We start from the raw sequence: 68,157 nt of genomic DNA, 5'->3' as shown, positions 1-68,157 counted from the left end.
ATGGAATTTAGATAATTACAAAAGGTTTTTGTCACGAAGTCTCTTTTGCAATTCAGTGTAAAATTGCTAGCTGACCTGGAAAAGGGCACGGACCGGAAATCCATTGGTTTTAATGGAGTCTTAAGATCAATGCATGAAAAAAGACTGTGCCTCAATGTCTTCTTAGTAAATCAAAATAAAGGATTGTTTGTATAACAGTAAGCGTAACTTTGAGAAAATCTCATTTTGTTGCTTAAAAAAGAATAATCCCGGATGTTGTCTTGAGAACTGCACATTTCATAATTTACCTCTTTAATAGCAATATTTCTTTCTGTTAATCTTCTAAACTCTACAAACCGATGGTATAAATGATCTGAATGCCAACCAGTCCATGAACTTGGGTATTTCAGTGTTTTGAGAATTATTTGAAATATAAATTTAAAACCGACAGTAATTAAATTAACCCAGTGCACAAATCCACATATTAATGGAAAAAGAGAGAGATTTCATCATCAAAACTGTCATAGCTTTAGAGAATCAAAATGTGCATTAAAATGTAACAGCATGCCAAAGGTTCTGATACAGGAGCTTTAAAATGTGGAGTGTGCGATCCACGTTGGTGCGGGCATCCCTCGTTTCCTGAGCTTCAAAATGGTTATGATGTCTGAGGCGCAAGATTCCATTTCGGGTTATGCGTAACATCATTGCTGCTTTTTTATTTTGACAGCAGTGCACTCGCTACGAAACTGGATGCTAATAGGAAAGAATTTTTAAAATCTTAAAAACTTTTGAAGGGGGGGACCTCTTCTCTTACTTCAGGAGAATAAACTGTATACTCAGTGCCCTGTCAGATAAGTTAAGAAGCATCAAAGACATGGGGAAATTCACTTAATAAAAATATATTCTACATTAATATTGATATTTAAAGTCCTTTCTATATCATTTGGCTTTTTCTTTTCTTTGTGAGGTATGGAATACGTGTTCCTGGTTTCGGAATCCGTAAACAGATACAGAGCTGTGAGCAACTTGGTAGAGACACAATGAGTCTTTAAAATAGTCTTTTCTGTGTCTTTCTTTAAGTTTCCTGTTGCCTGTCGCGTTGTGTTCTCACATCCTTTAGAAGCCATGTGGGGCAGTAATAGGTAGGCAGTGTTTACTAACGACAGAGACACCGAGGGCTCGCCGGGTTCTGTTACATTTGGTCACTCGGTCACACAGAGCAAGGGGCGAGGCCAGTGCACAGGAAACACCGCGAGAAAGGACAATGGAGAATGGGCAGTTTAGCAGTTAGGTTTTTTATTAAGAACAAAAACAAAAAACAAAAACATAAAGAAGTCAGACACAACCTCAGACAAAATACAAAATAGTAGCAACATTTTTTAGCAATTGCAATTCAAAAACAGATACAGGACCGGTGTCTCGAAATGTATTTTTCTTTAGCACCGAATTTTGCACCTTTTGTAAAAGCACTAATTATAGTAAAAAAAAAAAAAAAAAAAGGAAAGAAAAGGAAAAAAAGAAAGAAAAAAAGAAATTGAAAGAAAGAAGAAAGAAAAGAAAGAAAGAAAGAAAGAAAGAAAGAAAGAAAGAAAGAAAGAAAGAAAGAAAGAAAGAAAGAGAAAGAAATTAAGAGCCTTCCTTCAGCAGCAGACAGTAATTTTGTCTTTCAAAATCTAATTCCCAGGAATTTCCAAGATGTGTAAACATGCTTAAGGATTTAGCTCCATCTACAGGAAGCAGGAAATAAAGCAAATTCCTTGTGAACAAAGTTCCTATCTGCACACACCCTAATATTAAGATTGAAAAAAAAAAAAAGACAAAATTGTTTTTGCTTTTTATAAATGATGCGTTTCGATGAGAAAGTTCCAGAGAAAAAAGTGAGCGGACTGGCCGGGCAACAAGCATGTGGTTCGTTCCTTACGAAGGCTTTGAGTCAACGTTAGATTTTTTTCTCTTCTTTGTAAAAAAAAAAAAAAAAGTATCAATGTAGGTTCACCCTCAGTAAACAAAAGTACCACCCCGTGGGAGAGGCTGATGATAAGGAAGGCTGTGTCCGCGTGGGGCCATGGGGAGTAGGGAATCTCTGTCCCTTCCTCTCAGTTTTGTTGTAAACCTAAAACCACTCAAAAAATATTAGTCTTCAGAAAATAAGCCTCGCATAGAGTCCACCAGAGCACGAAGTACCCATCCGACTTAGGGACACAGGGTGACCCTGGTTGCCCGGTCCCCTCTTTCTTCTGGATCCTCCTGTGCCCGGCTGTCCTCTCTGGCAGGGGTTCGCACCCCGCGTCTCCCCAAACCTCTGCCCTCCCAGGTCGCTGGGCTCGGAGGCCCCCAGGGCTGCAGCAGCGTAAACACACAGTTCTTTACTTCACCCGCAAGCCCTGCACCCCTGGAGGACGGGGCGGGGGAGCCCTGCGAGGCCTCAGCTGTGTTCTCACCCCAGAATCAGTTCTCCATGCTGACATCTAAGGTCCGGGAGCCGGGACAGGTGACCGGGCCAAACGTCCCTTTTTCGCTAGCTCTCCCTTCCTTCGAGGCCTCCCCTCACCCCTCCTCATAAGGCACCTCAGTCACCCCAGCTCCGCAGACATGCCCGAATGTTCTCGAACCTCAAAGGCGACAGCTCTGAGCAAGGGGGACCCAGGCTTCGTGAGCCGTGGAGTGGATGGAACATGGGGGACCCTCTTTAAGAAAAAGAACGTAAAAATAGGTATGAAAGTTGACTATTGGAAATGAGAATAAACATCTCCGTAAATTGCAAGTTTTTACAAGAATGATAAATGCCTCCAGCATCACATGTGGGAAGAATTTTTTTTAGTAATTAGCTTCCCCACATACCTCTGTAATGCCTTTCCCTGCGGTTTTCACTACCTTCTCTTTGATTACCTTTGTAAGATGATAATTTTGTAACAAAACATTTTATATTAAGAAACAGAACGAGAATTTAGTCTCTTTCTTCGGCGGAACCCACGAGGCTTCTCTTCCACGCTCTGGAACACTGGGGGATCCGGGAAAGGGAAGGAATTCCGTCTGAAGTCGCGCGTGCACGGAAGCAAACCGCAGGCCGGGTCGCTTTCCTGTCGCGGTGTCCCTGGGGCACCTGTCCGTCCAGGACACGTGTGGGGGTGCCGTGCTGAGCGCCGAGTCCCCCCGAGGCCTCTGCTGAATCCTCCACGTGGTGGAGTCAGGAGGTGGGGCTGGGGGGCTGCTGAGGTCCCGGGGGTGGAGCCCGCGATGGGTTGGCGCCCTCATAACCAGCGACAGAGGAGGTTGTCGCACGCCGGAGGTGCAAGACGACGGCCCCCTGTGCCCGGTGACCGGGGGCGGCCCCGCCGGGCGCATGGCCGGCCGAGCCGGCCCGCTGACCTCGGACTTCGTGTTCACCGTTTAAGCCGCTGGCTTGTGGCACCTGTGTCACCGCGGCCTGGCGTCGCGAGGCCGTGAAGACGAGGCGCCCGGTACGAGGCGTTGGGGCTCTCGCGGATGTGCCAAGTGGACACCGACTCAAGGCCAAGGACGACGGAACCAGGAGGTCCGGCCCGAGCCGAACTCGATTGCCCCGGCTGAGGCTCAGGGTGAGCCAGAAGGTTCCCGTGGTAGAGGGCCCAGGAAAGCCACCGTGCGCAGGGCGGGGGGGATGGAGGCGAAGCCAGCGCTTCCCCGGCGGGGGGCTGCGGCTCGGGAGAGGGGGCCCCGCTGGCCTAGCGCGGCTGGGGGGCGAGTCCCCCGCCCTGCCCCCTCTCCCTGCGCGTCTCCCTCGAGGGGGAAAATGGAAACAGGGCCAGAGTCAGGTCGGAGCTCCCAGGAAATGGGTGGGGAGCTCCGCAGCCAAGAAAGGAGGGGCCGCTCGGAGAGAAGCGCTCCTGAGGTCCAGCCCTACCCCCGGGCGGTCCCCCCAAACACAGGGCTCCCCTCATGTAACAGTGCATCATCCCAGAAGGCGTGGGTGGCCGTAGACTGTCTCCGAGGACGACTTAGGGAACCTCACAGTCAGAGGGGAGACAAAACAAGGAGCTGGAGCATCTGGGTCCTCGGGCACATTCGGCCCTCCCCCGGGCCGCCCTAAACCCTCCGACGAAAAGCCAGTTTGCTCCAGGATGTGTCACCCGACCGTGTCCGGCTTTCAACAAAGAATCGCAAAGCGCCGAAAGACGAGGAAAACAGAAGCCAGCCTCGGGGTCAGGCAGATGTGGCACAGATGTGGGGTTATCACATAGGGAATTTAAAATAACAGCGGTGAATACGTTCGGAGCACGCGAGGACACACGGGCAATGCGGACGGAGCGCGAGCAGCCCTGCGGGCCGAACTGGAAACGCCGGGGATCAGGAACACATGAGGGCCGCGCGGGGTGCGTCGGGAGGCCGGGCCCCGCGGACGTACAGACGGGGACCGCTCCGACTGGAACGAAGTGCCCGCGGGCGCCCGAGGACGGCGGGGCCGTATGTGAATGTGCAGCGCGCGGGTAATCGGGCCGTCGGGGGAATAAACCTAAGCGCAGCATCCACCACGCCTTACTGTCGTCTGCCCGGTCGGGCCTCACACGACCCGTCCTTAAAACCGGCTGCCGAAGGGGCCCCCGTCCTCGTGCTACGCTCGCCTTAGCTGGCCGCAAGGTCGCGGATATCTCAGGAATTTTGGCCCCTATTTGCCATTCCATAAATAAGGATAACGACAGGGTTGGTGCGTAAACATTTTTCTTCTGACAGATCTATGAAAGAGAGATTCGCTAAGAACCTTCAAAAAATACATTAATTTGCACTTTTGCTGTAAGAGTGCTGGTTTCGAAACAATCATTTTGAGTCCAGGACCTGGGGGGAAGGTCAGGGCACCAGGAACAATGTTCTGTCGCTGGGAAAATAAAGTGCTGAGATAACATCTGAGCATTTAGCTTTCTAAATGTCTTGGCATTTGAGTTTGAGTTTTAACCTGTCATGAGCATGAATGTCACAACAATAGGTACTTGTTCTGTCGAGCATCTTATTTGATGCCTAAAGTAAGAAAAATGGTTAGTAAATAAGTCGTAACATTCCAAAATCCTTACTTTAGGTCTTCTTTGATAAATATAAATTGTCATAGCCTCTTCCATGCAACGAAGCAGAATAAAAAAGAATTACCCGCAGTAATTTTATGATTATGCTTTTCTTCTTAACTTACATTTTGACATTATTTTTCTCTTTTCTTTTTTATCTGCGATAATAGCTTTCATTTAGGAATCCCTTCTGTGTCAAGTGGAGATGATGTGCCAGGGATTAAGCCAGTGCGGGGAATTCAGAGAAAACAGGGAGCAGGCAAAGGACTCGAATGTGGCCAATGCACCCTATTCCGTGAAATGACAGGTACCACAATTACCTGCCTCGGCACACCTGTATTTTCTAAAATTGGAATTGGACCTTCAAACAAAATTAAAATATGCTGTTTACGCATGCGTACGCTACACCTTGGTCATCAAAATGCGCTGTTGCAAACGCAGAGCCTCACCCCTCACCTGAGCGCTTCCGAATCGGAACCCGCGTTTATCGAGATCACAGGCGATGTGCACGCACCTTGAAGCTCTGCGTAGCTACCAACTTCGGGAACAGTGTTTTCACCAGAACGTGCCACATGAAAGTCAAGCCAAGGTTTGTTTCCTAATGCGCTGCTTTTGCTGTTCTCGCTTCGCGGCCCCCTCCCGACAGAGAGTGTAGTATAGGTGCTCACTTAACAGCTGAGAGCGACTGCGTCCCCCACCGTGAGGGCTCATTCTTGCCTTTCATCTCCACATGAAAGAGCTTCAAAGAAGCAACAGCCCCCCATGCCGTCTGAACCCTGGAGTCCGCCCGCCCCTACTCGCATTTCAAAGGTCGGCATCTACTAATCCAGGTGACAGAAAGGGATGGACTCACATCTGCTCCCAAGTGATTCTGCAACACACGATGCAGATGCAGGTCGTTCTTACGCTGTGGTGATAACCGGAGTGAACGGCTGGGATGGCGAGTTATCGCTCACCCTCTCCCTCCCTCCCTGTCTCTCTCCATCTCCCTCTCTATGTGCGTGTGTGTGTGTGCGTGTGTGTGTGTGCGTGTGATGCCAATTTTTTCTTTAATGGATCGTGCTTTTGGTGCTATGTGTAAACATTCATCACCAAACTGACGGTCACGCAGATTTTTTTTTTTTTCTGTCAAAATTATTATCTTACAGCTTTGCAGGTCAAAAGTCCAAAAGAAGTACCCCAAGCTAAAATCAGGTCAGCGGGGCCGTGTTCTTTCCGGCGGCTTCTAGAAGGAGTGCCCTGGCCTGTCCCGGCTTCCGGAGGCTGCCGCACGCCTTGGCTCGTGGCCCCGTCCTCTGTCTTCACAGCCAGCAGCCGAGCGACTTCGGCTTTGTCCCTGACTCTCATCAGGGACTTCAAAGTGGAGCAGAGAGACAGAAGGGAAGATCAAATATGAGTGATTGCCCCGAGCCCACCCAGGAGAATCTCCTTTCGCAGGGTCCAGCTGATTAGCGATCTGACCCTCATCTGCAATCTTAATGCCCCCTTCGCCATGTGACCGGCGACACAACGGCATTCGCAGATTCTGCACTTTGGGATGTGGCTGTCTTGGGGTGGGGGTGGGGGGACATTCTTCCGCCCACACCCCCATTATGAAAAAGAATGCAGCGTTCTAAGGCCTGAGAGTCGAGTCATCGGTATATCACAGAAGACAGACCGTGCTCCATCGTCCCAGAGATTAATTTTTCTAACAGTGTTTCCAATACATCTAAAAAAATGCAATTCTTTCCAACTGTCTTGAGACATAGAAATCAACTAATAAGTAGATTTTTAGACCGACATTTCTCTAATCGAGCTAGTCATTAAAGCCCCCGAGGTGCTTGTTAAAGATAACGATTCTGAGATGCCACGTCCTAGGACTCGGGGTGGGGGGGGAGTCAGGAATCCCCACGTGCAGCCCGTGTCCCAGGAGGCCCCGCCGATGAGTCAAGTTGGGAGGACAGGGCTCTGCGAAAGACGCGGCAAGGCATCGGGACCCAGCTCTGCGTCACGGGGCGGCACGTCGCACGCCACTCCGCGGGACACCGCCGCGCTCGCCGGCACCACAGACACTTGTCCGTCTTCTAGAAAACAGTTTTGCCAAATCCAGCGGTTGGCTCCGGCCGCACTCCTGTGTAGCCCCGGGGGGCGGTGTGATCTCTGCGAGCAAAGGACGTTTTCGAGTCACAGCAGACGCTCCCTGAGCACTGCCCTGCTCTCTCTTCTGAACGATTTGCGTGCGTTAACGCCTCTCATCCCCAGGAGAATGAAGGAAGGAGGCCCTGGAGTTATCTCCATTTTACACAGGAAAATACCGAGTTAGCTCCCCACAGCCACAGCCTCCAGGGCACAGAGACAGAGCCTCACCCCGAAAGCCTAGTTCAGGGCCTGCGACCTCACACCCTTCGCCACCTCTCGGCAAAGGCCACGCGGTGTCGGAGCGTTTCAAGCCAAACCAAACATCCTTTGCCATCGAACCTCAGTCACGAGTGTGTCTTTTACAGCTCATTGCGTGTGCACAAACCGATTTAGGGTGACCCAAATATAGTCAAGGCTAACGTCAGGAAATAGATAAAAAAGATTCCATGTAAAACTTCAGTCATCGTAAGACCAAACCGACGGATCTTCACGTAAGCTCGGCCATCGAACGGGGCCCTGCAGGGAAGGATCACGGAAAGCACGAGGCATCGAGCTTATGTAAATCGGACATGAGCTCGTGAAAGGCACAATATTCGTTACTGAAAACACAGCAACTTTGAAATTATCGTGCGTTTCTCATAGATAGAGCACATACTCAAGTGAGACTTTATTTTAAAATCTGTGAAAATACTGGAAGACCGAAATGGAGAAAAAAATGGGTCTGAGAACAATTTACGGTCTGCTTTGTCACGGTCGCCGATCTGCACAGTGCTGTGACCGTTAGGAGCAGCGGAAGGCTCCGGGCGTCCTGCCCGCGCAGACGGAGGGTGGGGAAACCGGGAGGGCGGAGTCGGTGATGTTGGCCTGCACCGAATGCCCCCTCAGCCCGAGGGGACGGGGTGGGGGCCAGCGAGGGGGGACGATCCGCACCGGGAGGAAGCGTCCCTCACGCAAACTCCGCCGAAATGCGCCTCTGCGAGCGCAAACCGCCCGGGCTCTGACGGCCGCGGCGCCCTGGGCGTCTGCGCATCTGTTACACAGTCTGAGATTACGGGATCCTGACTGGACCTTTGTCCTTAATTCTTCACCCAATCCTCAATTTACCACGGATGTAATACAGTCCAGATACGGCATATTTTCCCTTCCCTCCCTCCCTCCCTCCTTCCTTCCTTCTTTCCTTCCTTCCCTCCTTCCTTCCTTCCTCCTTTCCTTTTTTCCCACTCTTTTTTCTCTTTCTGCTTTAGTTTTGTGCAAACGTTTTCGGCCTCTTCCCGTACATTGTCTGTTTTTCCCATTAGAGCCCTTCACACAAGTCGTCGATACTTTAAACAATCGCAGAATCCGTGTCACATCGGAGTGCGTTTCTGATGCTCGTTTCGCGTTTCCAGACCACGCGCCTCGCGATCTTCTGTGGAAAGCCAACGCGACGTGCTGGGCGGCGGGGACGGGGGCGAGCAGGCTTGGCGCGTGAGGCGTGGCCGTTGCACGTCCGCTGTCGCCGTGTGCGCCGGAGGCCTCCCGTGCCCCCGGTTCCCGCGTGTTCGTGGCCCCGGTGTCTCGGGCCTGCCCGCGAGTCCGGGGGTTGCAGGGCTCTCAGTGACAGTCCTTGTCAACGTGGCGGTGGCGTGCGTGGGAGGGGACAGCGCCGGGCCATCTCGGGGTTCTGTGATTCGCTCTGTGTCCCTGGGCTGGGCCCCTCCCCCGGGCCACTCAGGCCCAGGGAGCCTCGCGGGGGCTGGTGTGGGGGAGCGGCCTTCTCCCCCCGGGGTTTTGTTAGGAGGCTTGGCTGTGTGTCACGATGACCACTCTCCTGCTCCCCTGCTAGAGCCCCCAGGGGACCCCCTTTGGCTCCCCACAGAGTTCTCGGAGGTGAAATGCTCTTTCTAGGGTCCCCGCTGATTTCTCCCTGTCTCGCGGGTCCCTGCTCTGCGCCTGGCAGTTTGTCAGAATTGCTGTGTAAGTGTCTCTGGAGTTTGCGGCCCGCTCGACGTCCGTTCCGGGTTGGCAGGCCCTGGCCGTGACGCCCCAGGGGCCCCTCCCTCCCGGGATTGTGGAGCAGGGCCTGGACCTGAGACCTTACTGATCACTTTGTGAGTTCAGCTTTTGTCTTGTTGTGGGGACAGCAGTGACAACTTCCAAGCTCTTCTCTTGTCAGAATCGAAGCCACGAACGTCCACCTGCTTTCCAGTGCGTCCGACCACATTCTGCCCATCCCGAGAGCCGCCTTTGCCCTCCCCAGTGCTGGCAGGTAGGACCCACCGCTGCAAGGGGCCTCTGACTTCGCGACCTTACACCCGAGCCCAAGACGCCGCTGTCCTTGGGGAGAGGAAGGAGACAGAGACAGACACCGTGGGTGTCTGTTATTTACGATGATTGCTGTGTGGTTCGAAAAAACAAGCCATTATCCAGCTAGATTTCCAAAACAATTATTTTATAAGTAAGTAAAAGGTATTCAAGTGAAAGGAAATGAAAAGATCTGGAAGCGCTTTTAAAACCTCACAATTTCTGAAATACAAAGCAACATAATTTGTATTTTGACACTGAGCGCCAATAAAGGAGATTATGCATGTAAATATGCATGTGTATCTTAGAAACCCTTATTAAGATTTTAATTGGCTGTCAAGGGCAACTTGTCACATGAAGAGGAAACTACTTTATGATTCATTTGCCGAGTGTGACTGTGACAGCTGAGATTAATTTAATCTGGGCTTTTAGGCATCGGTATTCAAAAGCAATCTGACGCAGAGGAAAGCACTTGGCTTCGTTTTATCTCTGTGATGAGGGAAATGGTTTCTGTCTTCTCCGTTTGGATGGTTATGACGAGCTGGCGGGTTAAATGGTTTTGTAGTTAAACACGAATACGGATTAGGGATGAAAGCTGCTTTCAAGACGCACTTCCGCCCTTCGAGCAAGTGCTAGAATGACACGCGGTCCTGAGCAGCGGAGAGCGTGCAGCCTTCGCCCTGGAGAATGAGCGTTTACCTCCAGCCGCGCTGACGTTTCTAGCCGACGGCGAGAATGCCAAGCGCTGTTTAAATCACCTTCCCGCACCATCCTCGCACCTGGGCCTGGGGCCTCGGCCACTGTCACTGGCACACCTCGGCTGGCGAGGCGCCGTCACGCCCCAGGAATTCACGCGCATGTCGGGAGCAAGACCACCGAGTCAGGAGCTGGGGGCGGCCGCGCGCACGCGGGGGCTGTTCGGTGAGTTTGAACCGCTCTGCTGAAGCCAGGAGACCCCTGGTCCCCCGGTACCCCGACCAGGCGCTCGCTCGTCCAAGTCTCCACCTTCGCCGCTGACCTCTGACCCCTGAGCAAGCACCATGTCTCTACTGTGCACTGTGGTATCGCCGCCCCCTGGGAGGCCTGTTCCCGCAGCGCGGCTCCGGGTCGGAGCCAGGCGGCCGCCCGGTGCCCTCGCCTTGGCCAAGCTCCTGCCGGCGTGGCCGCCTGCACCAGGCGCTCACGGCGCAGGGAGAAAACGGAGCTGCTCCACGCTGGGAGAAGTGATTTCTGGGCCGAGGACACCTGACTTTTGAGCTTAACTAGGTTGTTAACCAAGTCTATGAAGTTGGACAATTCCAGTTATTTCCGATGGCCTCGGCTTCGCGTCGATGAGACGAGGGCTTGAACGCCGTGGGTTTAGGGGTTCCAACGGCGCGCAGTTCTCACATGAAGTTGCCCAGGCTTCCTTGCACAGTTGGAAGTACCTGGAGCTAATGCAGGAGCCAATCATCATGTGCGATCTGTAAATTCAAGGTCATGGATCAGTTATATTAGCAAACGCATCAGTGCAACAAAAATGCGACTTGCAGAAGTCAAGTGGCATTAGCTAAAGCTATAAAGGGGAGTAAGGGGCATGCGTAACTCGGAGGAGTTCGGGGACTTTCAGGCTTCGAAAGCAGCCTCATGGGAGGCCTGTCATCGGCCCTGCCTCTCAGATTCAGGCCGACTTCCCTTTGGGTTGCAACCTGCTCGCCAACGTCCCGAACCTCCGGCCCCGTTTCCTCTCCAGTCATTAAATAGAGCCATGGGCATCACTCCGACTGGGTCCCCGACACGGCCCGCGGGGATCAGGACAGGGGACAGGGCAGGACTGCACCGTGAGCTCAGAACCCAGCCCAGGCCGCGGGGCGTCTTAGCTGCTCCTGGAAGGAGCTGATTTTGAGGGCGGAGAAAGCCTGGAGCAAAAAGCGAGAGGCCTTCGCTGAGAAAGGGGGAGCGGAGAGGAAGCCGGCCCCATGGGCAGGGCCGTCACAGGCCGGGCTTGGAACGCCGTTTCTTTAAAAGTGCAGAAAGACGTGTGCATGGGGACCGGCGACAGCGCGTCCTAACCTTTAGCATCCGTCTTCGAATGCACGCAGATCTCAAACCGAGCGCCACGGTTCCCCACGCAGCTGTCCCCTCGCTCCCTGAGGTTTGTCTGCAGGAGAGCACGCACACGTCTCTCGGCCACGCTGGCCTGAAGAACACCCTCTTTATCTGGACCAGCGGAGGACGGTGGTTTCTAAAATCAGAACTTACCTAACGACTTGGCAACCTGAAGCTCAAATAAACGGGAAAGAAGATAAAACGGGTAACGAGGGCAGAGAAGCAATACTCTCGGCATCGACGGGAGATTTTCGATTCGAGCTAATAATGCACTTGGGCCGGATTGTAAAAACACAACCGAGGGCGACCCAGATGCGTTCTTTATACCGTATGATAAAATGGTAGGATTGGAAGAAAGACACCGACGTGCCTGGTTGACTGAAACAGTAGAGAAAAATGTGCAACTGCGCATAATTGTATTCAAGGGTGAAATTCCAGAACTGTGTGCTTGTCGCCAGGGCCCACGCTGAGTGTATTGGCGCCTCTCCCTCTCGTGTTGGTCAGTCTCGTCATCTCGAGAATATTCTAGCATGCCGCTGCTGTGGGAATGCTTGCCCGGCCGAGCGCCCACACCACCTGAAACTCGTGGAAGGCGGTCGCGTGTTGTCGGTGGCCCACGGACCGTCACCAGCGGTGAACGTCAGGTTCCACGTTCAGATGATAAAATCGCGGTTCGAACGAGGACTCGTGACTTGGCCGGAATCACTAGGGCTGAGAGGCTTCAAAGCCTTGATTCCAGTCGTTTTTTGGCACTAAGTTCTGTGGGTTTGTCATCGTATCAGTAACAATGTCGCTGCCACACAGCGAGCCTCGTCTTCTGACGGCTTCTGCGGTAGTGAGTATTTCACCCCGCCTGCCCGATGCGCCCGTCTCTCTCTCTGTTGACTGAAGATGCAGGAGGGAAACGGGGCAAACACCGCGTCCGGGCGGCCACACAGAGTGGGCCCCGGGCGGCCGCTCGAACCCAGGACGGCCGAGGACGAGCTGACGGCTTGGGCGTCACGCAGACATCGATTTCCGAGACATTCAGACGCCCTGCAGACTTGTCACCTTCCTGACGTACAGAAATCTTAATGGTATTTTGGACTTCGTACTGTTTCGGGAGGTACAGTCACAGCTTTACATACGTTATCATTTTATTTAAATTTTACAACGACCCCCTGATGTCGGCAGGGCAGGTGAGGGGGTGAAGCGAGTCTCAGCACAGTCGCTCCCGCTAGGCTAGGGGCGGTCAGAGCACAGACTTGACCATCCGTTGAGTTGCCACTGCTTGTGGGTTCTGCCGGGGAGGTTCGTGTGCCCTCGGCCTGCTCCGTGCTCCCATGCGGTGCTCCCGCTAAACGCGACTTCCAATTTCTTTGCTTCCCCTTCCAGGGTCAGGGTGAACCCTCCGTGTTCACAGCGCTCAGAGCCTCCTCCTGTGTCCAGTCTTTCTTGCGTGACACTTTTAGAATAAATTTTCCATGGCTGGGATCAAAGACGAGGCGACCTGTCGTCCTCAGAACAGCACAGTGACCGAGAACCCAAAGCCCAGTCCTGCGGCCCGTGACCCACCTCTCCGTTCTCACGCCCCGCTTCCGCCCCAGGTGACACCGGTTCCGTTTCAGGGCACCGGGGCGCGCCCGTGCCCCCACCCATCTTCCTTGCCTGGGCAGACGCAGGTCGCCTCGTCCTCCTCTTCATGCAAACGATGGTTCGGTGTGGTTGTTTTCTCGTAAATCAAGTCTGTGTGGTGCCGGCTCCTTTGGTACCATCGAATCATTTAGAGTTTTAGTTTTATAAAAGAAAAATCCAATTTCGATCTTGACATAATATACGTAACATAATGTGCTGAACGTAAGAACCCTGTGTCGCACCGCTCTGCGGATCGATGCCGCTTTGACCTGATTTCTGAGAGGATGGCAGCGCGTCCGACAGGCGGGAGCGTCTCCCGCCACCTACGAAGAGGGAGTGCAGATGGGCTAACCAGAGTGGTTGTCTGCTGGCTGAATTTTAACAAAACCCATCGCCCTAAGCCTCTTCGGCGCCCCCAGCAGAATGGGGGCGTTGCTTCGCTGAGGCCTCACTTTAATCACATTCACCAAAATGACGCTTTATCTGTAAGTAGGAGTGATATTCGAAACCTCGGTGCGGCTTCTCCAATGTCACTAGTGCAACTTGGAAGGTAATTTAGACAGAAAAAAGAAAACGCCAGCCTAGCCAGCGAACCCAGCCACGCGCGAGTCTCCGCTCCGTGAAACGGTTTACGCAAGTGTCATCTGGCATCGCACGCTCCAGGCTCACCCGCTGCTGCTGCAGAGGACAGGCTTCCCGTCTGGCTACCTTTTTTGTCTTGTTGTTACACTACTGTGGAGTTTAAATGAGATGTAGAGGTAAATACAACTGTAAAAGAATCAACTGGCATTTGCTCTCAAGGACCCCCGGGAGGAGCTGCTCGCCCAGGGAGCCGGGTGTGGTCATCTCCAGGCTGAATCCTCGATGCACGGCAAAGGCAGAGCTTACGTTAAAAAGCACAATTTTGCCCTAAGAAAATCATCGAATATAGTTTTGGGTGTTCACAGTGTTCTGACTAAGCATCTGACGTGACCATGACTTGTCCGCCCATGTTTCTGAATCATTCTGACTGAAGAAAAATTCTTTGGCTAGAGATAATCCTGAAACACGTGATTGAGAATTTGATATTTTGCAGTCAGAAAGACTTTTCCTGCTTAGAAAATGTTTTCTCTGTGACACAGATGTGCTTTCCAAAGCCTCGGAATTTCCTCTTTTGAAAATATGTTGAGCCAACTGAATTTTTAAAGGAAATAATTATATCCTCAATTTAGCTCCGCTGAAAGAGCATGCAAGGATGTCGGCCATGCTCTTCATAAACATTTTAAGTTTTCCTAGAGTTTGTCACGTGAGGAGGAAATGAAGGGACTGGGGTCCTAGGATGACTGTGGACTTTAATTTTTAAAAGAATGAGGAAGTTCAAGGTAAAAAAAAAAAAAAGAAAATAGTGCCAACAATTTGAAAAACCTCCCTCTGTAATATGCAAAATCCTTATTGGTCGTTATTTGTAATACGTTTAGCATCGAAAGATCTCTAGTAAAGTAAGAGAGTGGGTAAATGTGTCTTCACGTGTTTCCAGTGTTTGGGGGTGGCGATCACATAGACGGCCGCTGTGAAGCTTGCCTTCCGAGGGGCTGTGCCGCGTGTACCTCGCCAGCAGCGGGCGAGGGCCCCAGTTGCTCAGAGCTCACACGGCGGGGATTTGTTTGTCCTTGTTTATTCCCACAGATATGCAGTGGCATCTCATTGTGGTTTCATCTGAATCTCTCTAACGACTGAAGATGTTGTGCATTTTTCATGCGCTTATTTGCTATTTATGTATCCTGTTTGGGGAAACGTCTGTTCAAATCATTTGGCCAGTTTTTTTTTATTGCTGCTGCCCTTTTGCCACTGAAATTTGAGAGTGCATTGTCTATTCTGAACGTTACTTATTTATTCAATATGCTTTGCTAATATTTTCTCTCAGTACATAGCCTGTCCTTTTGTTTTCTTAATAGTGTCTTTTAAAACTCTCGAGTTCTTAATTTCAGTTAATTCCATGTTTTACGTGCAGTGCTGCCGGTGTTATCCCAAAGAACCCACTGCTGGATTCGAGGTCATGTAGTTTTTCTCCTGTGCTTCCTTCTAGAAACCTGATATGTTTTAACATTAAGTCCATAATCCATTCTGAGATAACTTTTGTCTGCATGGCAAGGTGTGGGGCCAAGTTCAATATTTTTACCTATAGACGCCCCCAGCACCCTTCGTTGAAAAGACTATTCCTCCTCAGTGGAATGACCTTTGCAATTTGGAGAAAATCACTCCACGGTATTTAGCGGGTCTCTTTCTGCTTCCCGTCTCTACCTTTTTGCCAACGCCACGCTAATGCCTCTACCGCAGCTCTAGACGAAGCCGTGAGGGCAGCTGGTGGCAGCCTAGGGACCAAGCTCGTTCTCCCTTTTTCTAAATGCATTGGGCTCTTCTGTTCTTTTGAATGGTCATTAAAATTTTAGAAATAGTTTGCCAGTTCTTATTAACAAATGCTGTGTGGTTTTCGACTCAAATCATAGTTTTAAACGTATTCGTTCATTAGGGGAGGATGGGGAGTCTCGCCTCGGGGAGGCTCCCAGCTCACGAGCAGGGCCCGCCGCCACGTTTCCTGACGTGCCCTTTCCTAAGGGTCGGAGGCTTGGCGTGCGGCGCTGCACACGCGCTGTTAGACTGATACACAATTATTTCAAGTTTTCTGGTGCCAATGAAAATGGTATATTTAAACTTTTCAATTTCTAATTAATCATTGCTCGCTTATAGATATGCAATTGGTTTTAAAGTATTTATTTGCTAATCTCACTTATCTGTTTTAGTAGCTTTCTGGTAGGTTCCTTTGGATTTTTTACTTAAACAATTGAGTTATCTGTGAATAGACAGTTTTGTTTTTTATTTATGAGCTATTTGCCTTTTTTCTTTTTTCTTCCATTATCGCACTACCTAGAATGACCAGCAGTGGTCTTACGGGGCATTCCTGTCTTGATCCCGATTTTAGGAAGTGTTCAGTCTTTCACCAGTAAATACATGTTAGCTGTAGGTATTTTGTAGGTCTATTTTATTGGCTTGAGGACAGTTTCTTTTATTGAATGAATTAATACTGAATTACAACAAATGTTTTCTTCTGCATGTAGTGAAATGACATGCTTTTCGTTCTTTAATCTATTAATATGATTATATTGATTTCTGAATATTGAACGAGCCTTTCATTTCCAGAATAAAAACCGCATTTTGCCATTTTTACATACAGCTGGGCTCACTTTGCTAATGTGTTTAAAGGACTTTTGTGTTTGTGTTCGTGAAGGATATCGGTCTGTAGTTTTATTTTCTTGTCTTTGGTTTGGATTTTTGGGTAATGTTAGCCTGATAAATTGAGTTGAGAAGTATCCCCCGAACTTCTTTACGGTAGAAGAAATTCTGCAAATATTTTATTATTTCTGACTTAAATTAGGATTCACCAGCGAAACTTTCTTAAATTGGGATTCACCAGCGAAACTTTCTAGGTCTGGGGTTTTCTTTGAGGGATTTCAACTGCACATTTAATTACTTCGGTTATATATTTCTTCCTACGTGAGCTGCAGTTTGTTACCATTTCTTCTTTCTCGTGAGTTTTTCTCCATCGCCCTGGCAGCACAGACCAGGGTTTAACACGTGTGTGTGAGGGGCTGTGACAGACACGGGAGGCCGTGCCGTCTCCCTTGCCTGCTGCTCCGGGGCGGCGGGAGAAGGGAGCCTGTGCACGGCGGAGGCCGCCCGGGGCGTTTTCCTCCTTCGGCCCCAGCCACACCCCCTCCGGGCACGCGCCTAAGTGTCCAGAAAGACCCTGGGCTCAGGGCACTCTGCTTTTGCCCTCAGCACGTTCCATCACCTCTAAACCCCAAACTGCTCTTCCCCACGGGACAAAGCACGATGGTGATGTGGGCACCTGTGCCCAAGAGAGCAGGAGGAGTTGGAGCTCCTCCCAGAATGAGCCCCTCACACCCATGCGCCCAGGGTCCCAGGAACCACCTCAATCCCAGTAAATTCGGTGGCTCGTCGCTGCAGCCCCTACCCCACTGAACCCCGCAATCCTTCAGCTTTGTTCTAAAGCAGCTGAGCAGGAGTCGAGGGGGAGGGGCCTCGGGGGCCTGCGGGGAGAGTGAGGCTTCTCAACAGAAGCCGGGCCTGACGCTGACTTTCGGTTTCCTGTTCCTCTCAATAAGTCGGTGGATAGCACCGGATTCAGCGGCAGAGACCCTGTGACCCAGCAGTCACAGCTCTGTCACCTTTCAGCAAGGGAGCAGGTGAACCAAGAAGGGAAGCCAGGTCGGGCGTGAGCCTGGGTGGGGAGCCCTGAAAGAAGGCTTGGGAGAGACCCCGAGGGCCCCGTCACCTCTTGGTGGGGACAGTTGGTGAGGATTGGTAAAAGAACCATAGGGCTGCTTACCTTGACTGTCTCCCTCGGTGTTTGTCAGAGTCCTTGGCGCTCCGGAGTCTTGTCACAAGAAGCTCAGAGGTCCTCCACGTGGCCAGACTTAACGGTGTTGACCGGCATGGAGAATTATTAGGGACAAAAGCCCTAATCCTCTGAGGAAAAGATAGTGTTCTGATGAGAAGTGTTTCAGAGTTATCACAGGTGAAAGGAGAGGAGTCAAATGTGGAGATTCGTGAGGACGGAAGGCCAGTCCTCCCACCGCTCCGTTTCGGAGCCATTCCTTCCTACCTCCCTGTCCCCGCTGACACTCCCATCGAGTACCCTCTCTTAGAGAATCCTTCCCCTCCATGTATAAAAATACTCAGAAGTCTCAACAAACATCCAACAACAAAACAATAAAATTAACAGCAAAATAACCTAAACTCCAAAATGTCTTGACTATATCCTTCCTCGAGCTTTGGCCCATTATCTTTTCTTCACAACCAAAATTCTGTATGGAAAAACACAAACTCCCATGACCTAACTCCACTTCACCCATAAATCTACACAATCGATCCTGAATTTTGAAATCACGCTGAAACTGCTCGTGCAAGAGTCACACTCAACTTTAATTTGACCCATGTTATCTTACTTTAAGTAATTTTGCGGTTGTCTATGCCATTCTATAAAAATTGGGATACCTCTGACTTTAAATTTCGGAAACCTCAAGTAAAAACAAAGTAATCTCTAAGGAAATTTTATTCTCACATAACTTAGCTACATTCTTTAATAAGACATCGCGATATAGGGACTGTGCTTGATTAATCATCAGTTCCTAAATCATTAAACGCAGCGTGTGTGTGTGTGTGTGTGTGTGTGTTTTGGAAAATCACATGCCAATGCTCACAGCAGGGAAACTGTTTCTCCCGTGTACCTTTCTTTACGAGCCATCAAACCTTTTTGGAAATCTGTTAGTGGCCCCTCCTAACACAGGTCACATACCCACCTGTAAATAAAAGATTCAAAACCAAGGGTGAAAAGAGACCCGTTTTCCTAGGAGAAATTTCCTAACTAAAGATCCTACTTGGCTTTAGGCCCCAGGCCAACCTATAAATGAGTCCGTCTCACAGGGAAATACAGCGCCACGTGGGCCTACTCAGCATTTACCTGGTTCACGGGGAGGGAGTTCCACCAGCAAGGAGGATGGGCTGATTGCTGGGTGGACAACCAGTGATGCTGGCCGTGTACTTCCACTGGATTTTCTGCGTCTGGGACAGTCATTCAAGCTCCCCATCTTCTGCTCATCCCATAACTGTTCATATTAACAGCTGTTCGGGGCACCCTCTGGTTCTTTTCTTCCTCCCAACGTTTCACTCACAACTGCAGGTCTGTCTACCGACTGTACGCTCCTGTGAAACCTATGTTTCCACGAGAGATAACTTACCTGTGTTTGAACTGATACCGGCTCGGCCAGACGAGACAGCAGATCTCAACTAGTTACCCCTCTGCCAACACGCACGCGCAGGCGCACGCACGCACACAGACGCGCACACAATGACAGACACACGGACATATGGCCTCATTCCAAATCTTTACTTTTCTTTTTTTTTTTTTTTTTTTTTAGCATCCCTTGCATTCACTCAGCGTAACCACGGAGGTATCGTCTCCACGCCGCCGCACAAACACACACAAAGCCACCGCACGATGTCCACATCGGCGCGGGCGCACTCCTCCCGAGGCTCATTTATACGTCTTCATGTGCCACAGCCCGTCGTTCAGATAATGGATGTTTTCGATGCCGATCCCCTTGTTGACCTTCTCGATGTCTTCCGCGGACATCTTCATGACCCCGACACACAGGGCGTGCTGTTTTCCTTCCGCCATGATGGCCACCACCGTATCCGCCGCGGCCGGGTACAGCTTGGCCCCGGGAGACGTCAGGCCTGGACACATGACGTTCGCGCCACTGAGGACGAACTTGATGGCTCCTTTGTCCACCTGCTGGCGCGGCAGGATGAACGGGTACTTGTGGAGCAGCCTCAGGGTCGGATAGAAAGGCCCTTCTCGTTGTCTGAAAAACAGCAGCTCCCCGTTGACCGTGAGGATCTCTATGTGCTCGTGGCACCGCACTATTTTGACGGGGTCTTTCTTGGGCATGATCTGGTTGAGCCACGGCTCGATGCCTGGAAACTGCTCCGTCAGCTGGTTCTTAATGCCCTTGATAACGGACGTTTTCAGCTGGATGCAGTTGGACACGTTTTCCTTCTCATCGAATTTCTTGAACATGATCCAAGGGGACGGGGGCGACAGGACGGAAACGCCCGCAACCAGGGCAAAGCGGAGCCCGCGAGGCTCGGGCAGGAGCGCTTACCGCGGAGCGGCGGCGAGACGGTCGCAGCGGCTGTCGTGAACCGGAAGAGGACGTGCTTTACGGCTCTGCGTCCGGGCCGCTTCCGGCGCGGCGGCGCGGGGCGGGGCTTGCGGAGGGAGGGGCGTCAGAGCCGCTCCTGGCTGCGGGCTGCGGAGCGTCGGGGCTCCTGGCTATTGTTTTTGCCACGTCGTCACCCGCTTACTCAGGCCAGGAGCGGGGGGACGGCCGCTGGCGGGTAGGCCGCGCGTGCCCGCCACGGTCACTGCCAGGGGTCGCGTCGCGCTGCCCGGTGCCCGCCGCCCGCAGCCCTCCGCCGCCCGCGCGCGCTCTGACGCCGCCGGCGTCCGTGTGACTGGGAAGTTGTCGCCCGTCGCTCCTCAGCGCCACCTCGTCGCGTCCGCGGGGCGGCTTTGCGGCCGAGAGGGATGCAGAGGTGGATTTCAGTTCTTTTAAATGTGTCTCCGAAATCACTTTCCGGCTCCGAACACGGTCTGTCTTGACGAGTGTTCCGGGCGCCCCTGAAACGAAAGTGCGTTCCGCTCCGTTTGGGTTCAGGGTTCGGGTACGTCCGATGTCTCCTTGGTGGAAAGAATTGTTCCGGTCTCCGCTGTCCTTACCGATTTTCTGTCCGCTCCTCAGTATTACTGATCAGCATATTGAAATCGCAGCAAATTGAAACGATGATTATGGATCTATTTCCCTTTTCGGTTCTATCAGCTTCGGATTCATATGCTTTGAAGCTCCATTTTAGGGGCTTCAAAGGGTATGGACCTATTTAAGATATGGAAGTCACTCCGTTAAATAGGACTTTATTCGTTTAGATTTTACTTGTCATTCTAAGAAGTGCGAGATCCACGAGGGCAGGATTTGTGTGTTTTATCTGTGTTCTTTCACCTAGTGCAAAAGCCGTTTCATGCTGCCCATGCAATGAATGACTGATAAATGAATGAAAGAAACTTCCCTCTTCGCCAAGGTCTGGTTCCTTCCCCCTCCCCCGTCCCCTTCGCCGCCCCACACCCCTCCCCGCTCCCCCTCCCCCCGCCCTGCCGCCAGTGCTACGTGAAAAAAAATAAGGGCAAATTCTTGCTCTCTGGACACTTCTCTCCAGTAAACACAAGCTTAATGTGGGAAGCCTACGCTGCAGCAGGAGTTAGAACAGGCGCTGGGTGACATACATCTCCCCGCTGTCAGGAGCTTACAGTAGGTGAGTGCGTCGTGGGTAACCTCCCCAATCTCAGGACAAAAATCTGTGTTGGTCTGGGTTCTCCCAGACTATCTACCTATATGTATGTATTTGTATGTGTTTAATTATAAGGAATTGGCTCACACGATTTTGGAGTCTAAGAGGTTCCCACATCAATAGTCAACAAGCAGGAGACCCAAGAGAGCCGATGAAGTAAATTTTAGTCTGGGTCCAAGTCCAAAGTCAGAAGAAGACCAGCGTCCCAGCCCAAAAGCCACGAGGCAGGAGGAATGCCCTCTCACTCAGGGGTAAGTCAGCTTTTTTTTGTTCTGTTCAAGCTGTCAACTGGTTGGATGACACCCGTCCACATGAGGGGGGGCAGTCTGCTTTATTCTAATTGTGTTCATCTCACAGAAACACCCAGAATAGTTGACCAAATATCTGGGTACCCCGTAGACCAATCACAAGGGTAGACCATCTTAAATGAGGCGGTATAGGTGGGGTGCTCGCATGTGCTGACCCTAGGTCCCAGGAAAGACCGCTCCATCACTTACCAGAAATCCCGGAAGTTCCTGAACTTGTCTGTGTCCGTTTATTCATCATGAACGTGTGGTTAACAAGAATGCCCATCTCCTGGGAGTGGGGGTGAGAATTGTTTGAACGCATTCTTAAAACAATTGGGTTTTAAGTATTTCACATAGCTGTTATTAAATTAACATCAAAAAAAGTTACATGAATATTTTAATACGCTTCATACAGAATATAGCACAACTGGCCCAAGACTTGAACTTTCCTATTTATGGCGGAGCCTCTGATCTGCCTTCCTGAGGGTTCACTCCAGCCACTGTGATCCTGTGAAGAGTCGCATGTTTCCAGATGTGTCTCTGGTTGTTTTAGGAACAGCTAACCGAGCTCGTACATGCAAGTTTCATGTGCTTAACGCTGTAAAATGATTCTTTTTCTTTAGTCCTTGGGAATTGTCCTGTCGACTCTGTGTGTGAAGTTGGCGCTGTGTGAGCAGCATAGACCAGATGTCATAGACATTCACGGGAGAAAAAGTCACTACTGGCTGGAATGACCAGGGTGACCTGTCTGTTAGATGACTAATAGCTTCATCAGAAGTGATCCGATCTGGCTATCAGAGAAATTCCCAAAGTATTTTTTTAATGAAGCTATTTTAGACTAAGGGCTCTGAGAAAGTTAAGTCTGGAGTTCGTAACAATAAAAAACCTTTTTGAAGCTAATAATCACTTTTATCTAAAATCATACTCAGTTCTGTACAATGTAACTCTTCCTGGGTCAACTTTTTCTTAGCCCACAAGCATCTATTTGCTATCTACAATGAAAAGGACACTAAATGCTAGTTTCTGCATCTAAATTCTTCAGTGAAAAAAATGAAAACTTTTTTTTTTTTTTTTTGTCTTTCTAAAAGCTCACCTTCCCTAATGGGGCTTGGTTCTTATAAGAGATTCTAAGTCTTTAAGGTTGACCTACATTAGCATTTGAAAAAATGTGATACATAAGTATTGCTTTAGGCAATGTGTTAAAACATTAGAACACACTACCAACTTATTCAGGTTAAATAATTCTAAATCAATTCAAAATTAACTATATGGATTTTTAAGAGAAGAAGGAAAATTAGGGCACCAAACTCAGTGTCTCAAGCCTGGGGCGTAGCACTTCCTAAGTTTTATTAGCCTTCTTCAGGATCATTTTATTTCCTTGTGAAATCTCAATAATACTGTATATACTTCACAATGTATGTGGATGGTTATGAGAAATAAACACAGCATATAAAGGACTTTGTTAATAGTAATAAACAGTACATTTAAAAGAGTTTCATTTATTTGCAAAATACTCCTAGTGTGGTAGTTGTAAGATCTAAGATTATACTATCAATGTAAAAATTTTACAGAAAATTATTGTAGCTTTGGACATTTACTAAGCCAAATGGTCAAGAGATGCCAGAATTCAATTTAATGTCAGTAATCTCAAGAAAGTATGTAATCGAGACACGTTGAGTATATTGCAAAATTAATATGAGGAAACTGAGTTTCAAACATTTCACCTTCATACAGCTTGTCTGCATTTTGAGACGTGACCACTGGAGGGCAGGAGAACCAAGCAGGTCCACCTGCGGCCGCCAAGGCGGAAGCCCTGCGCTGTCTGGGAAGGGATGTCCTCGGCAGGCACCGCGCTTATCAGGCAGCCGCGCTCCCCCGGCGGCTCGTCCTAAATAAGTAAATCCCTCTCCGTAGGGTCACAGGGCATTCCCAAGCTCAGATGAAGCACGTTCTAAGCAGTAATCTACGTAATTTACAGGTTGCCAATCATTCCTGACTATAAATAATCAACAATAAAATAATGATTCCTGAAATGATGTCTATAAAAAATACATGTTACCTTTACTTTTTGGCCTGCTTAAAGAAATAGAGAATTTTTTTCTCACGTTGCTTCAATGTGAACTATTTTTGAAAAAAATATTAATTACATATGTTATAAAAATAACCTCACAAGATCCAAAATGTTTTAAACTCTGTCTTCCACCTCATTGCTCCGTGCCCCGGGTGACGCTGCTAAGTTTCCCATACTTCAGACGTGCTCTCTTCATACTGAGCGTGGAAAAGGTTAGTTGGAGCGAGGGGTGTGGGCGCGTGCGCGTGCCAACCCCCCACATGGGAGGGGGTGCTCAGCGCCTCGGGGCTCTCATTCCCAAGGCAGCCCGCGGGAGGCTTGAGCCCTGGCCTGGGAGGCCAGACCCCCTTCTCCCCGGCCCCCGCCCACCTCCCGGCCTGGCCTCAGTTTCAGGAAAGCCCAGGAGGGCCGGCCGGGCAACTGCAGGAGCCCAGGTCGCCATGGCCCCGGCCCCCGGGTGAGGGTGGCGGGCCATGCACGGGGCGGGGGCAGCACGTGCACAGGACGCCACCTCTCCGGGTGCACGGCGCGCCCAGGGCTCCCAGCCAGGCGGGTCCCGCTCGTCCTCGGGGACAGCCGCTCTGAGACTCCCCGCCCCATGGAACCCCCGCGCCGTCCCACTCCAGCCAGGCGGGCCGGAGACCAGGGAACAGAGTTGCGGAATGCCCCCTGTCCCGCTGACCTTGTCCCCACACTGCCGGGAGCCCGCCCAGTGCGTGGCGGGGGCTGGGTTCGCAGAGGCGGCCGGCCACACTGCGGCAGGCCGGAAAAGCCGCGCCTTCCTCTCCCCCTCTGCCCGCTCCCTCTCCCCCCCCAGCCCCGGCCAGGAGATCCGGGCTAGCGTGGGAGGGGGCCCCGGGAGAGGGGGTCGGGAGACGGGGCCCCGCGTGCTCAGGGAGCTCAGCTCGTTTGGAGGTGAGCAGTGGCGCCGCTGCTCAAGGCCCCTCGGCTCCGCGTGCCCAAGGCCGGCTGAACCCAGGCCCTGCGGTCAGGGTAGGAGCTCGCCGGCCACGGGGCTGTGACCCAGCTTCCGGTCAGGCCGCCCCACGGCTGCGCTGTGTGGCCGCTGACACCGCCTGGGGGGTGCTTCGGTCGCGGATGGGAGGCTGTGGGAGAGGCCGTGCTGACAGGCGGCTAGGGGCGGGGGAGAGGAAGGCTGGGGGGCGGGAGTAGCGGTGAGGGGTGCACTCTGCGGGGCGTCAGGGCATTGGACGTGTATGGCTGTCACAGCCTGAGCAGGGGAGCCCAGCGTGCCGAGGACGCTTCGGCACACAGAAAACAGTCGGTGCGATACCTGACAACAGAGTGAAGGAAAAACGACGTGGTCATCTGCGCTGATGCAAAAAAAAGTGACAAGATACATCCCACTTTCGTGATAAACAGCTCAGTAAACTCAGACTAAAAGGAAACAAACAACTTACTGGAGACGGTAATGAAAAGCCCACATCTGAACAGCACCCTCGCTGGTCACAGCCCAAGCTCTTGCTGCGAGGCCAGGAACCAGAGGGTGCCCAGAGCCTGCTCCCACGTGGGCGCAAGCCTGCTGTCCGGGGCTGCGGGCTGGCACAGGGCCGTTCCAGTGCAGCTCGGAGGGGCTGGAGCACTTTTTGCATCTCTAAACCCCCAGCCCAGGGCTCCGACACCCCAGCAGCTTCCCCGAGCCCCGTTTTGTAAAGGGCTCCGCTCACACAGGCTCAAGTGGGCCCTGCTCTTGCAACCAAGAGCTTGGCCTGGGTGGAGCATGTTCAGGGCTGTCCCCCGCTCACTGAGCTGCCCTAGACCTGCTTTTCTGAGGAAGGGGCTCCGGGCCTGGAGTTGGGGGTGGGGGGGAGCAGGCAGGCGCCAGGCCATACCTTCCTGCCCCGCATGCGGCCAGCCGCTCGGCCCAGAAGCTGGGCCACGGCCCTGCGGCGAAGTCTGTGGACGTAACGAGTGGCTGTTCGGCTTGGACAGAGCGTGCGAGGACGTCCGTGGATCCAGGCCCCGGCTCAGCACTGCCGGGTCCAGGTGTGCCCTGGGGGACCTCAGTGGTCCCGGGAGTGCCCTTTCCATGCCCTCCACAGGACCCGGCGGGGCCTCTGCTCCCTCACTTTGCCCTCGGGGCTACTTGTCACCAGACATAAAACCTGCCCATGATGGTGACCGGTGTGCCCTGCGTGGTGCATCCTCAGCAGGGGGCCGAGCGCCCATGACCTGGAGGCCACGCTCGCTGCTGCCCGCCCGCACTGCGTGTCCGTTCCTGGCCCTTTTGAGTTCCTGACGGCGCAGGGATGTTAAGCCTCGCTCTGGCCTTGGATCCTGAGGGATGCTGTTCTAGTTTGTTTGTCTCCCCACTGGTGACATTTTCCCTGTGTTCGGTTGGCCACGGAGAGCCAGCTGTCTATGGCTTCTGGCTCTCAGTGACACTTAGAACATATCTACACAGGGACTTCAGTTTTCACATATTTTTTTACCTGGAGTTTCCCTCTTAAATACAAGACTGCTATTTTAAATTTTAAAAAAATTAACTAGTCCTTAAAATGTGGGCAGACACAAAAAGCCGCATATTCTAGGGTCCCATCACTAACCGGCCGGGCGGGGGCGGGGGCGGGGCGGGCCGGGGGCCGGGGGCGGGGCGGGGGGCGGGGCCGGGGGCGGGGCGGGGCGGGGGCGGGACTGCCGTGGGCGCTGCCGTTAGAGCAGGCTGGTGCTCAGCATGGGCAGTACTTCATGCCTCGGAATTGCACAATTTAGAATGATCAGGTTACATTTTGTTGAATCTAAATTTTAACACACAAAATGTTTATAAAATTTTAAAAGAGGAAAGAGAAAAATGGAAAAGAAACAAAAATTGCTACCAGCAGAGGGGAGAGGTGCTGGATGGGCCTCAGGAGCTGGCACTGGGGGCGGTGCCGGCGGGGGGGGGGGCGGTGGGCGTGGCAGGGTGCCAGGGGGTGCCAGGTGCGCTCCGGCTCCGGCTCCGGCTTTGGCTCTGGCTGTGCTGCTGGAGGAGGCGCCAGGCCCCGTGACCGACACCTCAGGCGCCAGCGCTGCAGGCGTGCAGCTGCATCTAGCTCGTGAGACGGTGCAGAAGCTGGTGTGGGGCCAGCACCGCTCCAGGGACACACGGGGACTGCAGGAGGAGAGCGCTGCACGCCCGCCTTCCCACAGACCTCTCCAAAGGCAGATTCTGGCCCAAGCCTACTGGAGAGGGACGTCTTCCCAGGCGGAATCCGCCTGATGGTCTGAGCCACCCAGCGCTGCTCCTCCCCATCCACACCTACCCGCAGTCACCCTAGGGCTCAGCCCCAGTGGGCTCCTGCTCACCCGCCTGGGGCAAAAGGCAGGCAGGTGCTCCAGGCCTGGGCTGGGCATACCAGGCTACATGTTAGTCACAAACTGCTCAGGCCGTAAAGTCCGCATCCTCCAGATGCTGGCCCCCACCTCAGCCCATGTCCCCCGCCATGGAGACAGGAGCCCTTTCTCTTGACCCAGAGCCCACGCACTCCTCTGGTTGTCCCTGGGGTCTGTCGTCCTGACAGTGAGGGCAGAGGAACCCACGTCTAGGCGAGGCCGGGAGGCTCGCATCCAGTGTCCCACGTCCTCTACCCGCTCTGATGTCTGCTGGGACAGGACTGGACTGGAAGCCCGGGGGTGGGGACTTCGGATGTTGCATTTGGTGAGCTACACCGAGCACCTAGAAAGGGCCTGCGCACAGTAGACACTTAACACGTGCGTGGCTGTCAGAGTGAACCTCGATTCCCCGGTGCACCCGAGGCAGGGGACCCCAGACAGAATGTGAAACCTCCTTTACAAACGGGGAGTGAGGCCTGAGGCAGAAAGCTTCTTCACCTGGGAGAGAAAACCATAAACAAGAACGACCACAGACCTGAGCAGCCCTCCCCCTGGGCCAGGCCCGGGGTCAGAGGTCAGGCCCAGGGTCAGCGCTCCCCACGGCTCACATTAGTCCAGACGACAGCCCTGGGTTTGGCTCTCGTAGCACTCCAGGGTTCACAGGAGCCAACTGAGGCTCAGAGAGGTGGAGTAACATTCCCAAGACACACAGCTAGGTGGCCGTGGCGTCACCAGTGTGCTGCCGCGGGCAGCAGCGGCACCCGCTCGTGCAGCAGGCTGTGTCCCCTGTTGTGTGCTGGAGTCCGGCTTCTCCGGCCTGCCTGCTTCACAGTCCCCACCCTGCAAGTCTCATCCAGGTTCAGAGACAACTTATTCTCACGCTGGGGTGGGACAAAAGAGGGATGCGTCAAACAAAATGGCCAGTAGCAAAATGCAAAACTATTTGTGGCCATAGCGTGAAGCGAAAGTATATAAAGAATTTTCTCAGCCCCACAAATAAAAAGTAATTTCGCTTTTTTCGCAGTAGCTGAATGAATCGGTGAGGTTCTCGGAGGCCCCCCTCGCCCCAGAACAGCTCGCACCGTGGCCTGGAGGCCAGGAATAAAAGATGCAGGCTGGGACGCGGGCAGAGGGAGGCACGGCCGGAACGACCCGGTCCCTTCCCTGCTCCAGGTGCCCGCCCCTGGTGGTCAGCCCCAGCGCTGGAAACCAGAAAAGGGCACGTTTTTGTTTGGCGTCTGCAAAGCAGTGGGGCTCCCAGGCCCCAGGGGGCAAAAGAGCAGGACCTGCAAGCTCCAGGGGGTGATGAGAGGGCCTGGAGGGCTCCGAGTCCCCCGGCTTCCGCGCACAGTCCCGGGCGGCCCAGCTCCCTCGTGAAGCCGCCTCTCCTAACCCCGGCCAGGTCCACCTGAGGCCCGGGAGGCTCCAGCAATGTGGGTCCGGCCCCCGGTCTCCGGCGGGGCAGTCCGGTGCCGCCCCTCGTCCCAGGGACCTCGGGGTCAAAAGCATGTCCTGGTCTCAGCGCGGCTGGCCGTCCAAGGATAACCGGACAAAACACTCCTGCGAGCCTGGCCCGAGCTCAGGTCGCGGAGGGAGGATCGGGCCTTCCCTCCCTCCCCGTGGGGCGCGGGGCGGGGTCTACCCTGGTCCTGGGCGCCCGGGGCCGAGGACACAGCGCCCCGGACCCGGGGGACCCGGGGGACCCGGGGGACCCCGGCCCATCAGCCCTGCATCGCTCCCCTCTGGATGCGGTGCGCATCGGGGGCGCTCCGGGGAGACTGGGCCCGGACCGGGTCGTGCCGGGACCTCAACAGCCGGCGCGCGCCCGCGGCCCAACGTCCCGCCCCGCAGAGGCGTGGGCGTGCCTGCTAACTGCTCTCCAATCGCGGCGCCCGCCGCCGGCCTCGCCCACCAATCGGGGCGCCCGCCGCCGGCGCCGCCCGCCAATCGCGGCGCCCGCCGCCGGCGCCACCCGCCAATCGGGGCGCCCGCTCCCGGAGCCGCCCGCCAATCGCGGCGCCCGCCGCCGGCGCCGCCCGCCAATCGGGGCGTCCGGGGCCCGCGCCTCTAGCCTGTCTTCCCAGTGCTGGCTTCGCTCTTCAGTCTGGCAGCCGCGGACGTCTCCCGAAGCATGAAGAGGATACCTGTTGTGGGCCTGGGCACCTGGAAGGTGAGGCGGCTTCGCGGGGCAGGGGGGGGGGGGCTGGGGGGGCGGGGTGCGGCGCCTGTCCTCTCCGCGATTCGCCCTGATGTGGAGGAGCCACCCGCGGGGACACCCTTGGGGACACCCGCGGCAGCATAGGGCAATCGGCTGGTCGCCTGTACGTCCTTGGGAGGCTCGCCGTGTTTGAAAAAATGGGTGGAATTTTTAGATCGCAAGTTTTCTAAGAACGGAGGTCGTCCCCGTGGCATTTTTTTTTTCCAATTAGAGTTGACATCCAATATTATTTAATACTTGTTTTGGGTGTGCAACATGGTGCTTAGAGGCTTATGTAACTTACGGAGGAATGTCCCGCCCCCGCATTGGCCTCGTGCCCGCCTGGCACCATCCATAGTGATTACTTTGTATTGGGGCCAAATCGTAATTATTCAGAACTAATGTTTGGGAAGGCCTGGAGGAAAAAGTCAAGGCTGGGTAAGGGCAGAAAGAGTGGCAGCCACCTAACTAGATCAAACAGCCACTGTCGTTGGAATACATTATCTGTGTCAAAAAGAAGGAAATGGCTCCGTTAGCCGCTGGGCGGAGTTTACTCCCTGCGTTAAGAACCTGATGGTACAAGTGCGATGGGCTTCACCTGGGGCTTCTAATTCCTGTCGGTGCTTTGAGACACACACTGACTAAAAGGCCTTTCATGTTTGCTTTTTTTTTTTTTTTTAATTGAGTCTTAGATAAAAAGCTGTTCCTTTAAAAAAAAATCACAGGAAGTTATTGTATTGGAAGAGCAGGAATTAGAATGACCAATCTCTGCTCGTCTAAATATCATTTAAATGATTTATTTCATCCCTATCGGCTCTTGGAGGCCAAGGGTACAGTTTTACAGGTCTCCACATCATCTTGTGAGCATCTAGCCAAGGCCGTGCATTTGGCAGCCATTCAATAAGCACTCGATGGCTTTAATGGCCTTGACTTTCTCGCCTGACTGACTCTGTCTTCTACGTCTTCTGTCCTCTGCACATGGCGGGGTATAGAAGTCCACATGGCCTTGCACACAGGGTGGGCTGTGAAAACCGTGCTCCAGAGGCCAAAACCTTCCTTTGCTGCGGTAGGCCTTCAGGGGCATAGAATCGCACTAATCATAATCGCCCTTCCCCGATCCACGCAAAGGCTCCTTTCCATCCAGTTATTTTTAATGGGGCATCATCACAGACTTACCATCAACAATCTGCCGCCTAGAACGCCGCATCGCAACCCGCAGAAGCTCGGCAGCTTAGAAGTACATGCTTCGTTCCTGCTGCAGGTCCCGTTGGCAGCCGAACAGCTCTGGCCTGGCTCACTCATGTCCAAAGGCCGCAGGTCTCACTTGGGACCTGTGGGCTGCTCCGCTTAACTTTCACCTTCAAGCAGGCTAGCCGGGGGATCTTGGGGCCACGGCGACAAGACCTGCCAGGCTGCCAAGGCCGAGGCTTGGAACTGGCACCTCTGACGCATTCAGTCAGCCAGAGTGAAACACAAGAACAGCTCCGGTTCTGGGGGAGACGAGCCCGGCTCTGTCTGGGCCTGTGGAATCACGTTAGATCAGTCTGGGGGCATTGGCATCTTTGTGATATAGATTCTGGCCCTCTACAAGCGTGGTGTATTTCGTTAGTAAACTGTCCTAAACATATCTCCTCTCCAGATGTCCCTTCATGTGGTCATATAGCCATCCCTATAGAGAACACACACTTCTTTGTTGGAATTCTTCCTGGACATTCGGTAGTCTGTGACACAGCCGAAATAATGCTCATCTGAAATTATGTTCTCAACTTGTTTGCTTTCGGTGCTTAGAAAAACAGGTGTCTTTGGTTCATTTACCGCAGTGCCAGTCACTTTGCGGAACTGTGCTCTTATTTCTGTGAACTTGCCTGTAGTTTCTCTTGGGTTTTCTACGTAAACGATTGTATTGTTTGCAGATGATGAGCATTTCCTTTGCTTATTCTCTGTTTTTGTGCTCCTGGTTTTTTGTTGTTTTAAACATGGATATTTTCTATTGGGTTAAAGAGTTTCCTCTCTTCTATTTTATTAAGAGTTTAAATCACGAGTGGGTGTTGAATTTTATCCAACATCGATTGAGAGCGGGGTTTTTTTTTCTATTTATCTGTGAATCATTATGAATTCTCTATTATCAAGCCATCCTTGGGTATCTGAGCTAACCCCGGGATGGGTGTGCTACATCATTTTTCTTATTGTATCTCACTTGTTTTACTGAGAATTTTTGCAACTATATTCATAAGTGAGATAAATGTGTAACTTTTAACATTTTGTCTGCTTTTGATGTCAGGATTGTGCTGGTTTGGTAGAATGACTTGGGAGTGATTTTCTCTTTTTCTCTTGTCCAAAAGATTTTGTGTAAATTGAGATTTCTGTTCTGAAAATCTAGTGGAACTCTGTACATGTGTATATCTTAAACTAATTGCTTCATTTTTTGAAAAATCATAAGACAATTCAGTGTATATTGCTTCTTAAGTTGTTCTAGGAATTTTTCCATTTCGTTTCATTTTTTCAAATTGCCAGGTTGTGGTTACTGATAACATTTTCATAGGTTTTGAATCTCTACGTTATCTGTATGTGCTCTCATTCACGCCATTTAAAAAAGTTGGTCTTCTCAGTCTTGTCGGGAGTTTGGCGACTTCATTAAGGTTTTTCAAAGAACCGACCTCTGGCCTTATTGATCTTCTGTCGTATCTTTGATGTTTATTCTTATTGTCGTTTCCTCTTCTAATTTCTCGATGGTTCCTTTTCTGACTTAAGATGGATCCTTGGTTCATTAGCTTGCAGCCACCCCGAATCCACTGCTTGCTGAACGAAGATCCTGCTCTCCCTCGTCGGCTCACGTGAGGTTGACATGAGGACGGCTCTGTGAGCCCCGAAGCCCACTGGGAATGTTGGGGTGGGAGGGACGGAGCCTTCCCAGCCCGGGCTCTGTGCTGGCAGGCTGCCCGGGGCGCACTGAGCCTCTCGCTCGGTTACTCGCAGGCACTAGAGACACCTAGAGAGTTTCGCTCAAGTAAGGGGAGAGCTGAACCGAGGCAGCGTGTCCCCCCTTTCTGGCTTCAACTCCCTGCGCTTAGGGCCCACGGAGAACGGCACCGACTCGGCAACGCGCGTCTCCCCGGTGTTCCGGGCGCGGGCTCTGCGTTCTGCGGGGTCGGCCCCTCCCGAGTGGGGGTGGCTGACCGGGGCTGCTCCCCTCCGCAGGCGGCTCCCGGGGAGGTGACGGCGGCGGTGAAGATGGCCATCGATGCGGGGTACCGGCACTTCGACTGCGCGTACCTGTACCACAACGAGAGCGAGATCGGCGCCGGCCTCCAGTGCAAGGTCGCCGAGGGCGCCGTGCGGCGGGAGGACCTGTTCATCACCAGTAAGGTAGGGCGCCCCAGGACTGAGGCGACCGACAGGTGTTGTGGCCACCAGCCCCCTAAAGACACATGGACCACCAGAACTCAGTGAGTGAGTTATAGGAAACACTCTTTATTCAGCCAGCTGGGTCTGCCAGGGGTACGCAGACCCCAAATTAAGCGGCCCCGAAAAGTAGAGGTCCAGGGTTTTAAGCTCCAAATCCTCTTCTTCATTCTGTGTAAACACAAAGGGCTATGTTTCTTCTATTCATTACCTGTCAACTCACAGGTCAGGCGCGTAAGCGGGGGTACAGAAGCAGAAAGCTTGCTGTTAGGATGCTATGTTCCTATGGGTGACAGCCTGCGTTCCCATGGACATAGCCAAGCAGTAATTTTCTGGCCAGCATAAGAGTTCCTGTCACTCAGCAGTGCTGTGGCAGAACAGGCCACATGTGCCCTTGGCCGGGGGACCACAGTCTCTCCTGACCGCCAGGGTGTGGCGATGGGTACCTGGGGGAGTTCCATCTGAGGCTGGTCCTGCAATCTGGGGACAGGTCACCCCCTAAAGGCTGCGCACCCACTACTCTGGAAATTTAGAAAAGCCTTAGAAATACAATTTTTAAAAAACAAATCAGCGATATACCCACCACCTAGAAAGTACTATTGTTAACAGTGTGACGTACGTACTTCCGGTTGCTTTTTTGTTAATACCCTGTGCTCGTGCTTTATTTTTGCATTTTTTGATCTTTTTTTTTTTCACCTATTCATTTTTGTTTTTCCTGTTGCTGTGATGGCGCCTTCAGCTTAGCTTCTGTCACAGTTCATCCTAAGTAGCATAATGAAGCAAACAATGAGGGAGAACAAGCCACGAAGTCACTGTGGCACGGAGGGCGCGCGCGGCCGTGGCCGAGGGTCCACCTGCTCTGACCGCGGGATGACGAGGCCGCAGTCACAGAACCTTCCACGGGGGGTCTGTTGAAGTGGGAAACTCAGCACAGGAGTTCTTCGGGGTTTTCCTCATGTCTTTTCTGCCTGCAGGCACCTGTTTCTGGTCCCAGCGGATCCAAATGTCGCATGCTTCCCCGACCGCCATGGGGGGAGCGAGGCAGAGCGAGCTGGCTTTGCAGACATGTGGCCCCGGGGGCCGTGCCACTCCCCGCTGCATTTACGGCCGTCTGCTCAGGGGTGCTGTGTGGGAGCCAGGGCCGGACGTGACAGGGACCTGTCCCCCTCCCCTCGCAGCTCTGGTGCACCTGCCACAAGAAGACCCTGGTGCAAGCAGCCTGCCGCAAGACCCTGAAGGACTTGAAGCTGGACTACTTGGACCTCTACCTCATGCACTGGCCCACGGGCCTCAAGGTACTGCTTGGGTGAGCAGGGCCGGCAGCCGGGGCACGGGGGTCCTCGGGCGGCAGCAGCCACACACGCAGTCTCCTGTCCCCGGGCCTCGGCTCAGGACAGGCTTGGGCTCAAGGCCCTCCAGTCTACTTGGTCCTTTCTTCTCCGGCCAAGAGGGCAGCCATCATTTCCACAGGTCTTCGGGGGGAAAGCAGGTCTCAGAAGACACGCTGCTGCTCACGTCATTTCCCAGGGCCCAGGGACATCCAGGTTCTGGGGTGCGACAGTGCTCCGGCAGCAGGCCCGGCGGGGTCTGGGGGAGCTCATTTCTCCATCTGGTTCTGTGCCCTCCACTGGACTGCACCGCACGCCACGTCCCCATCACTCCAGCCCGCCCCTCGCCCCGCCTCAGCCGGGCTGGCCCTGGTGTGGGTGGCACCTGCCCCTCCACGATGCAGCCTGCCCGTCCCAGGGCTCAGCCCCACGGTGGCGCGGGGGAGCAGAGACGGCCTCGGAAGGGCGCTGTCCTCCGTCGGCGTGGGCGCTGTGCACGAGCTTCCCCCGCGTGTGCGAGGAGCTCGTGCAAGGCGTGTGCCAGGCGCGGTTTCTTTCTAGATTAAACCGCAGAAACCGCTCCGTGCCGCGTGCGGCTTTGCCTCCCGCCCGGCGCCCTCGGGGAGGAGGCGGCAGCTTGTCAGCCGCGGGGGCGGGGCAGTTCGTTGCTTCGTATGAAAAACGCCTCGGACACGTGGATCCGGCTGCAGTTTCAGGCGTCCTCCCCATGTGGCTCATGAGGACGAGTGGGTGTCACCGAGCATGCGTGCGTCGCACGCGCCCCGTCTGCCCGTGGGAGGCGGCAGCGCTGAGGGTGCACGGCGGAGCCCGCGGCCGCCTGTGCTCTGGGCCCTGCGCCCTGATCCCCACGCCGCTGCCCCGCCGGGGCGGGGGGCCAGGAAAAGCGGGGCGGAGCCCGGCAGCGTGCTGGGGGTGGGGGGGACGTCGACCCGGCTCCTCCCTCAAAGATGCACAACCGTGTTTGGCCACGGGCCAGCCTCCGGCTCTTCCCGTCCTGCCCTGCAAGGCGTGGGCAGTGGCCGTCCAGGCCGGTGGGGACTTTGCTGGTCACCCAGTCTGACCAGCACGAGGTCTTGCAAAGGGGTGGGTGGGGCCTGGGAAACGGAGGCCGCAGGGCTCTGCGCCACCTGCACCCAGTCCCCTATTGGGGGTGCCAGCCCCCCCTCAGCAAGCTGCCCCCCTCTTGTCCTCGCAGCCCGGGGAGGAGGACCTGCCCGTGGACCACAACGGCATGGCAATCCCGAGTGACACCGACTACCTGGACACGTGGGAGGTAGGCTGAGCCCCGGCGGCACTCCGTCCCGGCCGCCTCCCGCGGGGGCCTCGCCTGCTCAGAGAAACCGGCCTGTGTGCCCTTGCACACGTGTGCCGCACGCACACCCACAGGGAGCGGGCGCCGGCTGCGGGACTCGGAGCCGGTGTCGTCCGGCTCGTCCGAAACCTGTTTTAGGGATAGCCGATCCGGACCACCTCCACCCTAAAATGCTTATTTGTTCTTTGGCTTAAAAGTACCACGGGGTCTTTATCGAAACTACAGAAGAATGAGAAAAAAGAAATCTCATCGTCCAGGCCCCGTCGGCCGGCGTCGCCCTCCCTGGTGACCTGCAGCCCCTGCGGCGCCTTCGTAGGCGTCTTGGGAGGGAAACTGTGGCTGTGGGCGAAGCCGGGTGGGGCTGGGGGGGGGCCACGTTCACCTGCTGCCAGGGTCCAGGTGAGAAGAGGTGAGGCCAGCAGTGAGGCGGGAGTCGGGAGGTGATGGGTGCGGAGCACGTGGCCGTGGATCCGGGGTGCGGGAGGCTGGCAGGCCGGCCTGAGGGCGAGTGTGAGTGAGGGGACAGTGCGGGTCCCCCGGAACCGGCCGGCCTCAGCCTCCCGCTCTCCCGACGGCCGAATCGCCGGACGGGGCGACCCCGGCGTCTGAGCTGTCGGCCGCCCGGGGTCTGGGTGACGTCTGCGGTGCACAGCGACTCTGGCCGCCGGCCGCTCAGCACCATGCCGCCCGCTCGCCCCGGCGCGGGCCACGCTGTTTCTGAGCCCAGGGCCAGCCCAGCCTGCCGCTCGGGCAAGAGCGCAGGGCTGCCGGGCGCTCCGCCCTCGGCCCCGTCAGGCGGGCGCGGTGCTGGGTCAGGGTGGCCCGCGTGGTCGTGCTGAGGGGGGTGGTGACCTGGGCAGTCGGTGGGCGTTCCCGTGGGCACCAGGGCAGTTGGAACCATCACGGCCACAGGGCCGAGTGTTAGCTGAGTGCCATGTGCATGATTTGATGTGTCCTTAACCTTGTGACATGGACGAGGTCGTCCCCTTTCGGCAGATGAGGAAATCAAGGCTTGGCGAGGTCATATCATGTGCCCGAGACCCCCGGCCACTAACCGCCGGAAATGGACACCTTGGGCTCATGACACGTCAAGATGAACGTCCTCAAACGTTGGGCAGAGCCAGCTGCGGAGCGCCGTGCGAGGGAGCGCGCGCCGCCGGTGGTCAGTGGTGTGGACGGCCACGCCACAAGTCGTTCTTGTCCCTGCTAGGCCATGGAGGACCTGGTGGACGCGGGGCTGGTGAAGGCCATCGGTGTGTCCAACTTCAACCACGAGCAGCTGGACAGGCTTCTGAGTAAACCCAACTTGCGGTTCAAGCCACTGAACAACCAGGTGAGCCGTGGACGCCAGGCGGCTGTAGCCACCGCAGCCGGCTTGGAAGGTGGCACGGGGCGTGGACGTGGCGGCGGGCGGCGGGGCCTTGTTGAAGGCGTGTCTGTGGGCGGTGTCGCTGGGTGGGTGGCGAGAGCGTCTCCCGCGTGCAGCCACGCGCACGGGGGCCGGCGGGGGTCTGGGAAGTGGCGGCAGGCCTGGCAGGCCCTCGTCCCTCCCTGGCGGTGGTCAGAGGCTGCCGGCCTCCCGGGGCGAGCCGAGGGCCCCACCCCCTCTGCCCAGCCGAGCAGGCTGCAGCGGAGAACAGCGGGATGGCCAAACGGCCCGCAGACGCCGCAGGGTGACTCGTGCGGAGGAGGGGTTAGTTTCGTAGACGGGCTGGCTTTGTAAGGCGAAGGACATTTATTTTACTTAAACTTATTAGCGTCTTGCATATGTGCAAAAAGTGCACGTGTGAGAACGGGGTTTGGTCCCTGCCCGTGACGGCCCTCACTCCGGGGAGACGCCCCACGGCTGGCGTCCCAGGAGCCCCCTCCCGCCGAGGGCCGCTCCCGCCCGGGCGTGATGGCGCAGGCTGGGCCGCGGGCCGGGCCCGGACGTGCGGCAGGTGCTCCTCTGGTCTGGCTCCCCACACGCAGCACGTGGTCAGGTCCTCCCATGTTCACGTGGGGCCGTCTGCCCTGTCCCCATGCAAGGGTCCCGTCTGCTGTTGAGGGGGCCCCTCGGGCTGGCCCACTTGGGGGACACTCCAGACAGAGCATCGCGTTCTGCACCTTGGCGTAGACGGCATTCCAGACCGCGGCGCAGCAGACGCAGGGATCCACGTGGGTGGGCCTCACGGGCAGCTCGGTGAGCACACGTGTGTGCAGTGACCAGGGCCAGGGCCGGCCCAGCCTCCCCGAGGCTCTGGCCACAGCACGGGAGAAGCCCGCCTCCAGCCCGCTGCCCCCGACCTCGTGCACACAGGCCGTTTCTGTGCAGAGCTGCTCCCGCCGGGTGTCAGGTGGGTGGTACTTTAAATCAGGGGTGCATTGCCGCCCAGGCGGCCGGGTGGGGAGGCTCTGCCACCCGGTGGGTGGTGAAGCCCAGCAGCGCCCCTTCGAGGGGCTTCTGGGGAGCCAGCGGCCTCTCCCTCAGGTCCCTGGCTGTGCCCTGAGGCCTGCGGGCACTGTCCTTGGTTCTGAACCCGCTCTCCAGAGTGTTTAAGCCCCTCCAGGCTGGAAGCAGGTGGGGACGCAGGACGTGCAGGAGGCGGGAGGCTGATCGCGAGTTTCCTGAGCCGCCCCTGGGGGTCGGCCACAGCGTGTTGGTCACGCGTGCCCCCCGTGCCTCAGCCGTCCACTGGACAGTCGCCGAGCACCTGCCGTCCGCCTAGAGGTTGGGGCGCCAGGTGTCCGCGAGCGGAACCCAGTCCCCGCCCCTCGCGGCACATGCCAGTGGCCGAGCAGCTGGCCGCAGAGCGTCGCCCCCTGCGACGCCCACCCGTGGCCTGACGCCCTCCCTCCAGCCCGTCCGGGCCGGCGCCTCTGAGCCCCGCAGCCCGGCCCTTCACCGCGCAGGCGCGGCCGCGGGCTGGGGGTGGCCGCGGGGCTCGTGGGGGGCGGGGCTGGGGTGCCGAAGGGAATCCGGGTGGCCTCGGTCAGCGGCGCTTGTCCTCGCAGATCGAGTGCCACCCGTACCTCACTCAGGAGAACCTGATCGGCTTCTGCAAGTCCAGAGGCGTGTCCGTGACTGCGTACCGGCCCCTCGGCGGCTCCAGGTAGGGGCGCGGGGTCGGCGCCGGGGCTCACGAGGCCTCGGGGGGCTCCTCGGGAAGGCGCGGCGCCCAGGGGCACGACGCGCCGGAAGCGCGCGCTCCCGCCTCGTGCGCGCGGCCGTCTGCCGGCCCCCTGCTGGCCCCCCGCCAGGGCACGCCAGCGGCTCCACCTCTGTGGAAAGGTCCCCCGGAACCTGCACTCGGCCCTGAGCCCAGGACATCTGCGGACGAGCCGCCGCCCGCGGCCCCGGGCCCGAGCGTGGGCTCGCCCTCCCTGCCCCCCCCCCCCCGCCCCCCGGCTCCTCTTCTGTGCCATGGCACCGCCCCCGTCACAGCAGTCCCCGACTCCTCCCAGGGCCACCAGGTTCCCAGCCCCTGTCCGCGCAGCCGGGCCACCCCCCTGCCGACGGCCCCGTGCGCCCCCGGCACGGCCTAGCAGCCCGGAGAGGCCTGGCCGCCTGCACCTCGCCCCGCCTGCGCCCCCAGCCGCAGCGCGCCCTTCGCGCGTCTGCGCGTCTGCGCTGCCCTCTACCTGGAACGCTTGCTGCCGTCTTTGTTTTAAGCTGCTAACTCTGACATCTGATGTAAGGCTTAATTCAGGGCCACCTCCTCCAGGAGGCCCTCCTGACTTCCCTCTGTCCGTGTTTGATCCACAGCCCTTGTCACACTATCTTGTCAAAACTTTCTTCTCAGTCCCCCCACTGGTGTGCAGGACGACATCTAAGTCGTGACTCTCACCCCAGCCCCTGGCTCAGTGCCCGGAACAGGATAGCAGCGTAGCAACGGCCGAAACTATTTGCTTTAGCCTGTGTGTCCCCGGTGAGATAGGGCACATGTGTGTGAACTCGGGAGAGGCTGAGTTGTTCCCGCAGCTGAGCCTGGGGTGGCGGAACCCAGCGGGACCAAGGGTGGAGGGCGGTGGCCGGCGCCCTGGACGCACGGCCCGACGGAGCAGGCTCCGGTCCCCACAGTGGATGCTGAGGGCTGGTCCTTGCCCAGTGCTCGACACGTTGAGTGACTGCTAATAAACGTTTGCTGGAAGGTGGCTCCGCAGGGTGCTTCAGGCCTGGCCGCGGCTGGGCAGATGCCTAGGGGCAAGTCTGGGGTCAGCCTTTGTGGCTGCAGGAGGCTTGCGCGTCCACCGCACGGGCTTCCTCGTGGCAGTCGAGGGTGGCTCGTCTGGGGCCGCCATCCGCGGCCGTCTGTTCTTAGCGGCAGCGCTGCAGGCCCCCAGGAAGAGCCCGGAAACCGTGGCAGGGCCAGAGGCCTGCGTGCCCCAAGCTGCCTCCTGCAGACAGACGGGGCACCAAGCAGGCATGGGCAGTGCGTCTGGCCGTATCCCCCAGGTGTGAACCGCAGCGTCCCTAGACAGCAGGTGTGGTGACGAGCCTTCCTGCACCACCTAGACGTGCCATAGGTGTGGGCGCCAGACAGGAGGAGCGCAGGGCTCCCGCTGTGGAGGGGGCCTCGCCTTCCTGAGGGGCGGCGTGGAGTCTCAGCCCTGCCCTGTCCCCTGCAGTGAGGGGGTGGACCTGATGGACGACCCTGTGATCCAGAGCATCGCACGGAAGCATCAGAAGTCTCCGGCCCAGGCAGGTGGGGCGCCCGCCGGGCAGGGGGTGCCACCCGGCTTGCTCCAGGAGCCCCGGACCGAGCGGGGAGGACCCTTCTGGCCAAGCTGGTGCCTGACCAGAGCTGTCTGGTGTTTCCCGGGGCCATGTCCCTCAGCCCCTCCGCTGAGAGACTGGAAGGGGCATCTAGTACTCTCACGGCCTGTCGTCTGAGGACTGGACACGGTTGCGAAGTCTCGCTGAGGCGCTGGCAGGTCCCCCGCGCCATGCTGGCGGCACAGTGCACAGAGTGACGTTTGTCCCCGAGGCTCCGGAAGGGAGAGCACGTGGTCACAGCATCTGTGGCCCTGACGCTGGGCTTCGTGCACAGAAAACGCGACCCTCGGGGAAGCAGCTGGACCCTGTCCCCACGTGACCCCGTCTCACATTAGGCTTTTTTCCTGCAGATTCTGATCCGGTTTCAGATCCAGAGAAATGTGATTGTCATTCCCAAGTCCGTCAACCCAAAGCGGATTCTTGAGAACATCCAGGCAAGTGTCTTCCTAGGTGTCCGAGAGTTGGGGCCCCCGGTGAGCGGGGGCTGCTCGCCAGGCCACAGCGTGGGGACCGGAGCGAGGCCCTAGCCCAGGCTGTAGACGGGGTGGGACGGGGAGGGAGGCGTGGCGGCCCAGGGTGCCAGCCCGCTCGGTGACACTGCTCGCTGGTCCCCAGCTGCCGGGTCCTGCGTCTCTGCCGCACCACGCGGAGGGCTCCTGTGGCCGGGGCCTGAACCCTCCGGGCGCAGGGGGCCTCGCGCTGTGCGCCGTCTCTCCTGGCCCGTGGGCGGCTGGGGCTGGCTGGCCCGCGTGAAGCTGTGACTGCAAGAACAGGTCACCGGTGCCAGACGGGGCGGGCAGCTGAGCTCACGGGCCGGCAGGACACCTGCGGGTCACGGGGTCACGGCCACAGCGGAGTCACGGGGCCTCCCTGGCTGCTCGGGGGTGTCGGGACATTCTGGGGTGTTTCTGCAGCGGTGGGGAACTTTTTTGCTGGACCTTTGAACTGCTCTTTGTACCCCTCACTCCTGGGGGACAGACAGCATGCACCCCATCTTGCCAAGGGCTCCTCCTGCTGCCAGCACCCCAGACAGCCACGTGCCGGTGCGTCTGGGGGCCGGGGGCGGCGACGGGTGTCGTGGGACGTGTCCCCCACACGCCCGGCACAGCGCCCCGCGGGGCACGCGCTCCGCAGTGTCCCCGCGTGACCCGTGCACATTGCGCTTGGGCTCCAGGTGTTCGACTTCGAGTTGACAGAACAGGAAATGAATGACATCCTGGGCCTGGACAGGAACCTGCGGCTCTGCGCCTTCGACATGTGAGTGGACTCCGCCGCCGCCGGCCACGGGCACCGTCACGCCCCACGGCCGGTGCCCAGCGGCCGCTGGTGACACTTGAGGCGGATTGGGGCTTGGTCCCAGAATCGTCGCTGTTCGGGGAAGGTCGAGGGTCGCATGCCACGGCACGGGACACGCAGCTCCGTCACTCACGCCGTTCTTCGCACACTGAGGGTCTCTGTCTCGTTGCCCTTTGTCTTCCGGTCTCCAGGACCAAAAACCACAAGGACTACCCCTTCCACGCGGCGTTCTGAGGCGCGGACGGGACAGCGCCAGGGGCCCCAGCCTGACGCCACCCGAGGGGACAGCGTCCAGACCACAGGCTTCCGGGTCCGGACGGGGCCAGCCATGCGGACACCAGTGGCCGACCTTCACGACGAACCACCGCTCCGGACTGGCTGACGGCGTGCCCTGAGCCTGAGCCGCCCGCCTCCGCCCTGCGTCCCCCGTCCCCCCGTCCCCACGTCCCGCAGGGCCCCCTGGTGCTGGAAGGGAAGCGAGGTGAGCTGGGAGCTGCCTTCCCTCCTCCAACCCCGAATTCTGTCGTCAAAATGCCCCGGCTCAATAAAGCCTTCGGAGCCTCCGCACCTGGCCTCCCGGCCTGTCTGGGCAGCTGCACATGCCGGACCCTGCCCTGCTGTCCCCTGCGCGCGGGCGTGGCTTCCCGCCGGCCCAGCTGCCGCTGCTGTCCACGGGGAGTCAGTGGCTCCCGGGCAGCTGCCTGGTGCCCCATCTCGGGCCGCGTCCGAGCCCCACAGGCGCCGGGGAGGAGGAGAAGCCCAGAAGCGCTTTCGTCGCCCACCGGTGACGGAGTCTGCGGTCTCGGCCTCTTTCCGGCCGGTGCCCCGCCCGCCTTCAGTGTGGGAGGCCGGCTGTCCTGCTGTCGTGCTCGGGTCACTGCCCCGAGTCCTTCATCTTCTACGCTCGTGTGCCCTCTCGGGGGGCGGGGGCGGGAGTGCTGGCGGCGGCAGCAGCGGGACGGGCCCCTGAGGCCAGCAGGCGGGCGGCGAGGGGCCGGGCGGAGTGCAGGCCTCCCCCAGCACGTGGCGGGGGATCAGCACACTCTCCCTGATGCCACGGGTGGCCCGGAGCACTTGCCCCGGGCTCTGGTGGGAAAGAGACCCCCAGCTGTCCCTGAGCAAGCCGGCGGCAGAGACCGGGGGCCCATAGCTGCAGCCCGCGTGGCTGAGGGTCTGTGCAGACCGCCGAGCCTGGGGCGTGGGGTCCCCTGCCCCTGCTCTGCTGCCTGCTCGCTGAGCTCACAGGACAGGGGCACCCGGCCAGGCCCCTCGCCTCCCCCGGGCCCTGAGGACACTGTCTGAAGGTCTCCCCTTTTATGTAGTCAGCTGTCTGGTTTAGAGGTTGTAAAAGCCCTCAAGGACGTGGACACAGGCCTCTGCCTGAGTGTCACGACCCACGGCCTCCCTGCGCTGGTTCCCCCCGACCCCCGCGTGACAGCCGAGGCAGGGGCTGGTCTCCCCTCCCCTCGTCAGCCTGGCTCTCGCCACCACACACCGCAGGTCCTGGCCACCCACGCTGGTTCTGTCCTCTAAATCGGGGGTCTCTAAACGCCCAGTCCACAGACCAGCACCGAAGCGTGGCCCGTTAGGAACCAGCCGCACGGCAGGAGGCGAGCAGCAGCGAGAGAAGCTGCATCTGCATCTGCAGCCGCTCCCGGCGCGAGCCTCGCCGCCTCAGCTCCGCCTCAGGTCCTCAGGCATCACATTCTCACAGGAGCCGTGGTCCCTGATGCCACCACGGTTGGGGACCGCTGCTAAAGTCACCGCGAACAGAGAACTAGCGGGTGCGCAGAGGAAGTGCAGGCTTAGGGCCCGTCGAGCCTCCCGTCACGGCGTTTTCATGAGCCGGCCGTCCATGAGCTCGCCCTGTGTGCTTCCGTGTAAAGACACCTAGTTCGCAATGGTGTTGTCAACGGCACTGTCACTCGCCCCCGGGCAAAGCTGGCCTGACACGTCTCCGCGAGGCACAGCGCCACCACTCGCGCTTAGGGGCAGTCGACGGCATTCCGCCCTGCTCCGGGGACTGCCGTTCGAAGCTGCCGTCGACTGCTTTACATGCTTATCACCTTCAAGGATGGACCGCCGGACGTCCCCTGGGCACGTTAACTGTACGGAAAAAATCCTGCACGACTGGCTAATAGAGATTCGTATTACTGAGTGTTTTTCTGTTTAATGAAGTCATTCTGCTCGATTCAGAAGGCAAAGAAAATTGAGAAAAGCTCAATGCAAGAAAGTAAAAGTGGCCGTCGTTTCCTTTATAAAAATACGAACGTGCCGGGTGCACAGCTCATTCAGCCGTTCGCTTAGTGTTTTCATGATTCCATCTGGCCGCACTCTCCTCCTCTCTGACCCAGTGACTCCCGCGTGGTGCGCGGTCTCCTCAGCGCCGTAAGCACGTCACACCTGCGTTCCGGAGCGAGGCTGCGGCTGCCGCTCACACACGGAAGCCTGGAGGGACTGCGGCGCCCGCGGGACCCTGGTCCAAAAGCTGCTGCCGTTTTTATATATCACTTCCTATTCTATAAAAACGTTTCTACCAATTTTTAAACAGCTTTTTTACCAGGATCGTTTTGAATAGCAAAATCACCAAGAGTCACACGAACGAGAAGCCCTGGCACTGAACACACCGTGTAGGGGACGTGTGCACGCAGTGAGGACTGACGGGGGCACGGCGTCGCCCCCTTCCGCCCCCCGTGGGGACCGGCGCAGGCGGCCCCAACTTCTGGTGCTCTAGCGAGCGGCACCATCAGGGAAGCTGTTGGCCAGACTCGCCACCAGGGGGCGCCAGAGACCAGCCAGTGTTCTGATTCACCGCGGCTCTGAAGGCCAAGGTCACGAACGCAGCGTGACTCCCTTTTGAGGGTAGGCGGCTTGGTTTGCACTTCCTTCCCACACCCCACCCCGCCTGCAGACACGCTCCACGACGGAGGGCAGGTCCTTCCAGTTTGTGTCCCCGGTGACTCGGGGACAGGGCATGCTCCAGTCCCAGCGGACATCGGCTTTCACCTGAATGGAGACCCGAGGGCAGTGGGACATTAAGGCACACAGAGCTGGGAAGGAGACAGCCTGCGTGTTTCAGGTCCGGAGAGGGGGCTGGTGGCCGGCGGGCATCAGGGCCACGGGCAGCCAGCGGAGGGGCGGGCGGAGGCGGGCGGCGAGACGGGCCTGTTTAATGACAGCCTAGATGCCCACGGCAGGGGTGAAGGGTCCCCTGGGCCTCGACTGACTGCATCCTTCTCTGAAGCGAAGTGAGACCGCCTGGCGTACGGCGTCACCGCCTGGCGTACGGCGTCACCGCCTGGCGTACGGCGTCACCGCCTGGAGTACGGTGTCACCGCCTGGCGTACGGTGTCACCGCCTGGTGTACGGTGTCACCGCCTGGTGTATGGTGTCACTGTCTGCTGCATGTCAGAGCCTGGCACTGGTGTCATCACCTGGCGTACAGCGTCATCGCCTGGCATACGATGTCGCCGCCTGGCACACAGTGTCACTGCCTGGTGTATGGTGTCACTGTCTGCTGCATGTCAGAGCCTGGCACTGGTGTCATCACCTGCCGTACGGTGTCACCGCCTGGCGTACGGTGTCACCGCCTGGCGTACGGTGCCACCGCCTGGCGTACGGTGCCACCGCCTGGTGTATGACGTCAGCACCCGGCACTGGTGTCACCACCTTGGTCTGGTGGCACCACCTGGCATGTGACGTCAGTGCCTGGCAGCGGTGCCTCCCGTGACTCTCCCCATCCTCTGTTATTTCTCCCTCCAAATGGGATCCGCCACGCAATATTATTTTTCCTTGAAATGCTCGGTTTTCTCTTAAAGAACGTAAGCCGCCGGGAGCATCTCGTGCAGGCCCCCGGCTCCCCGCGCCTCGCCGCCCACTGCATCTCCTGTGCCCCGTTCCGCCTGAAGAAATTCCTGTGAACGTCCTCTGTTGAAACTTTGTTTTCATTGGTTCCAGCCACGTTTGTCATTGCTTGTTGAAACGAGGTTTTCCATGGCTGCTGTAAAACCTTCGTCAGATGATTCTGATTCCGGGGTCACCGTGCTGTAGGCATGTTGCTTGTCTTTCATTCAGCTTGGTACCTTCCTGTTCTTGGTATTATAATTCTTTATTGAAATTTGGACATTTCGAGTATTTTGTATTAAGTTTCAGATCCCTTTAAAAGGTCCGATAAGATTTATAGTGTGGTAAATGCATAGAACGAAAAGGGGAAAAATGTAAGAACTACAGACAAGTGAAAAGGTGGACTTTGAAAATTTTTAGTGTAGTCAGTGGTTACCTGTTCGGAGAGATCACATCTCCCGTGATCACTGCCTGGGATGTCAGCATTTCGACCCCAGTGACACAGGGGGAAAAGCAAAAGAAGCGAACGAAAAAGCCAAAGCAGCGGTAGGTTAGGTTGTTTGAATAAATCTTTGTTTACTTCGTGGGGAAAAGACCGGGTTTAGAAGCTTTTACTTCTTGACCCTGGGACTCCAGCCGTACTGCGACCAGCTGGGCACGGAGTGAGCCAGATGCCTTCTCATCCTTGCGATGTTCCCCAATAATCAGCCGAAACAAAAAAAAAACTGGAGTGCCCACAGACGCTGTTGTTAATATTCATCAAAATACGGATAATTCGGACTATCCCTAAAGCTGAAAGAGAGGGAGTCTCAGTCAAGTGACTATTTACGGGCTGGGTAAAGGGTTTCTTTGAAAGTGGCTTAAGTATGAAAATTAATGTGATTTTCTTTTAGTACAAACTGAACCAGTCACTGTGGCATTACGCTGTAATACGTTGTAAAAAATAAATATGCTTACAAGCACTTGGGCACCTACATGAAAATAAACTGATATAGTCTAATTTTGCAGCTTACGGAGATACACTATTCTGGTATTTTAAACTCCCAAGGGGGCAGAAATGAATTCTGTCTCTTTTAAACCCCAATGCCAATCTGGTTTAATATATAAAGTTAATAAATATCTCAAAGTGATGATGAGGAAGGTGATAAAAATGTCACCGCTACTCATTTTTTTCAGGTACCTAGAAATCATTTATCTGTGCCTTTACTGAGTGACATATGATATATTAGACCTGGAGATGGATGACTGATTATAAGATAAGTCACTTTGACAGATCCTTTTTAGCGAGGAACGTAAACTCCAATATAATCGTATTTGAGACAGAAAATGCTAACTCGCCGAATGATTATTATTAATTAAGATTACTGATATTAGTTATTAAGGATTACCACCCGCGCCTCTACTCTCCCTCCTTTGTTCCCAGCTATTATTTTGTTATTCATTCAACCAGTAGTTATTGATTACTCAGGGAAAGAGTCACTTTTTTAAAACTCTGCCCTAGAAATCTAACATTCTGTGGTAAATGGAAAATACACCAAAGGTTAGTGAGCTCTGTGGCGTGTTGATTAGGAACGTGAACCAAGAGGAAGACGAGTCAGGCAGAGGAAAAGGGCACGCTGGGCATTTCCAGACGGCGTGACCAGGACGGGAGCGTTGCAGCAGAGCGCCTGGCTTTGCGAGGGACAGCGGGGCCTTTGGAGTCACAGGGGCAGCAGTGGGACGTGGCGGGGACCAGCGCCTGCGCCGTGGCAGGTTCTGGAAGAACGTGGCCTTGACGACAAGCCACCAGATATCAAGAGGCAAAGTCCAAGACTGGGTTTACTTTTAAACCCACTGGTCGAAGCACAGAGGCCGGTAGCCCGGGGGACACTGTGAGCCTACTTGGGGTGGGGGGGCCGGGCCAGGGGCTGCAGACACTATGGCTGGCGAGGTGTTCGAGATGCTGCTTGGGCATCCTGGCGGGGCTGAAGAGTGTGTGGGGCCCCAGGGGGGTGCAGGAGGGGGGAGTCTGTGTGTAGATGGCGTTGCAAGCGTGAGACTAGATGAAGTCACCCAGGACGTGAGTGTGGATAGAGGAGTCCCTGATGGAGGGCATCCCAAAGCTAAGACGCCGCGTCGAGGAAGAGGACCCTGCAGAGGACGGGAAGGGGTGGCGAGGAAGGCGCGAGAGACCAGAGCGGCGGGACGAAGCTCAGGGACGCCTCGGGGGCGACCACGGGGGCGCGCGAAGGGGGTCGCTCTGTCCATGGACCCTGGAATCTAAGCCGGGGGCGAAGAGAGGCGACCCCGGAGTGACTCCGAAGAGCAAACCGTGTCCAGCAACTTTCCCCGAAGAAGAGGCAGAGGCGGCCGCCCACCCAGACTGGAGGCCGAGCCCCTCCCGCCGCCGCCCGCGGGGCCCCCGAGGGACAGGGACGAGGGACGGGCCACTCGCCTCGTCTCCGGGAAGTAGCGCCAGTTCCTGTTGAGGCCCTCGAGACTTTGCATGTCCTCTGACGTCAACTGGAAATCAAACGCCTGTCGGAAACGAGAAGGCGAGGACTCACCCTCCAGACACGGCGGGGAGGGGGGATTTTCGCGGGCTTCGCGAGGCAGCGCGGGGCCCGGGGTCCCGCCCAGCAATCGCCCTGGGAGGCCGCGACTCCCACCACGGTCGTGGTGCTGGCCGAGGATCCCTAGGGGCGGCCGAGCCCACACCTCACTCGAGTCCGTCCTTCATCCTGCAGCTGAAGGAATCAAGGGGCGACTCACAGAGCCACCGAGAGCGCCGCGGGCCCGGGGTGGGCGAGTTAAACGCCGGCTGGGTTCGGCTCGCGTGCACAGAGCCCGCGAGGGGACAGGCTTCGCCCCCACGCGCACGGCGGCCGCCCTGGCCCCGCACCTGCAGGTTCTCCCGCATCCTCTGCTCGTTGAAGCTCTTGGCCAAGACCACCAGCCCCCGCTGCAGCTGGAACCGCAGCGCCACCTGGGCCGGGGTCCGCCCGCGCTTGTCCGCGATGGCCTTGATCACGGGGTCCTGCAGGAGAACCGGGAGGTCCTTGCTTACCCTGGCGGGGGGGGGGAGGGGGGTACAGAGACGCTGCGTGTCTGAGGCTGCACATCCATTCTCGTGGGGCCGCCGGCCCAGGCTGAGGGTTGGGGGGCTAATTCTCTAGAATCTTCCTTATAACCCTCTGGCTGTCTCAAGGTCCGGTTTTGCTTCTTTTGGTAAATGCAAAGGGCAAGAGAAAGGCAGACAGGGAAACTCGAGCACTGCTTCGTTTTGAAACATTTCTAAGAAATTCAGTAAAAGATTGAACGAGAAGACAAAATTGCTGCCTAAACTAAGACCCAGTAATAACTCCCACCGTACTCCCCGAAGAGCTGCGGTATAGGGATTCGCTGTCTGAAAAATGCTTTCGATCGGCCCTCCGCCCTGCCCCCGATGCTCAGAGCTCGCACGTCTCTCTTCCTCCTGACGAGGAAAGAACCGAAAGCTTCGAAGGCGGCTGCTCGTCTCGCGTCACTCAGCCGTCGAGCGTCAGAACCGCGGCCGCGGCTTCCTCCGTCACCCCTCGGGGCCGAAGCCTCTGGTCCATGAGCATTTCGATCAGTGACGTTACGGCTCAGCAATGAGTGTCCGCGATGCGGGCCAGGGAGGGGCTGACGAAGATGGACTATTCCTGGTCCCTGTCCGCACGCCCCCTGGACAGCCAAGGAGAGAGCCTGGCGGGCGCCGCGCGGACGGCCAGAGTGACCCGCAGAGCCCATTACCACGTCTTCCCCGAGTCGGAGCCCAGGGCGCCGTAGGCGACCAGGACGATGTCCTTGGACCTGCAGAAGCTCAGCAGCTGGCTCTGGTTGAGGTATGGGTGACACTCCACCTGCGGAGTGCCGAGCAGAGCAGACGTGTGGGACTGTGGGGCAGCAAGGCCCAGTCTCCCAAGAGCGCGAGGCGCTGCATGGCACTGCTGTCAGGCGCACTTGGGGGGTGGGGAGGAAAGGGGGAGGGGAGGGGAGGAGGAGGAAAGGGGGAGGGGAGGGAGGGGGCGTCCGGGCCGGGCCAGGTGTCGCGCTCACCTGGTTGCAGACGGGCTTGTACTGGAGCCCGGGCTTGTTCAGGATCAGCTCCAGCTGCCTGCAGTTGAAGTTGGACACCCCGATGGACCTGGCGAGACCCGCCTTCTTGCACGCCTCCATGGCCTGAGGAGGAGGTGGCTGTGAGGGGTCACGAGTGGGGGCGCGGGGAGCCTGGGGGCTGGGGGTGGGAGATGCTGTGAGACAGCAGGGAGAGGAAGTCTCGAGAGGCACAGGTGGCCATGAACGGGGCAGGGGTCGACCAGGTAGGAGGGGAATGAAGAGTAAAGGATGGATGGAAAGGTGGGTAAGAGATGAGAATGGAGCGGCCAGGCCAGAGCGCGCGGAGCCGGCGCGGCCCTGGGCCCGAGCGCCAACCCCCCCCCCCCAGCACCCTCAGTTCCTCGCGGGGCCGACCCTCCCGGGGGGAGAGACCGCGGCTCCACCGATGTCACCTCGCTGTGCGGAGTCCTCAGCGCGCAGGTGGATGGGCTGGGACCCGCCTCCGCCCCGCGCCGCCCCCACCCCCGGGGGCCCCTCTCACCTCCCACGTGGCACGCAGGTCCACCTGCTCGGAAACGACTCTGCCCTGTGCGTCCTTCGGAACCATCTCCTCCCCAGGCTGAAACGCAGAGGAGAAGTCGCTTGGGGCCCGCGGACCGTGAGGCAGTCCTCACTCTTGGAAAAGAAGCGTGTGTGGCAAATACACGGTCTAGAAATGTTTTTTTAGCTCTGAAGCTTCGATAAATACTGTCTGTGCCGAGGACAACCCGGGACACCCGGGACACCACCCCAGGGGAGCTCGGGGGGCAGCCAGGGCTTTGTAAGCTCCTCGGTCCTGGACTCCTGGATGAGGTCACACGAGGGAGTGACATGTCGGCAGCTCGGGGCTGTCTTCCCCTCTTTAAATGTCCTCCACCTCAATGAGCCACGTGGGGACGGTCCCCAGACACGAGCGGCCACGGGGTTGAGGTCCAGGAGCACGGGGCCTTGGAGATACAGGAGTGAGGTCGAGACCGGGGAACTCTCGCCACCATGGGGCTGGAACAGCAAACTCAGATGGGGGTGGTCACAAAAAAAAGGTGGGGGTTCCTCAAAGCATCATGTATGTTTCTTCTCGTTTCCACAGACTACATCCCCTCTGTTTTCAGCTTCAATTCTTAAATCGATAACCAGAGTAAAACAATTTCTGCTGACCTTCAAAGCTACTGGAAAATGAATAAGGTAAAGATCTACGTAGCTCAGCTGAAGTTTCTTCAGGGACATTTCCAGGGAGGTTCGGACCAATTCTGGACGAAGAAAAGTGCTCCACACCTGCAGCGATCGAAAGTGGGATTATTTCTTTACGGCTCCTCAGGAGAGATTTAATTAAAATAGCAAATAACCATCCAGAACCAGAACCCACTTAGAGTTGATGGCCAGCAACAAACCACCCCGTGAAGCTCGCGAGCTCTTTACCAATTTTGCGAGATTACTATCTCTCCTTCATGGGAAGGAGAAATCAATATTTATTGACCAGGTAATAGGTTGAGATATGACGGCTAAAGTTCAGAGAGGTTAAAAAACTTTTTTCTGTTAAGAAATTTCACAACATCAAATCTATAGACTATTAAGGAACTAAAACTGGTTATTAGTTTCCAAAAACTAAATGGCATTACCTCATACCTCAGGTTAGAAAAGATTAAGTCACTGAGTCCAAACCCATTCCCAAATTTTAAAGAATATGATAATGACAGCTGTCTAATAACAGCATTTAAAATATATTAATTTGTTTAGCATTTAAAATATATTAAATGCCTTTTTAAGAGTTTTATATGTACTTTTTATGTGACACTCCTGAAAATCCTATGATGTAGACACTATCTTCATTTCACGGCCTGGGAAAAGGGGGTGCGGAGGCGCGGTGGGCCTGAGTCCGAGGTCGCCACGTAGCAGGATTCGGACGCGGGAAGTCTGGCCGCGGGAGCCGCGTCCCGGCCGGCAGGCCCCCAACCAGCCCCCCGGCTCGGGGTCTGCCAGCCGACGCGCGTGGGCCGAGAGGGGGCAGGTGCCGCGGCCGCACGCGGAGCACCTTCGTCGTGCAGAAGAGGTCGTCCCTCGTCACCGCGCCGTCGGCCATCTTCTTCTGGAGGGCCCGGCCGATCGCCTTCTCGTTCTGGTATATGTAGGCCGTGTCGATGTGGCGGTAGCCGGCGCTGATGGCTCTCTCGGTGGCCTCTTCCACGTCGCTCTCCGTCACCTAGGACGATGTGGAAAGGTGAGGGCCCGCTCGATTCAGGGAGGGCTGTCGAGGGAGCCTGCGGCTCGTCTGGGGCGAGGCGGCTGGAGGTGCCAGCGCTAGAGGCGGCTTCCAGCCAGCGGTGGACGCTGACAGCTGACGCTACAGGGGAGAAGTCCCGCTCGGGCGTGGCTGCCAGCGTCCGAGGGGCGGACGCGCGCCGGCGTGGGGGAGAGGGGCCACCGAGTCCCGCGAGCCGCCGGCGGGGGCCCGCCCTCTGCCGCCTCGTCTGCAGGCCTAGGCCGTCTGGAGGCTGTTTAAGTCCCTGCGATCGCTTCCCTCCCCCTCGCCCCCTCGACCTCGCTCCGTGATTAAAAGGTCTCGGATGTCTTTTCACGTTTTTCAACTCCGGGTGGAGATTCGCTGGCTGTCCGCAGGTTGAGGGGCCAGATCAAAGGAAAAGCAACACTCACACCACCGTCCTCCACAGCCACGCCGCGTGGCGCGCGTGAGGGGCCCGACCCCACGACCTCCCTCGAACAACCGGGAACTTCACCGAGAGCCTCCGAGCCCCTGCTGCTGGGACCGGGCCACGCGTGACGTCCAGCGCCCCGCGCCCACAGAGACTCGCCCAGCGCACGGTCCGAGCCACCTGGCCTGCAAGAGGCCATCCCCATCCCTACGCCCGGGCCACCGGAACCCTCTCAGGCGCGACTCATGTCTCTCTCTCTCCAGGTCCTCTTGCCACTGAGACGTCCCTGCGTGTCCCGCGCATGCGGCGCACAGGGACAGCTGGACGTCGGAAGTCACAGGAAAACGTCACCACGGGCAAACTGGCTGCGGTGATCCTGACCACGGGTTTCATTCCCTCCACTCTGTGTGAAATGGCAGGGGAGAGTGACGGGCACGGACCTGCTCGTCCTTGGACTGCTGAGTGGGGACCCCCGAGTGGGGACCCCCTTCCCTGTCCCTTGATCTGGCCACTCCAGGTGTGGTGCTCGGAGCAGCAGCAGGCCCCTCGGGAGCTCACTGGGACTTGGGCGTTGGTGCCTTCTCCTGGACTTACAGGGTCAGAACCTCTGTGGGTGGGGCCCCCAAATTTGCATTTCTAACAAGACCCCAGGGTATTTACGCCTATTCAGATTGAAAAGCACTGACTTACTGCACAGAAATCACCTAACCCGGGGAGAAATCCTACAGATTTTAACGCATCTTACAAATGAGGAAAGGGAGGCCCGTGTGGACCTTCCAGATTCACAGGGTGACGGGCTCTGATCGGGACCCTGCCTGTCCCCTGCGTCCCCAGTGCCGCCGTAATCACCTTAGGTGGAGCAGAGGTGCCAAATCCCAGGACGGGAATGACGTGTCCGTCGGCCAGCCTCTTGGAAAGGTGTTTTCCTAGACTCATCTTCGGGCACCCTTCTGGCTAAACAAACTGATTTTCTTTATTGAGAGAAATCTGCAGAGGGAAGAAAACGGTGCGACTGCTACTTTTAGCAGCTTTAATGAGATATGAGTCAGATAGCATAAAATCACCTCTTTTAAATTATAAGATTCAGTGGCTTTTCATATATTCACAGAATCATTTCCACTAGACCACCGTAGAGCATTCTCATCGTCCCTACAGAAACATCGTCAGCGTTAGAAACGGCTCGCACTGCCCCCTCCCTCCAGACACTGGCGACTACTTTGTGTCTCTGTAGCTCTGCCTGTTGTGGGGATTTTACGTGGACACGCTCACGCCCGGGGTGGCACTTGGTGACTGCCTGCTTTCGCCTAGCGTGGTGCTTTCGAGGTCCACCCGTGCTGGAGCGTTCCTCGAACGCAAGTACTTCATTCGTTCTTATGGCTCAACATCATCCCTTTGCAGACAGGCGATCTACCAGATGCGGAGTTCAAAACGCTAGTAGTTTATAAGGATGCTCGACGAACTCAGAAAAGAACGGATGAACTCAGTGAGGACTTTAACAAAGAGCCAGAAAACACCTCAGAGGGAACCAGTCAGAAACGCAGATTGCCACCGAAATCGAGAGCACACATCGGGGAACCAACAGCCTAGATGGAGCAGAGGATCGAATCAGTGACTTAGAAGACAAGGTAGAAGAAAACACCCCGTCAGAACAGCGACGAGACAAAGGCATCCAAAAGGAGTATGAAGATGGTTTGGGGGGCCTCCGAGACGACGTCACGTGCACCACCATTCGCATCACGGGGACAGCAGAAGAGAGAGAGCAAGAACTGAAAACTTATTTGAAGAAATAAGGATGGAAACCTTCCCTCACCTGGGGAAGGAAACAGACGCACGAGCCCGAGAAGCGCAGAGGGTCCCACACAAGACGAACCCGCAGGCGCCCACGCCGGGGCACCTCCTCCCGAAAACGCCGAAGGTCAGAGACAGAGAGAACCTTCGAAACAAGAGAAAGGCAGGCAGTTACCTGCAGGGCGTCCCCTCCCCGAAGGCCGTCAGCTGACTTCTGCGCAGACACTCTGCAGGCCCGAGGGGCTGGCGCGAGGCGGTCAGTGATGAAGAGCAAGGACCTGCGCCCAGGTGACCCCACCTGGCCAGGCTATGGCTTAGAACTGAAGGAGAGATGGAGAGTTTCCCAGACGGGAAAATGCTGAGAGCGAGAGAAGCCCTCGTTAAATCATTAATCAAATGTTACGAAAGAAAAAATAAACATGTTCGACTCTATAAAAATTAGCTTGAGAGTTAAAAAAAGTTAAGACTTAAAACTATATTAAGCTTCAAAGTCCATATTAAAACTTTTGCATGCAAATATTTAACAGAGTTAATAGGCAAATGATAAATTTGGAGGTTGCTTAAAAACCAGATGAGAAGGAGCCGATATTTATATCCTCGAAGAGCTCGTAAAAATTGAAAAGGAAAAAACAAATTAGTTGTAAAAAGTTGACTACGGTTTCGAGGAGACTTTAGACAGAAGAAAAACCCTAACGGCCACGAGCGCCGTACGAGGTGCCGAGATGCACCCGACGTCGCTAGGAAAAAACGAATCAGAGTAACAAAGAGATTTCAGTTTATAGCACTCCGATGGGCAAAAATAAATATAAACGAGTCACATTCTGTACTGTGGGTAGGAAAATATTCTCACAGATTGCAGCTAGGTCCGTGCAACCGAATTTGCAACGCAATCCGGCGACAACTCTGGAAATGAAAAGTTCGTAAACTCTTTAACCTCCAAGTCTTGAGCTCACAGAAATTAGAGCTCCCACAACGTGGCGCACATCGGGTTATTTAAACGGTGCTGGGAACCGAGTAAACGCAGGGGCATCACGGGACGATCGCGGCGCGTTCGCTCCAGGCGGCATTGGCCACGCTAGTGCACTTGGGCTGTCCATGCGCCAAACAGGAAGGAGCGTACAGCTGTCCCCCACTCCGCGGAGACACATTCGGAGACCCCCAGTGGATGCCTGAGGTCGCGGGTGGCATGGGACCCTGGACATACTGTGAGTTTGTCCCCTACGCATGAGCCTACGATGAAGTTTCGTTCATAAGCTAGGACAGTGAGGGCTTAACGACAATGCCCAACGATTAAACAGAACAGTTGTAACGACAGACCGGAACGGAAGTTATGGGACGTGGTGTCTCTGTGTCTCAGTCCCTTGCTGTCCTGAGCTCCCCCTCCTTGTGAGGACTGAGAGATGGAGCACCTACATGGTGAGGGGGAGACGCTGGTCGGGGGGGTCCACGGCCGGCGCGGGCCGGAGCAGGGCGGCCCGGGTCTCAGCGCGCTGCTCAGGCGGCGTGCGAGGGGCAACTTACCCGCTGCTCAGACCACGTGCGAGGGGAAGCTTGCGGGCCATCACCTCTGGGATTTCCCCGTGGTGCTCCCAGACCGCGGCTGGCCGTGGGTAACCGAAACCACGGCCAGCAAAGCCGTGGATGAGGGGGGCTGCTGTGTCGGGGTCCGGGTTTGCTAGCCATGACCACACCTTCCACAGGTCACATAGGTCTAAGACGAGCATGAAGAAAATTTCGGAGGCGCTTGCTAAGCTGTCAACATTCACCCCTTATGATGAGGGTTGCGGAAAAGGGTCTAGTGGAGAAGAAAAAAGAAAATCTCAGCGAAAGACATGATAATTTATGTGTTCATTTAAAATTACACATTTATGATTTTTCTTTATATGCAGCAAAATTAAATCAATGCAGTACGTGAACCGAATTTCAGAGGCAACGGCTGATAACGCGCTCAGTATGAGGGAGGAGTGCGTGAGCTCGCGGCTGGTCCCCCGTCCCCGGAACCGGCCCCGCAGCGCCGCAGGGGGACGGCCTGCCGTCGGGGTGCGGGCTCGGTGCGAGCGCTCCGGACGCTCACGTCGCCGAGGGTGTGCGGACACGCCCGGCCGTGGCCGTGGAAATAGACGCACGGCTCAGAGCAGAGACGGCCGCCCAGGAGGCCGGGGGTGGCGCATCATGCTCGCTGGCCTTTCGCTGTCTGCTCTGGGAGACCGGCCGGCTCGAGGGGGCCGCCAGCGCGGCCTGCTGGCCTCTCCCCTCAGCCGCGGTTGAAGTCGCAGACCTCGGATGAGAGGGAGCGTCCGAGCACAGTTGTAAGTATCTGAGAGGAAGGACACGCTCACCTCTCAAGCTCCTTGGCGAACGCGGACCCTTCTCGAGATGTGACGCCGGGCCACGCACCTGCTCCCCAGGCACGCGTCTGAGTCTGACCTGCAGATTCAGGACCGATCCAGGCGATACGTCCAGCGGCGGAACGCTGACCGTCCTGAGGCGGATACGGAAAGGCCGCCGCTCACCGGATGGCAGCCGTGGACACCGCGGTGGACGCCGGGCCGCGTCGAGCGCAGCAAGGGCGAGGAAAACGCGTCCCCTCGACGGCCGTAGCTCGTGCCGACGCGTGCGGAGCCCCCTCGCCTGCCTCCCCTTTCCCCCCCTCCCCTCCGAGTCTGCGACGATGGGCTGTGGTCCCCGAGGCGTCACGGGACAGTGCTGGGGACTCAGCAGAGGTCCCAGGGGTCCGCCGTGCCACACTCGCCCTGCCCGCGGTCACGAGGAGCGCAGGCAGGAGCTGCCCTTCCCGGCCGACCCCCGCTGGCGCGTCACGCCCGGGTTCTGAGGCTGGCTCAGGCAGCAGAGTGCCTACAGGTGCCGAGCGTCCCGGTGTTCTAGCTGAAATGTCCCCGTGTGCCCCGAGCCCGACAGCATCGGGCCGGAGCGTCAGCCCGAGGGGGCCCCGCTGGGTTCCTGACGCCTGACGGGCTTCAGACTGCTCCTTGGCTGTGGCTCTCCCACGGGGTCCGTGGTTTTACTGAGGGGACCCCTGCGCGATTCCCTCCGGCTCTCCGAGGGGGCTCGCCTGCCTCCAGCCGCCGCCCGCCATGCCTCGGGCCTCCCACCGGTCCCTTCTCCCTGCTGCTCAGAGGAGGCACCTGGGCTTTGAGGTCGCTCGGGCTGCGTGCAGCTCCCAGGCTTCAACCACGTTCCTGCGGCGAGCCCAGCCGCCACGGACTGTCTGTACTCACACGTTCCCGGGGACAACACTACGGCCACCAGGGCTGGTCAAGGGCGAGTGTTCTCAGGCCGGTTTCCAGGGGAAGGACGAGATGCGGGTCGGGGGCCCAGGGCCCGCTGGCTCCAGGCGAGAGCAACGCCCCCCAACCCCACCCCCCGCCTCCCGAGGTTTAGTGGAGAAACCCGCTGACAGAGAGGACTTTGGGTTCTGCCTGAGGATTCAGACATCCCCCAGGGACACAGTCGGCTGAGCAGGAGAGGGCGAAGGGAGGCTGGAGGAAGTCCTGAACACAGAAGGGTCAGGTGTCACGAGGGCAGGGGAGCAGAGGGCGCCCTGAGGCAATCGCGTAAAACATGCTGAGAGCCACAAATAAGTAACCGCTTTCACCCGGCTCCTCTGGCGCCAGCCGGACCCTCGGAGTGCAGAGGGCAGCAGACACGTGCTCGGCACGGGGCACGTGGACCCGCAGCCAGCCGCACTATCCCTACTAGACAGTGACCCGCGTCCTGCAAAGAGTTCTCCCGCGTGAGCGTGGGTGATCGCGGGCTCCGTGTGAACGCTGGAGAGTGGGGGGCTGAGGGCCGTGCGGGTCGAGGGTCAGAACCACGTGGCTTTGGACGGCGCGGAACGTTGGGGGGGGCGGGGAGGGGCGCAGGGCAGGAGATCCAGGTGCTTTGGGGTCCTGGGAGGAACGTGGGGAGGGACACACACCTTTAGGGGGACAGTTCTGCAGTTTCGATGGCAGCATCTGACGACATCCATAGCCCGCCGAGCTAAGTGGAACCCGCTACCGAGTCGCGGCGCAGACTGGCTTCTGTCTCATCGGCAGAACGTGTCCCCAAGGCAGCCGGAGCACGCGGCAAGCAGGAAGCGAGGCCCTCGGGGCTCACTGCCTCTGCCGAGCCATCTCCGTTCCAATGTCGCCTGATGCCACCCACAGCCGACCCCTTAGTGCCCATCAGGCAGTCGACCCGCAGTGGCCACAGACTCCGAGCGGCCTGGCCAGGTGTGGGGCGCGGGGGAGCCGTGAAGGGGGAACCGTGGCCTCTGGTGGCTGCTCCGCTTAGGGCGCAGCCAGTCAGGAAGAGCCGGCTCACGCTGGCTCTAGGCCCGCAGAGGGTGTTACCTCCACGCGCAGGAGTCCCGAGGGAGGGCCCGCTCCGGGGGCCGCTCGCCCCTCCCCTGCGCGGCTTTGGCTCTCCCCGCCCCCCCCCCCCCCCGTGTCAGCATCGCCCGTGGGCGGGTGAGGATGGGGCGGGCGGCGGTTCATTGTCTCATCACGGTGGGACACAGGCCGCTGAGCGGAGCGGCCGCCTGTGTTTAAAATGCCCTTTTCAGAAGGAAGTTAGAGGCGAGGGGCGCTCTCCCCGCAGCCCCCCGCCCCCGACCTCGCCCCCGACGCCGGTCCTCACCGGCCAGATGGGGCACGAGTCCTCTGCCCGAGGCCGCCCACGTCCGGGGCGGGAGAACCGCCGGGAGTGACCTCCGCAGCCTTCCGCGGAAAGACGAGTGTCCAGACGGCGAGCGCCTGGGCCTCCGGCAGCACCGGGACGCCGCCGCGACGGTCTCGGGGTGTCCCCAGCCTCGGCCGCGCCCGGGACCCACCGCGGGAGCCGCGTGGGCGGCGGCGGGGGCCTCGGCGTCCTGCTGAGCGGGCCGCGATCGTCTGGCCTGTAGACACCTGTCCCGGTGACAGGTGCGAGGACAGGCTCCTAGGGGCGGAAAAGCCTGGAGGCCGCCCCCCCACCCCGCCCCGCAGCAACTCTGGTTAAAGGGGAAACGCAGAGACGATGACTGGAGCCCGACCGACTTCCGGGCCTTCCTCATTCACCCCGACTTGAGTATGTGAACGTCCCGGGACTCGAAGGGCGTGCGGGGGGCGGGGGTCTCCCTGGCTCGTTCTGAACGCGAGCCTCACGTCCGCGGGGGGTGCGGACGTCCACCCTGCGCGGCGGGAGCGGCCGCGGGCAGCGACGTGACGGGGCGAAACAGGCCAGCCGCGAGCGGCCCGTGCGTCCCAGCGGCCGAGCCCCTCCGGACCCTGCGGGCGGCCGCCCGGTACCCGACCTCATCTCCTCCCGAGCCCGCAGCAGCCCACTCGTGGGGGCTCCCGCGTCACAGGAACACGCCCCGCGTCTGCGCGCGGCCAGCGTGTGACTCTAAGTGCGCTGCGGCCACCCAGGGGAAGCGTGAATAACGCGTCCCGTCGGAAGCGCAGTTCTGTCCCCGCTGTCACTCGTGCCCCCGCGGCCGCCCTTCCTAGATGCCTAACGCTGGGCGCGGTGGTGGCTTCGTGCCGGTCGGAGGCCTCGGTGACAGCAGGTCTCCCGCAAGCCTTCCAGCCTCACAGCGTCACTGCCGGGGGCCGTCGGGTTTGCGTCCTGCCGTCCTTGCCCGCCGCCCATCAGGACTTGGGACGGCGGGCAAAGTGGCCCTGACGGAGGAGCAGGGCCTGAGGATGGGGGCAGGGAATGAGGACTGTCCCCGCCCCGCAGGAGGAAGGCGGGTCCCAGGCCGCAGCCAGCGTGGGGGCACAGGCGGGGCTGTTTTGAAGCATTTGTGCTGGAAGGGAAGGGGAAGAATGACCGTCACAAAACAAAGACGGTGGACGGCGCCCACGTCACTCTGGGCGGAGATGACAACCGAGAGGGGACCAAGTTCAGTGTGGCCCCTGACTCCGACAGGAAGTGTGACCCGGGCACTGAGTAGAGCGTACTCACATCCAGAGGGAAAAGTGTCACCCCCTGCACCATCCTCCCGAAACAGGTGGGGCCCCCGTGAAGTGGCAAAGAGAGACTCTGCCCAGCGGGCTACGGGCCCATCTCGCCCCCACCCACCACCCACTGAGGGGCCCACAGGGCTGGGCTCCAACTCCTGGGGAATCGAGAGGGCCGGGAGGCAGCGGGGGCTCCCGCTTCCCGGGGGGCCTCGCACACGCTGCCTGCGGCCAGAGCCGCGGGGACGAGGCCAAGTTCTCAACCAGCAGAGCGTCTGATCACACAGGACGTGCACCCCCAGCCGAGGCTCCCCACGATCACACAGGACGTGCGCCCCCAGCCGAGGCACCCCACGATCACACAGGACGTGCGCCCCCAGCCGAGGCTCCCCAGGGAGTACACCTCCCTGTCCCCCATGGCCTCCCTCCATCTCACATCTCTAGTTTTAAATTCTCCAGAACAACTGCCACTCTCCGAGATGGTCTTATCTGCTCGTTTCTTTGTGGTGTGTTTTCAGCACATTGTGTTATTGGGAGCTGTGACGCTCCACCCCCACCCCCGCACCCAGAAACGAGGTGTGAAGTTCCACAAAGCCACACACAGAAGATGAGGGGGCCATTAGCTGGCCAGGTCCCAGAGGCGATGAGGAGCTCGGACACATCGGGTTCCAGCCAGAGTGGAGGGTCCGTCTCGGACACACATGGACTTCAGTACAGACCTTAGAAGATGAATATTGTAAATTCTAGAGAAACCACAAAAAAAAGGTCGAAAGAGACCTAAACTAATAAGACACGAGTGAAGCTAAATATGCCACTAATAGAGTGTTAACGAAAAGGAGAGCAGAAGAGAAAAAAGAAACAAGGAGCAGGAGACAAATGGGACGTGAACAGCAAGGCGGCAGGTTTGAGCCTAAGCGTGTTAACGACGGCGTTAGCTAGAGATGGCTTGAATCCTTCATTTAAAAGGCAGAGATATTCAGACGGGATAAAAAGCAAAAGCTCTTACATGCTGTCTACAAAAAGCACACGGGCGGTGCCGTCTCTGTGCACAGGAGGCGTGGTTAGCAATACGGAAAATCCTCAGAACGACCTTCAAACCTACGGAACTACCACGCGGGTTGAGTAAGGACGTGGAATGCAAAGTCGGTATTTACAAGATCGGTGGCTGCTATATACTGGCGGTAAAGTCAGAAACCGAAAAATTCAAAACAGTGTCGTTTACTATTATATCGAGAGACAAAATATTTTTGAACAAATCTAAAAATGTGCACTATCCATATGCTAAACTATGTAAAATATTGATGAGATAAATTAAGAGTACCGAAATAAATGGAGCGATATATTTAGCATTGCTAAGACGTCGACTCTTCCCAGAACGTTTCTTTAGATTCATTGCTTCATTGTGATCCTGCTAAAACCCCAGGACCTTTTTTTTTTTTTTAAGAAACTGACACACAAAAAATTGGATAAGCAAAGGAGTTGGAATCGAGAAAATAATTTTGAAAAAGAACCAGTTTAGATGATTCGAACCCCCTTATTTCGAGACCATCAAGGCACAGGAATGGAGGCAGTGAGGTGGCATGAAGAGACGGCCACGCAGACCAGCAGGGCGCGCGGGGCCGGGAGCGGGCGGGACCCGGGAGCAGGTGCGCCCGGCGCATGCGCACGGCCAGCGACGTGCCACAGAGGGGCCGGTAGATGCGAGGAGAAGGTGCGGTCTCAGCAAACGCGGCTGCACCCACGGGCACCTTTCCAGCCAACCGCAGGGGCCTCCAGTCCCGCCCCCCATCTGCACCCACACAGCGGCCTCCTCCCCAGACGGGGTACCCCCTATCAGCCCCTCACTGGCCCCCGCTGCTCCCAAGCGGGGCCCGTTCTCCTTGGGGCGCAGCCTCTTCACGACACCTCCGGAGCTTGGCCCGTGGCTTCCTTCTCCCGTGCTCTGCTCCGCCCCCATCGGGCCACTCGCTCCCTGGTCCCCACCTGTCTACGCCCCGCCCCCCCCCGGGTGCCCCTAGAAAGTTCCTCTGGCTCGCGACTCTTCGCCTGTCCTTCAGTGTGATGCTGCGGCGCCACCTCCTCCCGGAAGCCCCCGCGGCACTCCGCGACTAGGCAGGGAGCCCTCTGATGGGTCCTCTCAGCCGCATGCTCGCCCCTACCTTTATCACTCGTCACCGTTATTGAAAAGGCCCGTTCGCTTGCTGTCTCTGAGTCCCTGCGTCTTGCCGATCGCGGTGGCCCCAGCCCCCAGCGCAGGGCTCGACAAGTCGTAGGGCCCCACGGCTGTGCGCTGAAGGTTGTCCCTGTCATCGTCCACAGTGCAGGGGACAGCTGTTTCCGGAACCCTGAGCTCCCCGACGGATGTGGACAGCTGTGGCCCAGCGCCAGAGTCCCCACGAGCGAGTTCCAGTCCCCCAGCCACGGGCAGGACTCACAGAGGACCCCGTGGGGACAGACGAGTTGGAGGGAACCGAAAAGTTTCCGCCTAAAGCAAACAAAGATGAAATAGCGACGCTTAATCGTTTCCAACACCGGGGGTCGTCCCCTGCGGCCGCACCAGGCCGCCCGCCCTCGCTTAGGACAGAATGAGGGGGGCTTGTCTCGCTCGGCCAGAAGGGTTTCGGGTGGAGTGGACACAAGGAAGTGGTCCTGGCCCAAGAGCTGTGACGACGAGGTCAGTGCCCCCCGTCAGGTGAGGGATGGCTCCCGGTCCCCTCTAGGAGAGGCACGCAGGGCCTTCTCGTCTAGAGAAGCAAAGGCGTTAAACAGCCCCGATGCCCGGGGTGCGGGGCGCCCCACCGCATTCACTCCGCCACGATCTTCATCCCCAATATCTGCTGAAACAAAGAGAAGTCGTCTTCCAAGCAAGGGCCTGGCAGGCAGGGACTTCGCCGCACATTTTAGTCAACACTGCCCCCTGGTGTGTGGCCGCGACATTACATTGGCCCAGGGGTCTGATCGCAGAGGGACAGAAAAGTGTTTGGGGGACCTGGGGGTCCGTTCCCCAGGCTGGCTGGCTCCCCGTTAGGCTTTTGAAATTTAACTAGCCGTAGAGCACAGCACCTGCCCTCTGGGAATTTCGTTCAGCCAGGGTCCCTGGGGGAGAAATTCTGCAGGGCGAACCGGCACCCTGGGGAGAGCCAGCACCCCAGGGAGCCAGCACAGCAGTGACGTGGGCTTCGTGCCGAGCTAAGGGTCCCTGGCTGGATCCCGACAAGACGGGACGGCTGCCGAAGGGTCCGCCAAGCAGAGGAGAACGTGCGGAGCCACGCCGGCCGAGGCGAGGGAGAGGCCGGGGCTGGGGACAGGCGGCCCGGCCGGCGTCACTGGGGAGATGCGGGCCCGGCGTGCAGGGCCCCGGGAGCAAAGCCTCCTCGCTCCCCAGCTTAAAGAACGAGGGGTCGACAGTGATGTGGAGCTTCGGAGAGGACACGGGAGAAGGAGCCAGAAGGTCCGTGAGGTCGGAGGAGTGATCATCTCCATCCCAGACAGAGTTTCAAGGCCCCACAGGACATCGAGATGCAAAACCCCAGCAGGCAACTGGACGGGCAAGCTGGGACTCCGGAGCCAAGGGCGAGTTTGAGTTGTAAGGTTCGCCGAGCCTTGGGGACGCACGGGGCTGCCGGGGGATCGTGTGGCACAGGAAGACGAGGGGCCCTGAGCGAGCCCCCACACTGCAGGGCTGAGCAGAGTCCCCGTGCGAGGGGACGGTGAGGGCAGCGGGAGTGTCTCGAACCCCGGAAGAAGGGCGAGCGATTTCAAGAAAAAATGTGCTGAACACCGTCTCACACTTTCCCGTGCCGCCGGGTCAGGGACGGACCATGGGTTTGATGACATGGAGGCTGCTGGTGTCCTCGAGGAGACGAATTTCGTGAGGTGGGGGAGGAGAGCCCGTGGGGCTCGGCCAGGACGGGCGGGCGGGGCAGGGTTACGGGATGTGGACATCGTCAAGCACTTCGACCCGGTCCGCCCGTCCCGGGAGGGCGGCTGCTCTCCTGTAGCCGTTTCCTCATGAAGGAGCGGGCGGTCCCACACCTACCGGGGTGACCCACGAGCCCCAGCTTAGTCTGTGACTCTCCCCGTGAAGAATTTACCTTTTACGAGGGAGGACGGGGTTAGGGCAAAGACGTCAGTCCTTCTTGTCTGGGCCACGGGCCAGCCCGAGACAGACGTCCCCGTATCACGCGGCGGAGTCACATGGCCGCCGTGGTGGCTGAGCCACACTGCACGGCCAGCAAGCTGAGGCCCTGCGACCTTCCCGGTTTTTACTGTCCCTTAAAGGGGATTTTAAGCACAGCACCGGGATGCCGGTGGCCGATGCTACTTAGTTCGTATTACCAGACGCTGCGCTGAAGTAGCGACGGCGGACTGCCTGCCTTGACCCTGGAGAGTATGTCAAACGACATCGGGCGCCTGTTACCTCCAACGGCTCGCGAGAGGACCATGTCTACGGACCCGCCTTGCTGACACGGGCCAGCGTGACCGTGAGGCGCGTATTCCAGGACCCGGCGCCCGTCGTGAGGCAGCGGCCGCCCCCCCCCCCCCCCCCGCTCTCGGAAGAGCAGGAGGTTCTGAGGGTTTCTTGGCACCGGGAAATTCTCTCTGCCCCCAGACACCGCCAGCGGCCCGCGTGGAGAGGGCAGGGGCGGGGCGGGAGGGGAGGGTCGACTAGTCGAGGGGAGAGCAGAGGGCTTCTGGAACCGTCCAGCCGGCACTCGCCTCGGAGGCCGCCCCGGCTGCCTCTCGTCTCGGCAAGGCCGGCGGGCGGGGGCGGGTCCCCTGGGCTCGCCCAGAAACTCGGCGGCAGGTGTCTGGTGCTTCCTGCGAGACGCCGTCTAGCGGCGCGCCAGAGCCAGACGTGGGCCGGCGGCCACGTGCTCACTCATGACGGGACTCGCCTTGAAACTTCGATTTCCTGATTTCCGCTCCAGGGTCCCACCCGCGTCCCCAAGGAAATGGGGGAAAGGGGGGAAAGTGGGCGGCGAAGCAGGTGGAGAGGGCGACGCGGGCGTAACAGGAGGAGGACGAGGGAGGGGCCGGGCCGGGCCGAGGCCGGCGCAGCGACGAGCCACCCTCGTGACGCTCGGGCGCGGGCACAGCGCCGACTCCCGCCCTCGGGCGAAGCCGGCGAGCACACCGCATGTCACCCCTGTAGTAAGGGGGTCGCTCGGACCAAAGAGGAGAGACCCGCAGCCGCCGGGCGCGGGGCAGGGGAGACCTTCGCTCCCGGCCACAGCTGGCCCACAGGCGGAGTCGGGGGGCGGGGCGTTGGCTGGTCCCGGGGAGGCCAGCCAGAGGGTCCTCATCGCACTCTTCTTCGCAGAGTCCAGTGCCACCGCCGCGTCCGGCTGTCCCAGACCGCGAATGCGGCTTCTCTCATTTTCCCAACCAGCGATGAATCTATTTCGGGTCGGCAAGTGAAGCAATTAAACTCTTGGTGGCAGGTCACTGAGTGCTGAGTGAAAAACGTGGCTTTGCCAGAAGAGAGAGACCATGTCATCACGCACCTCGGGGTCCCCAAGGCCCACCGTGACGCCCCTCATCGACCCCCTTCCTGGAGCCGACTCGTTTCCAGAAAAGGGTTCCGTGGCAGGGAGAGTCGCTCACGCATCGGCCACCCAGGAAACCGAAAACCTGCCAGGGACACGGGTTCACGGCGCGAACTCACAGAAGGGCGGGGAGAGGCGGAGGGCAGGGCGGGCCTTCGGGAGGGTGGGGGGCTCGAGGGCCTGGTCGCCTGTGTCCACCCCTCCGGGTCCAGCAGCAGCGACCGACATCTCCTGAACAGCGCCAAGCACGAAGCATGGGTCCTCTCGCCGAATGGGCTCCGGCTCTCCGGCCTCAGTGGCAACAAACCCCGAGGCCTGCCTCCTCCAGGCGGCGGGGGCTGGTGCCCCACCTCGCCCAGGGCCTGTGCCCAGCACCTCCAGAGGTCCCCTCTCAAGAGACACGTTCCAGGAACCTCTGAAAGAGAACCTGTGCCGGGGGTCCCCAGACGGCGGGAAGGACGGGTCCAGGGTAAGAGCTGCCGTCTGGGCTCTGGGGGCGCCCTGGCTCTGACCGACCCCATCGCACAGGGAAGACACTACCCTCCTCCCCCCGCCACGGAGCCCCCGCAGCGGCCCCCACGCAGGTCCCCACTGTGTCTGGACCCCCTCCCACACGCGTCATGCGGTTTTGTAAAAACCGACGGGGGGTTGAGTATTGGTTCAGATAACCTGCATCTTGTCTGTCTCAGACTGTGCCCAGGACTCCTTCGGCAGAGACTCTCTGGGTCCCCAGGAGAAGTTTTGAGCACGCCGCGCCCATCACTCGAAAGGTCTTCAACATAAAGATGCTAATGACAACCAGAAATAGCTCTGCTCTGCTCCCGGACTTCGTGGCGATAGGAGACGGCCCGTGAGTCAGCTCATCCAAAGGGCGAAGCAGAAGCGTGTGGGGACCGACCCCGACAACAGCGCCCACCCGACCGGTCTCTTTAATTAAGCATCGGGTAGGAAAAGCAATTTAAAAACTAATACCAACAGCGGGGCGGTGATGCCGGGGCGGACGTGTGGGAGGCGGGGGGTGCGGCCCTCGACCTCGTCCGTCCACAGGGAGAGCGGGGAAGGCTCCCCGAGTGTGCAGGCCGCTCATAACGCCCACTGCCGCCCCAGGCGCATAAACAGAGGCAAAGGCCGGACGGTAAAGCAGAGGGGTCCAGAGCGCCCAAGGATCTCAAACCAGACGCGTCTGAAGCCAGGTCCCAGTTTCTCCACCTCCTGCCCACGTGGTCCCAGGGAGACACAGCCTCTTCGGCCCCGCGTGGGAAGAGCCAGCGCGCCCACGGCCAGACCGCTCGGCTTCCTGCGAAACGTGAAACCGATACGCGTCAGACACGCAGCTCGGTGCCCGGCCCCGCGTGACCGCTCAGCAGATGGCCGGCGAGGAGGACGGTGACCAGGCGTCCCCTGCGGACCTCCGCCTCTGACCCCTCGACGCATGAGGCGGGGGCCGCGCTGCTCAGAGCCTCAAAAACGGGAGTCATGACCTCTGACCTTGATCCCGCTTAAGTCTGTGTTTTCCCAAAGGGTCAGGATGTGTAGAACAACATCCAGGGAAAACACCATCATTTTCAGCTTTGAAAAAGGAGATCCCGCCATTTGCGGCAACGTGGAGGATGCTGTGCGGAGCGAACTAGGCCTGGCACGGAGAGGCATCTGGAAGCTGGACTGGGTGAGCTCCCAGCGACAGAGGGGGGGCCGGTGGCTGCCGGGCTGGGCTGGGGCATGAAGAGATGTTGGTCAAGGGGCTACAGCAGGTGAGTGCGTCCGGTGACCTAACGCACGGCGTGGGGACAATACGTAAAAACTATCAGAGACTTCAAATTTGCTAAGAGGGTCAATCTTTCGTTCTCACCACACACACGAAAGGAGCTAGTGACTTACGAGGTGAGAGGTACGTGAGTGAGCCTGGCCGTGGTGACCATTTCACAACAAATATGTCCATCAAATCATCGAATTGTGCACCTTACATATTTACTATCCGATTCAGTAAAACGACGACGACAAAACATGACGATGCGGCGTGAGACGGTTTCGGCGTTCTGACCTCCGCGTGAACGCCGGCGGGGAGCTGGGACTCCCGGGGGGCCGACCGACGCGGCGAGAACCCCAGCACGCCTGAAGGTGAAGGACCAGGAGCCGGAGAGAGGCGTGCCGCAACAGGAGCGCGTGCCCGGTAAGACACTGTCGTCGGGGAGGGAGACGCCTCGGTGAAGGGTAAGAAGCGTGCGAAGGAAGCCGGAGAAACGCACAGAAAGACTTCCCGGGGCTTCCCCCGGACCGCGCCTTTGCATTTTTAAATTTAGCGCATGAATTAAAGAAGAGGATGGTCATTCCCTATTGAGACCAAGTGTCCCAAATGTGGCGAAATAGAGAGAACAAAATATAAAATACAAAATGAAAATCAGTGAGAAAGAAGATAATGTCAGGGAGGAAAGATTTTCCTCTACCCTTCTGGGTTCTCCTGGCCTGTCAAAGAAGCAAATTGACGGGAGAAAATCAAATAATCGGACCTAAGTTTGTACGTTCGGGTGCCCCACAAGAACATGAGGCCCCCGGGAAGTCAGTCAGTTGAGGCTCGGATGCCCCTCGGAGCTAAGGAGAAGCAGGTAGGGATCTGGAACTTGGAAGGGAAAGGAGGCCACTTGAGGGGCTTTGGGAAGAGCAAATGTTTGGTGAGCCGACGTTTGCCGCGCCCCACAGAGACAAAGGGACCCAGAGAAGAGTGTGAGCAGGCAGGTCTTGCGGAGTCCCCCCACCTGCTGGCTCCTACCCACCGTGGACACCGCAGGTGATAGCTCTGTTCAGGAGGCAGGCTCTTCATCTAAATTCTTTCAGGCACTTGGGGGTGGGGTAGACATAAAACCGCCCTGAATCTTCTGTCTTAAAAACGAACAGCCTCGAGCACTCCTCACGCCAGAGGGACGCATTTGAGGCTGGCAAACTCTGGCCCCCTACAACGCTTACAGGACAGGCTGGGACATCTAACAGCTGACAAAGAAAAGGATTCCAGAGGACTCACAGGAGCCGCGTTTACCCTCCCGCCGTAAGCAGCTGGGAAACCAGGCACAATGCACGACGTGTGTTATGGACGGTGGCCAACAGACGGCCCGGACGGCCAGTTCCCCCCGGGGGTCCTCGGCGAGGCTGCAGGCTACTCATCCAGACAATAGAAGAGGACACATTCCTACTCATTCTATGAGTCTATT

The 68,157-nt window shown here is 57.5% G+C and overlaps 3 protein-coding genes and 1 long non-coding RNA gene across 9 annotated transcripts; 2 read left to right on the top strand and 2 right to left on the bottom strand.

Moving 5' to 3' along the window:
- Positions 1-19,041: 19,041 nt before the first annotated feature.
- On the bottom strand, positions 19,042-20,546 carry LOC107501635 (MCTS1 re-initiation and release factor). Its single transcript, XM_016127995.2, has one exon. It carries the CDS (start codon positions 19,753-19,755, stop codon positions 19,210-19,212), a length of 546 nt encoding a protein of 181 aa, XP_015983481.1. The 5' UTR covers positions 19,756-20,546; the 3' UTR covers positions 19,042-19,209.
- A 321-nt stretch (positions 20,547-20,867) lies between these two features.
- On the top strand, positions 20,868-23,403 carry LOC107501636. Its single transcript, XR_004953169.1, has 3 exons — positions 20,868-21,044; positions 21,156-21,331; positions 21,991-23,403. It is a non-coding gene; the product is annotated as an uncharacterized LOC107501636 (long non-coding RNA).
- Positions 23,404-28,803: 5,400 nt separating this feature from the next.
- On the top strand, positions 28,804-41,650 carry LOC107501640 (1,5-anhydro-D-fructose reductase-like). 2 transcript variants are annotated; one of them, XM_016128004.2, is made up of 10 exons: positions 28,804-28,941; positions 32,167-32,334; positions 33,549-33,665; positions 34,915-34,992; positions 36,242-36,364; positions 38,026-38,123; positions 39,640-39,712; positions 40,138-40,221; positions 40,962-41,044; positions 41,275-41,650. In XM_016128004.2, the coding sequence occupies exons 1-10, from the start codon at positions 28,903-28,905 to the stop codon at positions 41,315-41,317; spliced, it is 906 nt and encodes a 301-aa protein (XP_015983490.2). In that variant the 5' UTR covers positions 28,804-28,902; the 3' UTR covers positions 41,318-41,650. The 2 variants fall into 2 exon arrangements, with proteins under 2 accessions (XP_015983490.2, XP_036084117.1); XM_036228224.1 differs by lacking the exons at positions 38,026-38,123; positions 39,640-39,712.
- A 3,157-nt stretch (positions 41,651-44,807) lies between these two features.
- On the bottom strand, positions 44,808-56,949 carry LOC107501638 (aldo-keto reductase family 1 member C3 homolog). 5 transcript variants are annotated; one of them, XM_036228223.1, is made up of 14 exons: positions 56,700-56,942; positions 55,800-55,942; positions 54,982-55,255; positions 53,636-53,780; positions 52,522-52,659; positions 51,054-51,221; positions 50,180-50,296; positions 49,527-49,604; positions 48,986-49,108; positions 48,680-48,789; positions 48,368-48,380; positions 47,808-47,942; positions 47,361-47,443; positions 44,808-45,718 (listed from the first exon to the last, which is right to left on the bottom strand). In XM_036228223.1, exons 5-14 carry the CDS (start codon positions 52,606-52,608, stop codon positions 45,676-45,678), a joined length of 957 nt encoding a protein of 318 aa, XP_036084116.1. In that variant the 5' UTR covers positions 52,609-52,659; positions 53,636-53,780; positions 54,982-55,255; positions 55,800-55,942; positions 56,700-56,942; the 3' UTR covers positions 44,808-45,675. The 5 variants fall into 5 exon arrangements, 4 of the variants coding, with proteins under 4 accessions (XP_036084116.1, XP_036084114.1, XP_036084115.1 ...); XR_004953168.1 differs by having other exon boundaries at positions 45,685-45,718; positions 48,274-48,380; positions 56,700-56,949; XM_036228221.1 differs by lacking the exon at positions 48,368-48,380 and having other exon boundaries at positions 44,809-45,718; positions 47,808-47,973; positions 56,700-56,940.
- Between the last annotated feature and the right edge of the window lie 11,208 nt (positions 56,950-68,157).

Source organism: Rousettus aegyptiacus, unplaced genomic scaffold, assembly GCF_014176215.1.
Source record: "Rousettus aegyptiacus isolate mRouAeg1 unplaced genomic scaffold, mRouAeg1.p scaffold_m13_p_10, whole genome shotgun sequence".
Classification (NCBI taxonomy): domain Eukaryota; kingdom Metazoa; phylum Chordata; class Mammalia; order Chiroptera; family Pteropodidae; genus Rousettus; species Rousettus aegyptiacus.
The sequence above is the reverse complement of the archived record's forward strand: the minus strand, read 5'-3'. Positions and strand labels throughout refer to the sequence as shown.

Excerpts from the sequence above, each read along its gene's own strand:
- LOC107501635 (XM_016127995.2), bottom strand. The coding sequence starts at position 19,755 with ATGTTCAAGAAATTCGATGAGAAGGAAAACGTGTCCAACTGCATCCAG.
- LOC107501640 (XM_016128004.2), top strand. The coding sequence starts at position 28,903 with ATGAAGAGGATACCTGTTGTGGGCCTGGGCACCTGGAAG. Across the intron at positions 38,124-39,639 it reads CGGCCCCTCGGCGGCTCCAG|TGAGGGGGTGGACCTGATGG; the intron begins GTAGGGGCGCGG and ends TGTCCCCTGCAG. Across the intron at positions 39,713-40,137 it reads ATCAGAAGTCTCCGGCCCAG|ATTCTGATCCGGTTTCAGAT; the intron begins GCAGGTGGGGCG and ends TTTTTCCTGCAG.
- LOC107501638 (XM_036228221.1), bottom strand. The coding sequence starts at position 52,608 with ATGAGTCTAGGAAAACACCTTTCCAAGAGGCTGGCCGACGGACACGTC. Across the intron at positions 51,222-52,521 it reads GCACCTCTGCTCCACCTAAG|GTGACGGAGAGCGACGTGGA; the intron begins GTGATTACGGCG and ends ACATCGTCCTAG. Across the intron at positions 47,444-47,807 it reads GGATGCGGGAGAACCTGCAG|GCGTTTGATTTCCAGTTGAC; the intron begins GTGCGGGGCCAG and ends CGTTTCCGACAG.